General features: G+C 42.8%; 1 protein-coding gene across 4 annotated transcripts; it reads left to right on the forward strand.

Moving 5' to 3' along the window:
- Nucleotides 1-4,770: 4,770 nt before the first annotated feature.
- LOC147619041 (protein translocase subunit) lies at nt 4,771-57,183 on the forward strand. Of its 4 annotated transcripts, none has more exons than XM_086774257.1 (4): nt 4,771-5,051; nt 23,636-23,757; nt 23,906-24,109; nt 57,168-57,183. In XM_086774257.1, exons 1-3 carry the CDS (start codon nt 4,853-4,855, stop codon nt 24,086-24,088), a joined length of 504 nt encoding a protein of 167 aa, XP_086630383.1. In that variant the 5' UTR covers nt 4,771-4,852; the 3' UTR covers nt 24,089-24,109; nt 57,168-57,183. The 4 variants fall into 4 exon arrangements, with proteins under 4 accessions (XP_086630383.1, XP_086630382.1, XP_086630381.1 ...); XM_086774256.1 differs by lacking the exon at nt 57,168-57,183 and adding an exon at nt 24,446-24,712; XM_086774255.1 differs by lacking the exon at nt 57,168-57,183 and adding an exon at nt 24,381-24,434.
- Nucleotides 57,184-72,089: the final 14,906 nt, after the last annotated feature.

Consider the following 72,089-nt stretch of genomic DNA (forward strand, 5'->3'; position numbering starts at 1 on the left):
GTGCAGCCATAATCTGCATCACTCATAGCACAAGTCGTAGAGACTGAGCAAGCATCATGTTGCAACTTCTCAAATACATTCATCTTGTATAGGCCATGAAACAAGGTACCTGAGATAATGATAAAATAACCATCATTTCTATCCTGAGTTGTACATTTGTCATCCACTCGTCATCCACAAATTTCACCATCAAGCCTAACAAGGCTAAGGCTAAAACTGACATCAAGTTCTTCTTAATGCTTGGCATATATAAAACTTTAGAAAGAGTAAATACGCCCCCACCATTTGCAGCAGTGAGCACAACTCTACCAACTCCTTTGACACGATATGAGGAACCATTTTCACATGTGATGGTTCCTACACTTGGGACAGATTCTAGAGATGAGAACAATTTTTTTTGTGAAGTAATGTGCTTACTAGCACCACTATCAAAGTACCAAGCATCTGATTCTGCCACCGACATGTATACATCATGAACAGAAGAGTCATAACTGCAATGTATAGTCCATGCCCAATCATCTTAAGCAGATTACTTCTTCTTTGCACTTGGTGCAGATGCATCAGCCACACCCATGCCCGATTCTTTCTTTGTCTCCTTCTCTAGCCTTTTCTTGCACTCATTTATGTAGTGTCCTGGTTTCCTGCAGAAGTGACACTTGCCCTTCTTTTTAGGCTTATCACCTTCTTTCTCTGCATCCTTACCTAAGGATTTTGATTTGTGCTTATAGACACCATGTGAAGAAGGTTTACCTTTGCCTTTCTAACTAGTAACAAAAGCTTGGTCTCACCAACTCACACAACATATCTGTTTTACCTAGACTGCTCTTCTTGCAAGAGTACTGAAACCAGCTCATCAAATGTAAGGGAATTTGGATTTCCCTTCATCATGAGTCTAAGGGTAGAGGCAAAACTCAGATAAGAATCTGGCAATGCATTGAGAACTGTGTGCACCAATGTACTATCTGGATATATCTCATCCACACTACCAAGCTGCTCCTTAAAGTCTTTTATTTTGGTCAAGAAGTTGTCCATGGAGTCTCCCTTATTCATGTGCTTAGACTCAAACTATTTGCGTAGACATGGAACACGTGCTTCATTGCACACCTGATATAATGCAGCAGTGCATCCCATGCCTGTTTTGAAGTCTTACATGATCGAATATGAGGAATAATGCTTCGCTTCACAGAAAGTGCAAGCAATGCATGTGCTTGTGCATCTCTTCCATCCCATCTCATTTAAGCATCAGTGGGAGGTACTGGTGGTGCATGTGGAGGAGCCACATCTGTATCAGATTCTACTTTAGATGTACCTGCAGCACCTGGTTACACTAGAAGTTATGAAACAAGACGAGTTTCACTACCACTGACCACATTCCGAAGGCCAGCAACTAGTAGATGCCTCATCATATAGGACCATAATAGGTAGTTAGTCCCATCAAGCTTGTCCTCAGCTAGTGTTAGCCATGACTGTCTACCAAATGCAAAATATTTCAACACATTGCAAGTACTCATCAATATTCACTGAATGCAACCCCGGATGGCTGCCAACTGACTAAATCACCTGCAAAGTGTATGAAAAATAACACAGAGTAGAGAAAAGTGTATGAAAAATAACACAGAGTAGAGAATAGAGTGTTAATGGCGAAAGTATGATGGCCGATGTTGTTGAAGATATTGTAGATGTTGCTGTACACCAAATCTTTGCCGCTACATAGCCCAAACACCCAAATCGAGCAGAACCAATCCAAAATGACAGAGCTCTAGAACGTCTGCAGAAACCTTGCAGTGCCCAAAACGCGCCTAAATCGCACCGCGGACCCCAAATTTTTTTGTATACTTTGTATACATCACATTAAAATATATACCTTCTTCTCCTAAGAGGGTATCTCCATCGGAGACATAAAAACAAGGTCATGAGGAGGGAGGCAGACTATTAGATTCAGTGTTAAGGAAGCTAGCTCTAATTCCAATTGTTGGAATTAGGGTTACGGTTGCAACAATACACACACACAAGATAGAGAAGCTTGAGAGCACACAAAATCACTAGATTAGAATCAACAAATGTGTGCTAGATACAAAAGATAAGTACACACCCCAAAATGAGTAAATAAGAGGGTGTACATACGCACAGGAGAAAAAACCTCCTAGTGAGGGATTCTCAACGGTATGCTACCTATGCAGGAGTCAATCATCCCCCATGAATATCTATGTGCCCTTAAGAGTAGCCCGTCTATCTAGGAAGGGTGGTGTCAGGGAAGTGGATGAGAGGCCTCTCACACATCATGTCTTTCCTAGTCTTACACGCATCTACAAAGGGGGTCCCATCTACCCTTAGTTTTTTTGGCATAGGGTAAGTGTATCCGCCTTTGGAGAGGCCCCTTTCGGCAACCCCTGGATGTGCACATGTAAGGCCCTCGCCTTCTTGTGTCTCTCCTCCTCCTCCAAGGTTTCATTCATGATAGCTTGTGGGGCTTGGTAGGAAAGGTGTCTGGCCATGATGCTTAACATAAGGGGAGTGGCTCAGTGGGAAATAGCATATTGTAATATCACAGTATAGTGGTAGGAAAGGTGACTCGCCTTGCTGCTCAACATAAGAGGAGTGGCTCGGTGGGAAATAGCATACTGCAATATGGATAACTCTCTCTCCAATCAACAGATTGTCTTACATCACCACAATGAGATCTCTAAACTCCATATTCTCCTCCTTGATTATAGAAAAATGGTGGAGAGAATTTAGAAGTGGAAGATGCGCCTCCTTGTCAGCACAGGTGAGTGAGCCTCTTGATCTATATCCAACTATATTAGCCCTTTGGCGATGTTTAACAAGCCACTAGATATGGGGGACCTTGAAACTATCTCCTCCACTCGCTCATCAATCATCTGAGCTTCTTCCATGGATTCCTCACTACTAGTTTTGCTTTAATTTAGACCTCTCCATACAAACCCACTTTGATGTGTGCTAGCTGAAGGACTAATCCAATACTCTTATGGTAGGAAGATCCTTGGTAATTAGATGCACTATCCTCTAGAGCAACTTCATCAGAATCTTTTCGAATCTAAAGTCATGGCATGAATAACTCTGGTTTTTCATGCCAAAATTTTTTACTTATATCCTTCAAATTCAAGGTGACCCTATTAACCAGCACTATTCCTTCATTTAGTTGGGCTAATTATACGCCATTCACAATTGAGCTATCACGGTGTGAATATCTAAGAGATAGTCATGCGTTAAATAACTTGAGAGAGTCACGCCTACGAAAAACTCTAGCCAATTTTTTAAAAAGATTTGAGTGCAAATTCTTTACCAATGAAGTCTAACAATCTGTTTATTATAACATGTACTCACCTTAGAAATCCAAAACGATGAATAATTTTTGCATGATTTCTTTAAGAAATTCACGATCATGCAAAATCTAGCTTCACGCCAAAATTTTTTAATCTTTTGATACTAAATTCACTTATAATGAACTTAAGTGATCAATTTAGATTATGTGGATATCTTTAAAACTTGGTTTTCATGCCAATTTTTTAAATCTTTTGATACTAAATTCACTTATAATGAACTTAAGTGATTAGTTTAGATTATGTGGATACCTTAAAAACCTCAGCTAATCAAATTATTTTGATGTGACTTTCTCGAGAAATTATTATTTATGAACCTTTGGTTACCCAAAGGCTGAATTATTCACGATATGAATAACTTTGGTTATTTTTTAACTTATCCTTCAAATTCAAGGTGACCCTATTGACCAACATTGTTCCCTCGATTGGTTGGCTAAGAACCATTCACAATTGATTTATCTCAAAAGATAATAATCACGACTATCTACGAGATAGTCATGTGTGAATACTGGAAATAGTTACGCTCATGAAAAACTCTAGTTTTTCATGCCATTTTTTTAAAGATTTGAGTGCAGAGTCCTTACTAGTGAAGTCTAACAAATTGTTTATAACATGTAGCTTAGAAATCCAAAATGATGAAATATTTTTGGCATGATTTTTTCAAGAAACTCACGGTCGTGAAAAACCTTGGTTTTTCATGCCATTTTTTTAATCTTTTGATACAGAATTCACTTGTATAATGAGCTGAAGTGATCAGTTTAGATCATGTGGACATCTTGAAAACCTTAGTTAAAAATAAATTTGACGTGATTTTCTCAAGAAATGCACGGTGTGAGGATTTAAGAGATGGTCATATGTGCAAAAGTCGTCGTTTTAAAAGTTTTTTCACGTTAATTTTTTTTTCAAGATAAGAGAATATGATTTTCGGGATAAGATTTTTTATTTTAAGCAATGCAATCCCTTAAATCACAATGTGATTTTAGGGACTTTTTATCGACATGAATTCCTCTAGTTTTTCATGGCCATGAAAAACCAGTAATTGGCTTTGATTTGATTTTTGAAGGTCCAAATCTTGTTTTTACTTGCTCTCATAAGGTGCAGTTTGAGTCTATTGACCATAGCTAAGGCAATAAAATCTTTAGCAAAGCTCAAACAATAATATTTTTTTATGTTTTTATGATTTAAAAAAAACAAAAAACACAATACTTTGTTTTTTCACAAACCAGTAAGTTTTGAACCCAGCACCTCCTGCATGGGACTTCAACCAGTAGGTTTTGAACCCAACACCTCATGCATGGGGCTGTGTCTCCATTGGTAGAGTTTCCACTATTTTTGTTGAAGTCCGTGTCAATATATAGATATTGACAAGGACTTAAAAAAAAAATAGTGGAGGACTTATGTTATATCTTATGTTGTCACTACCTCACTACCTACGCATATGTATTCACAAGGACGTTAAGGAATACACACACCCTTTAGAAGCTATTTATTTCAAAGTTCTGTGCGATAGAATGGCCAGAAGCTTGCTGCAGAGCCTTCTCCGGCCGTCCTCTGCAAAGTTTTCTTCAGCCTCTCGCAGCGTGTTGTCCCCAACTACACCCAGTTTCCACCTCGCCAAGGACCCGGATGCGCCTCTCTGCCTTCACAAGCAGCCATGGATGCTCAGTACTGTTCAGCATTACGCCAAAAGGCGCAGCAAGTTTGCCAAGGGTCAGTGCATTTTACCAATCAAGTCCATAATTTTATGTCTTCAATGGATATAGTAATGTAGGGAGAAAGTTGGGGTTGTGCGACTCATCGTATCACCAAATCCTCTGAACTTTTGGGAAAATGACACAGACTTCTTTGTCACTTCGCAAGCTTAATTCAAGTAGGCAGCCTACAGATCCTTTTCCTGTTTTGTGCTCTTTTTGTGTGTGTGTGTGTGTGTGTGTGTGTGTGTGTATGTGTGTTTTTTCTTTTTTTGGCAAGGAGTACAACACACACTTTATTTTCACCCCTTTGTGGAGTGAGGCCAGAATCGAACCTGCGTTCGGGAGGCAAATTAGTTGAAAGAACCATGGGTTCTGCAGAAAGTCTTTCAAATGTTTTGTGGGTCCAAATAAAGAGGAACTTCCTTTCATCCCTCATTGCACCCTGACATTGGTATCACCTGGAATGACGCCGAGGGCAAGCTGGGGCTAGATGTCACATCTGTCTACAAATGAAGCATTGGCCTGGAAGGCCCGAATACTCCACTCGTTGAAGGATCGGTTCGCCTCACAGGCATGGAATAGATATAACATGAGGCACAAACGGCGAGGCTACACAGATGCGAAGGGATGGAATCCCGGCTGCCCGTGCGAGAGCTGGGGCATTAGTGGGGGGGGGGGGGGGGTTCCATCACTCTCCTAATGGCACCATTGATCACTGGGAGAAGAGGAAGTTATTCCTTCCTAAGGCTTGGGAAGTAGACTGTCATTGGGAAGCCCGTCATGCCAGCAAGTGGTCAGACGCAGGGCCGAAGCCATGTTGCCACCATGCAAAGAAGGCCTAGGCCGTGCGCAGTGCAATGGGCCTCAACTGCATGACTCGGTCTGACGCCGATGGAGAGTCGAACTCAACCTGATAGTAGCCACGTCCTAGCGGATGAATGTGTGTAATCTTTGCTAGCCCACCAATGAGGCTGGCCTACAAAAGATCCCTGAGCTGTTTGCGTGCTAGGCAGCTACTGACAATCTTGCATACCAGTGCGGATGCCTCCAGTGATGCAACCGTCGTAGTGAGAACTTAGAAATTGAAGATCCGCTTTCGAAAAGGATAAGCAAGTAATGGTTGCCTTGACGAGGGAACGAGGGAGAGGCTACAAGGAGGGAAGGAAGGCAGGGGGGAGGGGGGGTGGCAAGATTGCAAAGGAGGGGAAGGTGGGATGAGGAGAACAAAGGGAAGGGGAAATAAGGCGGGGAGGGCGTAGGCAGAGGAGGGGGGGGGGGACGGTTGGCTTAGACGGAGGGAAGGGGAGGAAAGCGAAGAGGAGAAGGGGGGGGGGCGAGAATGGGCGGGCGGGGGAGGAGGGGCTTGCAAGATAGGGGTGTAGGCATAGAAGGCGGCGGGGGAGCGCTAGGTGCAGAGGGCAAGGGCGCAAGTGGGCAACAAACGCAGAGTGGGAGGGAGCTTGAGGCTTTTGCTACACAAACAGTTACAAATTTTTTACTTGCTTTCATAATTAAGCATTAAAGCTTACCAATTGCAAGTAGAGTCCATGACAGCATAAGTCGTCGTGATGGAAGCGATTGGAGTGTTCAAATCTTTAATCTATCGGGATTCTTCGTGACAAAATTCTTAAAGAGGATGAAGGGAACCTTGGGAAAGCTTCTCCTGTGGTTCAACTTGAGAAAGGAATGTTGAAATCAGGGTTTTTAGCCAAAAGACCAGAAATTACAGCAAATATAAGAGTTGTTTTGCTAAATTTCAGTCATTGGGAGTGTGTAGGAGAGTGAATACCACCTGGAAACACTCTTGGAAGCTAGGAAAACACACTAGCAACCTTGCATATGGAATTGGGAAGCAGAAAGTGTAGAAAATACAGCCAAAGAGGTTCATGAAGGGGGGTGTCTACTTCTAGAAAGAGAGGGAAGAGAGATGAGATGTCCATCTTGGGTGTTAGGTAGAGAGGACAAGTGACTTGTGGTGCAAGCTGGGATGGACACATGGCTGGTTGCTCTCCTTGTACAAAGGGGATAAGGTCTGGGTAGTGGGCATTGAGTTTTGTCCACCTCGGGACATCAGTGTGTGAACACAGGGTTGGTCATAATTTATATGTGAGTTTTGGTCACCAAAACTTAATAAAGTGAGTACACACTCACTTATAAATTAGTGCTAGTTTCTAAGGCTAGGTTCTGACAATTACTTACTACCTGTCACATGCCACATAACCATGTCAATAGATAGTTTCACATGCATGGTTAACGGGCCTTACCCGGAACTACACATTGGTCAAGCAAGCATGAAAACAGCATGGAAATTCAATTGCATACAAGCACATAAAGATGCTATGTAATGCAACATTGGTATGGGCAATCCCCATTCATGAGACTATACTAAAATAGGCATGTTCTAGGCAAGTACGCGCGGTAACAGACCCAATGGAACACAAATCCTTCGAGCATTTCCGGGCATGTATTCACAGGCACTAGTCTCAACGGAAAGCCAAGTCCATAGTATCACATGACTGGCATCAATCCGTGGCATATGCAATTGGCGGGGGAGGCGCGAATGAGCACAGGCGGAGGGGCTGGCGTGAATGAGCAGGGGGGCCGCTAATGAGCAGAGGCGGGTGTGCGAGCAGGCTGCAGCGCGAGCAGGGGGGGAGCGGAAGCTTCAGCGAGCGAGTATCTCAGCGAAATCCTCGATCCGCCACCAAATTCTTCTTGCCTGGGATATGCAAAATCTGAAAATTGTCTCTCTTGGTTTAGGATAGCTCCTTTGCAATTTCTAGATGCATCACATTCCATACTGAATGGCTTTTACAAATCCGGAATGATCAACACTGGACCATGTGTAGTTGTATCTTTCAATTTGAGGAATGCATCTCTCTCTAATTTAGTCCATTTGAATGTAGCCTCCTTTGTCAAGTCATGCAAAGGAGAAGCAATCCATACAATAGTAAGAGCATAATCCAAGAAAACTACTGATCTCATGTATCGATCTCAATTCAGGCTAATTCTGAATTGCATCAATCTTTGTAGGATCCATCCGCACTCCGTCTTTGGACACAATCTGCCCAAAATAGTGTATCTGTGACATTAAGAACTCACTCTTCTTTGCATTTATGAAGAGTTTATGCTTACGGAGTTCTTAAAAAACAAGAGCTAAATGAGCTCTATGCTCTTCTTCGGTCTTTGAGAAGACTAGGATGTCATCAAAGAAGACACCTGTAAATTTCCTGTACCCACTGAACATGCGATCCAACATTCTATTGAATATAGCCAGGACATTCGGAAGAACAAAAGGCATAACAAGCTACTCATAAAGCCCAAATGGTGTCCTGAAAGTAGTTTTATGTACATCCTCAAGCACCACACACCCACTCTTGAGCAATTTGGCCAAAGCATACTCACACGATAGGCTGGCCTATTAGGTGGTGAGCTACCCGGCACAAGATCAATGCGATGATCTTTCGGTCATATGGGTGGCAACTCATTTGGTAACTCATCAGCAAAACAATCATCGTATTCTTGCAAGAGTTTTAGCCTATCATTACTAAGAGTGTTTACATGCACATAAGTTTCTTTAACATGATCCCGTACAAAAATCAAGTACACAAAAACACCCTTTTTCATTACTTTCTTAATTTGTACATGAGATACAAAGGGAATAGTATCACCCTCTTCACCAGCATCGATCACATGCTCTCAGTCTTTATGCATGAAGGTAATCTTGTTGGTCTTGTAAGCCTTGTGCGGATCAATGTGCGTGTGCCAAGGCTTTCTAAGCAACTCACTCTTCTTTGCATTTATGAAGAGTTTATGCTTACGGAGTTCTTAAAAAACAAGAGCTAAATGAGCTCTATGCTCTTCTTCGGTCTTTGAGAAGACTAGGATGTCATGAAAGAAGACACCTGTAAATTTCCTGTACCCACTGAACATGCGATCCAACATTCTATTGAATATAGCCAGGACATTCGGAAGAACAAAAGGCATAACAAGCTACTCATAAAGCCCAAATGGTATCCTGAAAGTAGTTTTATGTACATCCTCAAGCACCACACACCCACTCTTGAGCAATTTGGCCAAAGCATACTCACACGATAGGCTGGCCTATTAGGTGGTGAGCTACCCGGCACAAGATCAATGCGATGATCTTTCGGTCATATGGGTGGCAACTCATTTGGTAACTCATCAGCAAAACAATCATCGTATTCTTGCAAGAGTTTTAGCCTATCATTATTAAGAGTGTTTACATGCACATAAGTTTCTTTAACATGACCCCGTACAAAAATCAAGTACACAAAAACACCCTTTTTCATTACTTTCTTAATTTGTACATGAGATACAAAGGGAATAGTATCACCCTCTTCACCAGCATCGATCACATGCTCTCAGTCTTTATGCATGAAGGTAATCTTGTTGGTCTTGTAAGCCTTGTGCGGATCAATGTGCGTGTGCCAAGGCTTTCTAAGCAATACATCACAACCATTCAAAGGCACTACAAGAAAGTTTTCATGATCTACATATCCTTGAATGTGTATGCGACTTGCCAATAATTGGCATAACTTGCACTTCTCTACCAACAAAGGCAGTCCCTGCTTCAATTTGAGGACTCATGTTTCCCACTTCAATACCCAAAGCAGCTGCCAACTATGTAGAAATGAATTTCTCAGTTGCGCAATCATTAAACATAAACAAAGCAGGTCTATTCTTAAGTTGTCCCCAAGCTTTATATACAACCCCGTCTTTGCTTTCATGTGAAGTGTTGCCCTGCACATCCGGAACCATGCACATTGGGCTTTGATGCATTCGCATTATCATGCTTTTCTTGTTTGGGCATGCATTTGCAATATGCTCAGTGCTACCACAAGTAAAGCATTTCCCCTCTCATATACTACTTTTTCTGCTCCCCATTGAGACCATAGTCTTTCACTTGGAAGGGACGCTTCTGTCAGAATACGCAGCGGAGATGATGACTGGATCTGGGAACACGAGCAAAACGCAGTGCAGAAAATCACAGCACAAGAGAGAGAGAGATAGAGGCGTGTAACTCTGCTCTATATACACAAGAAGATCCCAAGAATGATACAAAATGGAATGGGGGCCATGGGGCCATTTTATATGGCCCCAAATACCCAGTCGACCTGTGCTAAGGGCAGCTGACTGGCCCTGAACCTCCATGACCAGCAAACACACTCAGTCGGCCAGCTGTCCTGAGTTGGCCTGAACAGATATGAGGGATTCCTGGCCACTGCAATGGCACTCTGACTGTCACTGTAAATGGTAGTAGACTCCTCTACTAATACATCCATATCAGTCAATAACCTGCGTAGCCAAATGCACTCCACTGTAGTAGTGTATGCGGCTCTGTATTCTGCCTCACAAGATGAACTGGCAACTGTGGTTTGTTTCTTGCTTAACCATGAAATGCATGAAGAGCCAAGAAAGAAACAAAACCCACTCGTGGAACGGCGAGAGTCAAAATCACCTGCCCAATCTGAATCACTGTAAGCATGTAGAGGCATAGACCCCCCTGTGGCATACCATAGGCCAAAGGTCTTGGTGCCCTGCAAGTAACGGAATACACGCTTGACAGCCTGCCAATGTGACATATGTGGGCTGTGCATGAATCTGCTGAGCTGAGAGACTGCAAACTGAATATCTGGCCTCGTATTACACAAGTATATGAGGCAGCCCACAGCCTGTGCATAGGTGGTAACATCAAAAGAATCACTGTCATCATGGATGGACAGTTTCAGCCCCGTTTCCATAGGAGTGCTCATGGGCTTGCAATCCTGAAATTTAAACTTTCTCAGAAGTGTATCCACATACTGAGATTGCATCATACCAATACCCCTATCATTCTGCACAAACTGGATGCCCAAATAGTAATGTAAAGGCCCCAAATCAGACATGTCAAATGTCTGTTGCAATACCCTCTTGAAAGCTGCAATTTCATCGTCATGTGATCCCATAAGCAAGAGATCATCCACATATAGACTGATGATCAGCAGATATGTCAATGTTTTTTTAACATACAAAGTGGCTTCGGATGGACTATTCACAAAGCCCTGGTCAAGTAGGAAGGCATCTATCTTTGCATACCAAGCTCGAGGAGCTTGTTTCAAACCATACAAGGCCTTTTTCAACCTGCATACTTTGCCTTCATGACCATGTGCTGCAAAACCATGGGGTTGCTGTACATAAACTTCCTCCTCGAGGTCCCCATGCAAGAATGCAGTCTTGATGTCGAGTTGGTGAACAACCCAACCATGATGTGCACCCAATGCGGTTACACAACGAAGTGTTGTCATACGGGATGTAGGAGCAAAAGTCTCCTCATAATCAATGCCCTTTTTCTGAGCATAGCCCTTAGCTACGAGACGGGCTTTGTACCTGTCAATAGAGCCATCTGCGTGTCTCTTGATCTTGAAGACCCATTTGGTACCAATTGCTCTTTTGCCTTTGGGCAAATCAACTAAATCCCATGTGTGATTCTTTTCAATAGAATCAAACTCAGCCTGCATGGCTGTTTTCCAATGCACATTTTCACATGCATCCTCATAACTATCAGGCTCATCATCATCCTGTAAACTGGCTGCCATAACCATGTCAATGTCAATAACATCTGCATGCTCAAATGACCTTGTCTCTCTACGAGTGCGGCCAACAAGAGGTGCCTCAAGATGGCTGTCCTGCAAGGTACGAAGATACCATCTCGGTATCGGCCTTGCCCCCTGTGTTGCAACGGGTTCTTGAGGTACCATGTGCTGAATATTCGGTTCAGCTCTTGGCTGATTTTCAGCATGCATAGGTGGACCAACCGGCTGAATTTCAGCATCATGTACTTGTTGCCCATCTGTGGAATAGAAATCCATAGGCAGTAGGTTTTCAAAGACATCATTTGTAGCCTGAAAAGCATCAAAATCAGCAATGGATAATTCTGATTTTTCATCAAAAATCACATCCCTGCTGACAAACAACTTCTTGGAGGAGGGGTCGTACAACCGGTAACCTTTGCTTTCACGGCTGTACCCCACAAACAAGCATTTAGTGGCCTTGTCATCTAGTTTCCTTCGCAACTCTTGCGGTACGTGGGCATATGCAACACACCCAAAAGTACGGAAATGTGACACTGTAGGCTTGCGATCATACCAAGCCTCAAAAGGTGTCAATGTCTTCAGTGCCTTGGTAGGGCATCTGTTCAAGACATGACAAGCACACATGATGGCCTCCATCCAAAACACATGTGGTAGCTTCTTGCCCTTAAGCATGCAACGGGCCATCTCCATAAGTGACCTGTTCTTTCTTTCCGCTACCCCATTCTGCTGAGGGGTGTACCTTGTAGTGTACTGATGCTGAATACCTTTTCCAACGAGGTAAGAATTCAGCCGGGAAGACATGTACTCCCCCCCTCTGTCTGACCGTAGGGTCTTGACTCTACAACTAGAGTCAGTCTCTGTAAGTGCAACAAAAGCCAGAAATGCATCATAGACCTCTGACTTTCTAGTCAAAGGGTACACCCAACACATCCGAGTGAAATCATCAATGAATGTGGCAAAGTAGAAGTAGCCACCCAATGATTTGGTCTGCATCGGACCACACAAGTCACTGTGTATGAGCTGCAATTTCTGTGTTGCCCTCAAAGCTTGATCACGGGGAAAAGAGAAGCGATGCATTTTGCCCAAAATACATCCCTCGCATATGTGATCCAATGGTTTCTCCAATAGAGGTAAATCTCTGACCATAGAATGTCTCTGAAGCAACAATAAGCTGCCATAATTGACATGCCCCATGCGTGCATGCCACAACTCCGCATCTACCATAGATGGAGTACGATCAGTGAGTACATAAGCGGACTGATCTATAGGCTGAAATGTATCAAGCTGATACAACCCATGGCTCAATGTGCCAGTAAGCAGTAGACCTTCCGTCCCCTTGCTTCTGACAATACATCTATCGTCATCAAAACTGACATGCAAGCCACACTGTGCCATAGAAGAAATGGAGAGCAAGTTCTTCTTGATGCCTGGCACAAATAAGGCATCCTGTAGGCGAAGAATGGAGCCATCAATGGCTGTCAACTGGATCTCTCCTATGCCACGAACTGGGTAGGATGCATTGTTGGCACACTGAACTGACTTGCCAACAGGGGCAGGGCTTACATTACAAAACAACTCTCTGCGAGATGTGATATGCTTTGAAGCACCACTGTCAAAGTACCATGTACGAGCATGATCTGTCATACTGAGAGCATGTAAAGAGGGTGCATAACTGCAAGTATAGAAGCAATAATCCCTGTCTACTGCATAGGAAGCAGTCTCAGTGGATGCTACGGAATGAGAGGCATCTGTGGCAGACATCCCTGACTCCTTGTCCTTCTTCTCCTTCTCTTTGGCAATCCTCTTCCTGCAATCTATGATATAATGGCCTGGCTTCTTGCAATAGTGACACTTGCCCTTCTTCTTGGGCTGTCCATCAGACCCTTTAGTGTCCTGTGAGGAGCCACCACCACCTGTACCTTTTGACTTGGGCTGAAACTTGCCCTTGCCTTTATGATCAGCAGCATAAGCTTTATCGGCAGCTGCCTGATCCACCCCCAAGTTCTTCCTCGTTTGCTCTTCCTGCAACAACAACCCAACCAAGTCTTGGAACGTCAACGGTTCCCGGGCATGTCGCATGGAAAGAGAAAGAGAAGTATGAAAAGAGAGGTAGGATGGTGGCAAAGAATCCATAGTCCTTGAGACTATCTGTGCATCTGACATAATCTCATCTACATTGATGAGTTGCTCACGCAAATCCTGTATTTTGTTCACATGTGAACTCATTTCCTCTCCTTCATGCATCTTGACATTCTCCAATTCCTTCTTTAAGAAGGATATACGAGCCTCATTCCTGGCTGCATACATATGTTCCAATGTCGTCCACGCTATCCTCGATGTACCCGCAGACCGGATATGAGGAATAATGGAACGTTGGACCGACAAAGCAATCAATGAGAGTGCCTGTGCATCCCTCGAATCCCAAGCCTTTTGGGCGTTTGTCCTTTGAACTGGGGCTACCTGCACCTGTACTCCTCTCCCACGAGCACCCCCCTGCGGAGGAGTCTCTGGGGCAATAGGAACTGGACGTGCCTCGTCCCCACTGACATAATCCCAAAGATTCTTGGCGACCAACACATTCTTCAGCATGAAACTCCACAAGGAATAGTTTGTCCCATCAAGCTTGTCCTCTTTGGACACAAAAGTGAACACATCATTCCCTGGAGCAGCCATTGTATGCAGAACAAATGCCTGCAAATGCCCAAATGTGTACAAACTCTGCTGGCAGACTTCCAAGCAGAAAAAAATACTCTACAAGAGTATCAACCTGTGTGCAAAGAACAAAAACCCCAAAAATTGCCTGCAAGCTGTGTCCTTTGAATGTGCTTTCAATGCACCAACTGACCAACCTTGCAGCAAGTAAACCCTGGAAATGCCCAAAAAAATGCTGCACCCAACTGCTTTGCAAATACCTGCACCCAAATGTTCTGCCAATGCCTGCAGAGACAATCTACAGAAGGAAAACCCAAACTGAAGATTCACTTACAGGTACATATGCAGGTGCTGATGACAGACAGCTGGCTTGGCTGAACGTCGAGCTGAGCTGTAGCAGCTGGAGCTGGAGCAGTTGTACGGCGCAAAGCTGCAGGAGGGCAGCGTAGAGTATGCAGGAGGGCGGCGACTGTACGGCGCCTGGAGACAGCAACAGGCGGTGGCCTGGTCTGCTGAGTTGCTGGCGGCGGCTACTTCTGGTCAAGGACAGAGCTGTAGCAACAGTACGGGCTGCTGTCAGGCAGTACGGGCAGACACAGCAGCAGTACGGGCAGCTCTCTCTGATGGCGGGCTGCAGCAGCAACTGACGACGGGTACTCTCCAGGCTCTGATACCAAATGAAGGTCCGGGAAAGGATTAGGGTTAGCACACAGTAGAGCAAACACACACACACAGTGAGAGAGAGAGTGAGTCGTGCAGCTCCTATGATTCTATACTAAAAATGAGGTACAATCCCACCACATAAAGGTGACCCTAAAAGATAAGGGTTCACATGGGCCGGCCATAAGTGTGCCGGGTGGACCAAATAACTAATAAACTGAACTAGAGTGAACTGGGGGAAAAAACCTCCACTAACTGAAGTAAAAAGTGCCCCAGTGGTCCTAGACTGATCACTAGCACTCCCGTGGGTGCATACAGACGTGTAAAACCCAACAGTTGGGTTCTTGAAGGTATAGTCGGCCAGCACGAAGGCCCTCCTGCTAACACTTGGAAGCCACCCAAGCCATAGAAAAAATAAGGGAAAAATGGGGGGAAAATACGGAGAGTGGGGAAAAATGAGAAAACACCTCATAAGGGCGGGCACACCCACAACAAAGGCCCTGGTGTATAACAATAGACAGGAGATGCTTCTAACACCCCCTCTCAGCTCCTGGCCCTGAAAACCAACCACAGGGAGCTGGGGTGCCGCGTGAGCAAATCCTGCAATAGCGACTTCGTGAGAGGGCCATCGTACTGTCTGTCGAACAGAACTCTAGCAAGATGTCTATGTCTGTCGAAGTGTCTCTGGATGACCATGGGTTCCTCCAGTGAAAGCCCAATCTTGCAATGCAACCTCTGTAACCTCACCACCTCACGAGCAGCATCACAAGCAGCCTGGTACTTTGCCTCTGTCATCGACAAGGCAAAAGATGACTGCCTCTTACTGCTCCAAAAAACTGCTCCTGGGCCGGAAGTAGATCTCCTCGTGTCCGGATCTCCTCCCCAAACTGAGTCACTCCAACCGTGGAGTCGGACTCCATCCAACAATCCCCCTCCTGTGTACAAGAGTCCATGATCCTTCGCATGCCGTAGAAACCACAGGAAACGCAATCCTGCCTCCTAAAGAGTCATCCGCAACCATGAGCTCAACTGCCTCATCAGGAAGCTCCCGTCCAATCTGGTGTCCATCAACCAGATCAATGAACCATTCTGCTTCTGAGTCAAAGAGGCATCACACTGCTCACAAGGATCAACACCTGTTACGGTGCAAAACCAAGTCCTAGAAACCTGCTGAAGACCACGCAAGGCCTTCTGAAACCTGTCAACCACCCCCTCTCTGAATCCGGAACCACAAAGCCTGGAGAAACCACCTTTGCTACCTGCCTGGCTTTCCAAAAGGTCCCCATGGAAAGAATATCCTCATCTACAGGAGTTTCTTTGTCCCGAATACTACAAGACATCAGAGCATAAGTTACCTGTTCAGTTTCCTCTGACTGACGAACACAAGAACCACCAACATCAGTACTGGAAAGTTCCTGCCAACTGCTGCCATCTACTGGGCAAGCTATCCACCGTCTGGTCTCGTAAAGCTTGCACCTGCAGCGTATCCACACTTAAGTGGCCATTACCAGACTGCCACTCATCACAAACCTGAGGACCTGGGAGAGAGAGTGCTGAAAGCTTCTAAACTCCATTCTCCACTCCGCCTTCCCAAACTACGTGGCCTGTTGCTTTGTCTCGGAGAGCAACAAAGTGCTCATCAAACTCCACCCGTACGCCAGTCTTGCAAACTTGATGCACTGACAACAGATGAAAACCAAGTGACGGAACATACAACATCTGGGAGGAATGCTTCCCCCCTCTGCCATTAGGAACTATCTCCATCCTGCCCTCACTGTGAACTGGGATAGTGGATGTATCCCCAGTAAGAATGTGACCAGAAAACCTGCAAAGATCCTGTAAACCGGAACGGGAAGGAGTCATGTGCCTAGAAGCACCACTATCTAGAATCCACTCCCGAGTATCCGTCGGAGAGTCCTCCAATCTCCTCCCTACCTGAAGAAAATGAAACATTGGTGTCTATCACCTCCAGGTGCACAAAAGCCGGAGTCTTCATGATTGCTGCTGAGGAATCTTCACCCTTCTCGGTCTTCCGCTTGGGACACTGCCTCCAATAGTAGCCTCTCTCGCCACAATCATTACAGGTCCTCTCTGCCTTTAGTTTGCAGTCAGTAACGGACTTCTTCTCAGAAGACTTCTCCGACGAATCCTTCCCTTTGCCTGTGTTACGGCCCTTCGACCGCTGGCCTTTAGTTTCTCGCGGTCAGTAACGGACTTCTTCTCAGAAGACTTCTCCGACGAATCCTTCCCTTTGCCTGTGTTACGGCCTTTCGACCGCTAGCCAGTTAAGGCCTCCGAACCTCCACCCTGAGGAGGGTTCGTGAATCGTTCCTCCTGGTCCAAGACCATGGGCACAAGCTCCTCCCACGTGATGGTGCTGAGCCTTCCACTGGTAATCAAAGACGAGTAAAATGCAGAGTACTGAGAGGGCAAGTGTGACAGCAGCGTTATGGCCATGTCCTCTGACGATATCTCCTTCCTAGCTTGAAGAACTTCCTGCTGAAGAGCCTGCAGCTTGTTAATATGCTCCCGCATCGTCAACGACTTTGCAGGGCTCATAACCCGCATCTGTACTTCCAAGGAAATCCTCTTCATGGGCGATACCCTGTTGTAAGGAGAGGCCAAATGCTGCCATATACCTCTGGCCAGCGTCATATGCTTTACATGATTGATTACCAGCGGTGTGCAGTTGAGAAAGATAAACGAACGGACCCTGGCGTTGACACGATCCCACATCTGTGTCTGAGCCTCCCGGTCCTTTCGGATCGATGGTAACTCCCCTTCCTCTACTTCCGGCCGTGGAACACCAACAACGACGAAATCAGCGAGGTCGTAAGACTCTAGAACAGTTTCCATCATAACCTTCCATATGCCGTAGTTGTTCCCGTCCAACTGACGGTCCACCGGGAACGTGGGGAGTGTCGGGATCTTCACATGCCTCTCGGCCATCTGAAACAGATCTGACATTGCGGGGATGTACTCTGAAAAGGGTGGGTCGGTGGGAACAAAGAAGAACTAACACTTGCAAGTGGCTGTCCAGCAAATCAGCCCGCCGTCCTCTTGCTTCTCCTCTTCCCGAACAGTCCCAAACAGTCCACCAATCAGCAACACAACAGTCCCCCTCTTGCTCACACAAATCCCAAGAACTATCTAGAGCCTAGGCTCTGATACCATGTCAGAATACGCAGCGGAGAGTATTTATTTATTATCAATTTAGAGCATTTATCACATCATTTCTAGTCGTGTAGCAATTATGATGCAGTCGGCCAGCTCTGTAGCCAGCCGACCAACATCAAAGCCCATATAAATAGCTTAGCCTTGCATCACTCATTCCATCTCATAATTCATTGGAGTCAAGATGGCAAGATGTCCCAGTAGTTGGCCGACTGCATGTGTTCACATTCTGGAGCAGGCCGACTGCTGTGATTTGGCCGTGGACTTCTCAGATGCAGGCCGACACGTTTTCTGCTGGCCGACTGTTCACATATGCTGTTATGGGTTTTCTTGCCCTGTCGGCTGTCCTTGATGCAGGCCGACTGCATGTTTGGGGCCATATAAAATGGCCCCATTGCCCCCGTGCCATTGTATCAGTTTTCGGGATTTTCTTTGTATATATAGAGCAGATTTACACGCCTCTCTCTCTCTCTCTCTCTCTCTCTCTCTCTCTCTCCATTGCTGTATTTTTTCTGCACTTGCCCTTGTGTTCTCAGATTTTGTCTTCATCTCCGCTGCATATTCTGACAGGGCGATCCCGTCGTCTCTGTCAACATCTGAATCACCTCCTCCTGGTGGTTCACTTGTGCTGCCAATTCTTCAATCTTGTTGTTATTGCCCTGTATCTACTTGGGGAGGCCTTCCAACTGTTTTTCATGTTGGTTCAGGACCCTGTCCAGCACCTTCTTCTGTTCGCCCAACAACTTCTTGGTGTTGTCCTCCACTGTCTTGATGTATCCCTCTAGCTCCTGTAGATTTATTGTGGCTATTTTCCCCCTAGTTGCTGCCTTGGGGGCCTGAGCAAGGGTGGGTCGGTGTGTGGTTGGTTTGGTGGGTGGGAACGGAGAAGCGGACAGCCTACGCACAGAGCAGAACAGAACAGTGCACAGCAGAAAAGGGGAGGTGTGGATGCTGTGCAGAGCAGCCTGTGCTGAACAGAGCAGTGCACAGCAGCAAAAGGGGAGGTGTGGCGGTCGCGCAGAGCAGCCTGTGCCGAACAGGGCAGCATGGCGGATGGGGTGTGCACAGCAGCGCAGCACAGGAAAAAGGGGGGGCGGATGGTGCGTGCACAGCAGCGCAGCAAGGGCCACCAGCGCGCAGCTCGAAGAGAGGGGGACGCGAAGGTGCTCACGCCATGGAGAGAAAGAAAGAAGAAAGAAAGCTGTATTAACGTCTACTAGAGGCCGAACTCAACCTATGAGACAAATCAATGTACAACTGTCAATGTCTTCTGGATGTCCAGAAAAGAAAGAAAGAAAGATTGTATTAACGTCTCTCTCAGGCCAAAGAGAACTGGCCTATGAGACAAAACCATGTACAATGTATGTGGTCTCTGTGAGTATCAGATGGTGCTCAATACACAATACAACTGGAAGAAAACTGAAAGAAAACTGCTACTGTGAGGTCAGGATGTATGTACATATATAAGGATGGAGCACTACTGGGGTAAATGCACAACTATATGCCAGGGTGATACAACGATGCTCAATGCAGGCATGCTCCTAGTTAGCTCCATCTTGTGGTGAGGGGGGGGGGTGTAATATGCCATACATGTCAGCGCCAGTTGTAATGATATGCAAGCTGGCCGCCAGATCAATGGGTCCCGGCTGTCCTCTCTCCTGTAGTCGCCTCTGGTGTCGTGCCCGAATGTCCCTGGTCATATGTCGATGTTTGTGGGAAGGTGGTATCCGGGCACTTGTGGACGTTGCAATGCTCGAACCTCCTCTGCTCTCCTCAAAGTGACCCCTCGGCCCATAGCTGTGGGATTTGGCATGGCTGTCCTTTGGAAGAAATCGGTTAGCTGAGTCTGTCGGATCTGGGCTCTCCTCTCTCTTGACTGGAGTAACTGCTCTCTGTGTCGGTATATCTCTAGTAAGAAGGGCCCAAGTACTCGTTGGTCTGATATCTGCAGGATGGATTGAAAAGATGTGTGTGCTCCTCTGAAGAGAGTAGGGTATGTGGCTCTGATCCCATCATAATATGGACATCTGCATACAAAGTGTGACTCGCTCTCCACATCCTCTCTGCATAATCTCTCCTCCCGCGGATGTGGGCTGCTCGTCCAGCCTCAATCTCCAGGGGGTGTGATGAAACGTAGAGCTGTCCAATCACTACTCTCAGAGCATGTGGAAGATATAGATCCATGTAGTGCAGTCTCTAAATGAAACCATCATAAGTCAGCATCAAGAAATGATCTCTGTAGTATGCCATCTTCGTACGGAGAGGCTGTGATGGTGTCACCCATGTGCGCATGATATGTCTCTGAATCAGCTCTTGCCTGAGGACTCTATTCCTCTTAGTGTGTGAGAGGGAGAGGTGTGGGGCATGTAGATCATACTGGGTAGGTGGTAATCGGTCCATATCATACCCAAAACTTTGGAGCCATTGGACTACCTGTGTATACCATGAGCGATTGTTCCCTGACTCTGCAAGCTCTACCTGGATGCCTCAAAAGCAATGTGCGGGAGTCGGTCCACTGGCATGTCACTGAGTTTGTGCAAGAAACATACTGTCTTAAAGAGTGCCTCCACTAGCATCGGTGGTGCAGCAAACTCTGCTCTCACAATGTCATGGGGAACGGATGGCTTGCTATGAACCATCTGAGATAGCAGTATGACCTGTGGGCGCTCTATCTGGCTCCATATGGAGGCTGCCAAGCCTGGTGTCCAAACTGGGGCTGCGTACATCAGGGCTGGGGTGACTAAAGTGTCAAAAAGCCACCCTTTTGTATGGGGCTCCTGGAAATGTGCCTGATGGCTCTGTCTCTCTAGCATATCCAAGGCTGCATAGGCTCGGGTGAGTCAATCATGGGCTGTCTGCGTCATAGAGAATCGCTCGGCTCTGCTGCTGAATGTAATCCCCAAATATACATAAGATGTAAAGACCTCTACTTGGCTGCCCTCAAACATAAAAACAGATCCCTCCTCATTGTTGGTGATGTATGGAAGATCATAACCTTGGTTTTCCCAAGGTTCATTGTGAGGCCTCTGTCTCTGCAGAAAAGCTCTAGAGCCCCTAGATGCTGCTGTAGTCCCTCCTGTGTCTCTGAAATCAGGATAATGTCATCAGCATATAGCATAATATGTACCTGTGTATCCGAGATCTGCCCGCCAACTCCACCTCCTCGCTGAATATAGTTTGCCACCTCATCGATGTACAGCCCGAAGAGGGTGGGAGATAGGGGGAATCCTTGCTTCACCCCAATGGTGCTAGCAAAGTCTGTAGACATACCTCCTGGGCATCTGACCCTGGCTGCCACACGCTCATAAAGAGCATAAATTCCCCACATCATCTCTGTAGGTACTCCCAGTGTCATGAGTCTCTGAAAGAGCCGCTCTCGAGGAACGGTATCGAATGCTATGCGGAAATCCACAAAGCAGTTATGTAAGCGCCTGCCCCAGCTGCTGGCCTGCTGAATCAGTATCCTGAGAGTGAAGACATGGTCAATGGTGGAGAAGCCTCGCCGAAAACCTGCTTGTCCAGGGGCTCGGAGACTGTGGGCCTCTATATAGTGACTAAGCTCTGCCTCCAATTCTGCCCCATATAATTTGGCCAATGCATGACCAACCATGATAGTCCTGTAGTTGGCTGGGTCCATACGGTCCCTAGCCTTATGTAAAGGCACTACAATATGCATAGTCCATGTCTCAGGCAAACCCTCTGCTAGAGCTCTATTAAAGAGCCAGGCAATGAAAGGTGACAGAGTCTCTGAATAAGGTGCTCTCCTTGGAGGCCTGTGTGATCCGCGGCTCTCCCATGTGCTATAATCTCCATATAGCTTTAGTGACCATCTCGCTGGTGAAGAAAGTAGGGGCTGTGCTCTGATGGCTGAGGGATAGGTGGCTGGGCTGGGATCTGGATAGTCTCTCCGCATAAGCATGCCATGTAGTAGGGTCCTCTATCGGTGTGGGTGGGGAAGGCTCCCTGAGCTGGCGCCAGGCCACGTCTGCATCCCGGCTCATCAGCAAGTGGTGGATGTCCCAATACTGTGCCGAGCGCCCCCCGGAGCCGTGCCCGGCCGGCCCCCGCGGAGCCGTGCCCGAACGCCCCCCGGCCGAAATCTCACACTGCCAGCTCTGGGTTCGGGCATTGAAGTCCCCCACGAGGAAGACTTCACCCTGCTGTGAGAAATGAATGATGTCCTCAGATAAGATCGAATAGGGTGACTGCTCCGTCAAGGAACTCTCCTCCACCGCCTCCTCATATCTGCTGTCCAACTCCTCCCCCATCTCACCAGCATCATCTGTGTCCTCCTCAGCCTCTCTGAGTCCTCTGTCTGGCAGGTGCGTATGTGGACCCCTTGGGTGGAAAATAGCATAATGCGAAGAAAGCCGCCCTCGTATCTGAGAGCTGTATCCGTATCCACATGTATCTAGCCTCCTCATCCACCTGCTCCACCCTCACCAAGTGCTGAAGCCACTCCTCACAAGTACTGCTACTCCTCCAGACCCCCTGGAAGTACCCTGTCGTCTAGCCGGCCGTCAATGAAGACCCGGCCATCTCTGTAGAAGGCCTTCTTCCCCTCCTTTCTTGCTTGAATCGCATGCAAGCTTTGCGGTGCTCCACTTGCATCTTCGTGAGATGCTCATCAATATATATGGGGCTGCCCGGTAGACTCCTCAAGTTGATCCTCTTCTTCATGAATGTTATCTTGTCCTCTTCATTGTGAAATTGGAGGACAAGAACCCTCCTGTTCTCCTCTTTCCCCACTCTCCAAGCCTTTGTGAAGTGCAATGGAGTGTCTTGGGAATACCCGAGTGTGGTACATAGAGCTTTACCTTCTTGCTCGGGTGTATCTTTGGATGCGGGTAGGCCGGATACTCGTACATTAAGCCGGCGGGCGTGTCTCATCTTCTCTTCTTCAAGTGTGGCATGTACTCGGTTGGGCTCCTCTCTATGATGCTCGTCCTTGACCTCCTTCTTGATGCTTTTCTTTGCCACCTCAACCCATCCATCTTTGGCCGCCTCTATGTGTGCCTCAAGGGATTGTGTAACCTCTTTGGTTATCTCCTCTTTGATGTTTGTCTTCTCTTCTTCGCGGATTTCGCCTTCTTCCTTTGCAAATTGCTCTTGGAGTGAGCTCACCTCTCCTTTGAGAAGCTGAATTTCAGCTTGTAAAGCCTCCTTTTCCTGTCTCCATATCTCTCTTGTTGGTTTTCACAGCTGTTTCCAGTGTATCCAGCCTGGAATTTTCCATTTTCTTAGTATCTCCCATAGTGGGGGGTGTTCCTGAGTGCTCAGGAGGGAAGATGGGGGTGGGAAAGGAGCTCTCTCAGGTGAAAAGAGCCATCAGTCTGCAGCGCTTCCCACAGTTAAGGGCGAGGCGGGTTAGCACAGAGGGCGGGGAGGTTGGTGCAGAGCCGGGGCGAGGGGGCAGCAAGCGGGGGGGAGAGAGAGAGAGAGAGAGAGAGAGAGAGATTATGGTAACAATACTTTTTCTTGTTTTCTCATTGTGTTGTTCTCCTTGTTGGAGATACAGACCCTTATGCATGGGTGAAGGTTGGAGAAAACGAGCCATGTCCATCATCCCAACCTAACAAAGGAAGTGTTAAAAATAGGAATCAGAAGAAGCGCATGGCTCAGAGGGATGCTTTTCGAAAGGTTAGCATATATGACATACAGTAATATTTGGTGTAAACAACAACGTTTATAGAAATTTGGCTATATTAATCTTGGAGTCTACATGATAGCAATTCTTTTGACAATCCCTGTTACTTACTGATGTGCAAGTTGTGTGACTAATCAACAGGAGCAGGTTCAGAAATGCATTCAGGCTTGCAGAGCAGCCAAAGCAAGGAAATTGGAAGCACAGAAGAAGCGCTGGAAAGAAGGGGCAGCACGAGCCCGAGCATGGGCAGAAAAGAAGCAAGCTGAAGCCAAGGAAGCTGAGGCCAACCTAGCTGAAGCTCAACTTGATATGTCAGCAGCCTGAAGTTAGCAGAGAGTTGTTTAGGTTGGCACCTACCCTTTGAACGATTGATTGCAGGGTTGCCATGCATCTCATCCCCCTTTACGCAGCTATTGGTGCTTGTTTTTCTGTGTTCTCTGGTGTATCGGGGGTGTCGGGGGTGGTGGGGGGCTCACATCACAAGCATAAAAGAATATAAGCTTTCTTTAATGAATAGCCTGAACTCAAGTAGTTTGGTTAGCATGCGTAAGTTTGATAACAATACAAAACGTGAGGGCTCACCAATGTTTTGTTTTTATTTCTTCTTGTGTTCCAGTTTTCCTCTTGCACAAGTGCACAGTTTCTTACTCGGATATAGAAATGGTTGATGTTTACATGTAGGTATTAGGGCAAGCCGCAACACCCTCAAGTACATTGGTTTCCAGCATGTAGACACACATATATAAAATTGTACCATGGACTTTTTGAGGGACCAGTAGTCTTTATGCGGCGGTGTTTAATGCCCTCTTATGGTTATGTTTGTGCTTGGCCTGCCTTGAGCAGCAAGCTATTGAGCTGGCATTGAGATACCATTGTGTCCATATAAGGAAAGCATCTCCAAGGTGTGTGTGCAGGTGCATTTGTGGGTGGCCCACCCGCAATGCCACTTTATTAAACTGGTCTTCAGCTCCTCCTCGTGTGTGCATGGCCGGGCTTGGCAAATTTCATAATAATGGCTTATTGCATCTTTTCTATTATACTTAAGGGAGGTTTACCAAACCTAGTTATGAAGTAGGCTGTGTAGTTGAGGCCTACAATATTGACCATTAATGATAAGATCAAATATCAAGTCAAATCCTCTCAATAAGTTAATGTTGGAGTGGAGACCAAGGTAGCAACGCACACATAGATGCAGCAAGCGAGGAGAGAGAGACAGAAGCACAACACTCAAAAGTCGATTGATGAGAATGAGTGAAGTACAAGCGACATGACGTGATAAGGTCACTTACACACTCATAAGAGTGTGTACACACGCTTGGGGGAAAAAACCTTCTAAGGAGGGCCTTGGCTCATATTAGCCTATGTCTACACATCACTACTATACGCATGGCTACAAGTCCCCCCTATAGTGATGATGTGAACATGCACAGGGATCATGTGTCTAATCAATCCCCAAATGGCAATAAGCCCAAAGCTTTGTGAAAAGCTTCAAACTCCTCTCGTGAGAGTCTTCATGAACATATCTATCACATTGTCGTGTGTAGAGACGTAAGCCATGCTAATGTCTCTTGCAATTAGCCTCTTCTTGATATAATGATAATGCACCTCAATGTGCTTTGTGCGAGTATGAAACACTGGGTTTCCCACTACGACTTATGCACTTTGGCAGTTAGTGAAGATGGAGGTGGGGGAGTGCTGTCTATAACTAAGATCTATCAAAAGGCGTCTGAGCCATACACACTCTATAGTCACTTTAAAAGTTACCTTGTATTTAGCTTCACAACTCGAAGTGGCCATTGTCGATTGCTTCTTGCCGAGCCGTGATATATATGAATCATCAAGATGAAAGCGAAAGCTACTAGTGGACACTCGTGTGTCATAATATCCAGTCCAATTAGAATCATTGAAAGCATGCAGTTTAATATCACTCCCCTTAGCATAGAAAAGGCCAAGGAACTAAGAGTCCTGTACGTATCGAAATATTCACTTGGCAGCCTAGCAATGCTTACTTTTTCGAGACTGACATAAACATGCTCAATTAGGCGACCCCAAACTAAATGTCTCAACCTTTCTAACCATGGACTTATATTATCACTTCCACTAGATGTTTCACTTGGCCCAGACAATGAAGTAGAACTCTCTTTTGGCAAGTTCACATGCACACTTGCATCTATGTCATCACCCATAACATCCTCTTTGTTTTTGTACCAACTTGCCAACTCATCAAATACCACATCTCTAGAAACGAGCACCTGCTTAGTTTCTGGATTGTAACATTTGTAAGTCTTTCTGTCTTGTGCATAACCAATGAATATGCACTTCTCAGTCTTTGGGTCCAACTTCCTTCTCTTCTCATCTAGCACATGTACATAAGTAATCCAAAAACCTCGAGATGCTCAATGTCTGGCCTAAAACTTGTCATCCTCATCTCAGGAGTACTCTCATGTATGACAGCTATAGGTGTCTTATTCAAGATGTACACTGCTGTAGTATGTGCTTCTATTTAATAATACAAAGGCATACTCTTCTCATTCATCAATGCTCTTGACACTATCCCACGACTACGAGAAAACATGGTTGACTTCAATTTTGGTATGCTTGCAGCTAGCTTGAACAATCTTCCTTCCTTTTGACCTTTGACAATTAATTTGCAGCCATGTTTAAAGTCCTCAACAAAACATCCATGTTTATTAAATTTCACTTGTAATCCTTGTTTCACCATTTGTCCAATAGATGCCAAACGCTTTGTAATAAATGGCACATACAACACCTCAGACATAGTTTTCACTCTACTGTCATGTATCCTCAACGGCACACTACCAATATGTGTAATAGGATGCTGAATATCATCATTTGTAGCAACATAACCCTGATTTTGTGTAGGCATCATGTTATCAAACCACTCATCATGACATGTTACGTGGTTTGATGCATCTGGATCCATATACCATGTTTCATTACTTTTATGGTAGACAAATGATCTGTATGTCCTTCTTTGCTAGATGATGCATAATTTCTATGTTGCACTCTACCACCACAAACATCATTTTGCTTTTTGTAGCAATCTCTAGCTATATGTCCAAGTTTACACTCAATGCCATGCATATTTTGCTATTGTGGTTGCCAACGACCTCTACTAGGAGATCCAGACCTCGCTTTAGCATGAGGGTAAAAACCTCTACCACCATGTGTATCAAATGATGACTGTGACTCCTGGTGTTGTTGTGGTGGCCTATCATGCCAATCAGGTCCACTTGTACATCCTCTCGAACTAGATCTCCCCCTGTCTCTAGCATCTCTATGAGTGTAGAATGCTTGGTCCCTTGCATGTTCACTGGTACTTCACTAGATGAAGTACCTAAACTAAGTTCATCTCTTCCACAATAAGCAAAGAGACCAACTTATCAAAATCTCGGGAGTCTCCACCTCTAATCTTGATAGAGGTTTCAAATGCTTTGTAATCTTTGCCTAAACCATTCAATATAATGGCAACTAAATCATCATCTTCCATGGGGGCACCAATAGATGCGAGTGCATCTGCACATCCTTTAATCTCTTGTACATAGTCACTAATGCTCCTATTGTTTCGAGTCACACTATGTATCTTTTGCTTTCACTGCATCTTCTTTGGTTGAGTAGTTGCATCATGTAACTTCACCAATGTATCCCATGCATCCTTGGGGTTATCTGTGTCTTGAATATAGCATGATATTCCATGAGTCACATAAATCAAGAAATAATGCAGCACTTTGAATGCCCTCTTTGTCCGATTTCTATGTGTTGTAAGTTGGGCGGGTGTTGCATTCACTGGTGGAACCCTTTGCTCCGTCTCTTCACTTGTCAGTGAATTCCGAAGTCCTTTTTCTTTCATAAAGTTTGTCATGTGGTACTTCCAAATCTGGAAGTTGTTTCTATCAAGCTTTTTTCCAACAATCTTGTCTGGACTGTCACTCATCTTGCTATGCACAATGTTCATTGAGTATTGTAAACAATCAACTCAAACACTCATACACACATGTGCTTGATCACCAATGTTGTCTACACATAACACAATTTTTATGGCGGCAGAATCTAGGACTCAAAACCATTGTTTGCATAAGCTGAAAATCACTTGGCGTCGCTCATAAATTCTGAGAAACACATCCAAAACAGTTCTCCACTTTCCGAAACACTCCAATGTACTTACACGAGCTCAATCTTGATGTTTTACATCCATTCATTCACATACATCCACTATTGGGTGCAAACAGTCCAGTATAACTTGCAATGCCGCACAATACCGAGCTCATTAATGTACCCAATCCCTGGGAAATGATTCAATCAAGTGTATATCATATGTCTTTACATCCATACATGCTCCATGTTGCATATAAACATCATTTGAGGTTACTAAGTGTCAATTATATAGCTCTCTAACTTTAAACAGTCAAATTCCGGCACTAATCCGCTTCCAATTCATTCAAATCGCATCCAAATTTGAGGTCTAGGCATTCATTGGCTTCGTATCAAGTTGCTCTAGGCATGTATAGGCTCAATTGCACTAATTTTGACCAAATGGGTGATTAATTAGATGATTAATTGTCTCTGTCTTGCTAATTTCAATTAACAACCTTGTTAATCTTTCTTGATCCAGCTTGTTTTGCATCAATACATCCAAATGAGTGCTTGTGGGTCTCATCCAAAGGTGTATACATGCTTGGGGGTCAATCGCTAAGTCATTTGAGCATTGTATGCATCCATTTTAGCTATTTTTTGAATTTCTACCTCTAGGGATTTTTGCGCTGATTTTCAGCTTGCCACTAAATGATATAATTCCTCCAATATGGTTTGGTTGACCTTGGGTAATGTGTAGGGTGTGATACATATGCCTTAGCCACACTCCAATCGCCTCAATGATGCATAGAATCAACATTTGCAAGTTTCACACATTATGAGCTTCCATAGCCTCAATGTGGCATGCCTGTAAATCTTTGCCACTTACTCAAAAATTGTCTCAATAGCTTGCTAATGCATCTCTACTCTTGTCCAATCAAACATACATTAAATACATCAATGCCACAATGCCATACATTCACATAGGCCTCTTCACAACTTTCATGGAGAGTTTGCCAAAACTATTTTTTACTTGCTTTGGGCAGCCCACTCTTTGTGCTCAAACTTTGTCAAATCACCTGCAATCCTCTCAAGGGTGTTAAGCTATTCTTACTTGAGAGGCCAAGCTCTCAGATTTGTTGATTTGGTGTGCTCCATTTTTCTCTTTGTTCCATGACTTCAATGGAAAGCTCCAAGAACCAGAATTTGTCCTCTTGCTTACTTACTCAAGAAACCCTAATGAGAGCTACCCAAGCTATGATACCATGAAAAGAGAATAGAGAGAGACACTAGAGACACACCTAAACCATAGTTGCTCTCATTTCATCAACACACACAAGGTAGAGAAGCTCCCTAGCTTTCTTTCATTGCACTCTACAAAACACCACATTTCCTAATGATAAGTTCACATTGAAATAACCTAAAGCTAATGTCCACACACTTGGTCAGTTGGACACGGCCATTATTGCGCGCGCACACACGCACAAACACAGACACAGCTAGACTAGTGTCATGATTGTGCTTAATCTCTCCTTAATTACTTCTTAATCGTTTATTAACTGAAAGGACATGTGTGAAGGGTCACACCCTTACACACGGGTCACTATCAAAGGACATGTGTATTCATTAAAAGACACACCCCTAAGTCCAAAGGACATAACCATTGATTCAAGAGCCACACCCCCTCCCAGGGATGTGCCTCTTCATTTGTACCCTTTCGGCCTCTTAAATCACTTAGTCTTTTCCTGCAATCACTTAGTCTTTTCTTGCAATATTTGTCTTATGTTCATTAATTAAGTCTTAATCGTGTTAATAAAGCTATAAAAGCTTTACAGTGGTATCAGAGCAAACTTTTTCCGCCCTGTGGTATGTCCAAACCCTAACCCTAACCCTAAAATCAGTCCTAACTCTAACCCTGAAATCAGCCCGCCCAAACCCTAAAATTAGTGTTGAATGGAAGTGCAGGAGAGAATGCGCCATCAAATTCAGCCCCCAACTCCCAGTTTTTCTTAATTAAGTTTGGGCCAGCCATATGCAGGACACTCTTGAATAAAGGCAAGACAAAAAAAAAAACAGCCTTCAATCAGGAGGCTTACCTTACCTCTTAAGGCGGCAACCCTTCATCAACAGGCACCCCTCCCAAGACCAGTCGCACCCCTTCGTGGACGTTTTCCTAGTCGGCTGTCGGCGAAGAGCACATGATGACTTGTTGATTTTTTTAAATTTAAAAAAAATAACAAACACATCTCATAATCCCTTTCAAAGGTTATGACCCTATGGATCTAATTGCCATGTCTATACACAAAAAATAAAAAAAACCAAAACTCATCTTACGGGCCCTGCGAAACGGCGCCACCTATTGGATGTTTTCAGTCTGCGATTGCCGCCACCTTGTATACATCTCCAGCGCGCCGGCTTGCTGTCGCCTCTCTTCATCGAACTCGGCCTTCTTTATTGTTTGTTGCCTGCTGTCTACTCCAGTGCCTGGACCAGCCACTTGCAGTTGTGGATTTCTGTCGGCTTGCGGGCCATCCTATCCTTGGTGCTTCTTCTACAGCAACAACATTTATTATGGCAACCTCCTTCAGGTGTGTTTTTTCCATTTTCTTGGGCATAAAAATCTCACATAATGTGGAGTATTAACATATCAAAAACCCGCCATTTCATTCTTTTGCGAGCTCTCCACTCATACGGGGTCAGTATCACTTTTTACGGGTTCAAGAGCACTTCTCAGATCACGTGGACACACATCACTTTTTACAACTCTTTATCGTCTTTTACAAGCCAGTGAAACAAAGAAATTGGAAATTAAATCTCCTGAATCTTATGGTGGTCAGCGCAATAAGCTTATCTTAGACCAATGGCTCTACAAACTGCGGTTATACTTTGAAACCATGACCCTTTCTGATTTCAAAAAGGTGATTTTTGCGGTATCCCTCCTCAAAGACACTGCTTTATTGTGGTGGCAACGACGACAACACGCTGGAAAATCGGTTACAACATGGGGAAAATTCGAGCGGGTCCTCCGTAAGCAGTTCATACCTGCCAATGTGGATTTCCAAGCTCGTACTCGCTTACGCCATTTGGACCAAACTCGTTCCTTGGCCTCTTATATCTCCCAGTTCACCAACTTGATACTGGAGATTGACTCTTTGTCGCCAGCAAACGAACTTCATAATCCAGGCAAAAGTGAATTCTTCAAGATATCCTTGGAGTGCCTTGGACATGTTGTTTCAACTGACGGTATTTCTGTGGATCCGAAGAAAATACAGGTTATTGTCAATTGGCCAACTCCAACAAACATCCATGATGTTCGTTCTTTCTTGGGACTTGCCAACTTCTATCACACAAAGGTTCATCGATTTTCTGAAATAACAGCTCCTCTCTCACAGAACTTCTAAAGTCCGCTCCTGCATTCAAGTGGACTGAAGCCGCAACACAAGCTTTTGAAAATTTAAAGACAGCTTTGACAACAACTCTTGTCATGGCTATTCCTGACCCTACTCTAAACTTTGATGTTTATACGGATGCTTCTGATATTGCCAATGGTGTCGTCTTGATGCAACAAGGACGTGCTTTTGGGTTTGACAGTCATAAGCACTTTGCAATTCAAGTAAGATACCCGGTATATGACAAGGAATTTTTGGCTATTGTTCATGCCTATCTTGCATGGAAACATTATCTCCTTGGTGCGGATTGAGTGGTGAAAATAGATCATCATTCTTTGAAATATATCTTCACGCAGCCAGTTATGAATGCTAGGTAAGCGCGTTGGGTCGAATTCTTAGCCAATTTTCATATGACAATTGAGTATGTTTCTGGTCTTACCAGTGTGGTTGCGGATGTCCTCAGTCATATGCCGCCAGCTTTGGTCTTGGCTATTTCTATAGTTGAAATGGATATCCCTCAATGTTTCAAGGACCGTTATTCAAAGGATCGTGATTTTGGAAATGCATTTCGAATTCTCAATTCTTAGAATGAAACTCCTTCCGAATTGAAGATTTATGGAGCATATACAATAGTGGATGGTTTATTATATTAGCAGGATCGTATTTGTGTACCTCGTGATACACATGTTCGAAGAGTATTGGTGAAAGAACATCACGAGGTCACTTATGCTGCACACCCAGGCATCAACAAGACATATCGTCTTTTGATAGCTACATACTATTGGCCTCAAATGAAGCAAGATGTTATTAAGTTTGTTACAGCATTTCTTTCGTGCCAACGTATGTAAGCTAGCAGACAAGTTCCAGTTGGTCTTCTTCAACCACTTCGAGTTTCCAATGAACGCTGGGAAAGTATTGGTTTGGATTTTATCACTTCATTGCCACATTCTTCTAAAGGCAATACACAGATTCTTGTGGTGGTTGTCAGATTTTCTAAAATGGCACATTTTATTCCGTGCAAGAAAGTAGCCCAGACTTCGGATATTGCAGTATTGTTCATACAGTATATCTTCAAACTTCATGGATTGCCAAAATCTATAGTTTCTGATCGGATCCAAAGTTTACAGGACATTTTTGGACTTCGATATTCAAGTCTCTTGGTACAAATTTACTTTTTAGCTCTACTTATCATCCACAAACAGATGGACAAACGGAACGAGTTAATCAGATTCTGGAAGAAATGCTTCGTCATTATGTTCAGTCTTGATTAGCTTCATGGGAAGAATATTTACCTTTGGTGGAATTTGCTTATAATAATTCTTATCATTCAACTATTGGAATGACACCTTTTCAAGTAGCTTATGGCCATACTTCCCTTGTTCCTGCCAACTTTGTTCTTCAACGTAAAGTGGCTTTAGCAGACCAACTCATTCAGGAAATGCAAGATATTTTATTACAGATTAAGGATAAGATGGTCAGCGTCCAAGAGCAATATCAACGCACAGCTAATAAGCATCGTCGTCACGTTGAATTTCAAGAAGGAGACTTGGTATTATTATATATTGCCTCTCATCGATACAATACAGTGAAATTAGTCTTCCCAAATCTTCGCCCAACATATTATTGATCCTTTTGTATTATTAAGAAGAACTCATCTCTTAGTTATAAGTTGGAGTTACCGCCTTCTTGGGGTAGAATTCATCCAACTTTCAATATTTCTTGGCTCAAGAGTTTGTGGACGATGATTTTTCAGTTTTAGATGTTTTGGATTATGTTCCAGAAATCGAAGATGAACACATACTCTTAATTCAAGAGACAATTCTTGATGTCAGACAGAATGAAACACGAGATAAGCTCACTACAGAATTTTTGGTTGAATGGAGAGATCTTGATGATTCCGACTCTACTTGGCAAAGTGATGAAGACTTACAGGAATATCCAGAAGTTCTTTAGGAATTCTTTAAAAGACAACCATCTCTTCTTAGCCGGAGTCTTATTTTAAGTGGGAGGGAATGTCACGATTGTGACTAACTCTCTTAATTACTCCTTAATCTCTTATTAACTGAAAGGACACCTGTGAAGGGTCACACCCTTACACATGGGTCACTATCAAAGGACATGTCTTTGTTAAAAGACACACCCCTAAGTCTAAAGGTCATAACCATTGATTCAAGAGCCACACCCCTTCCGAGGGATGTGCCTCTTCATTTGTACCCTTTCGGCCTCTGTTTAAGAAAGGCCCCTGTCTCAATGGAATCACTCGGTCTTTTCCTGCAATATTTGTCTTATGTTCATTAATTAAGTCTTAATCATGTTAATAAAGCTATAAAAGGTTTACAACTGGTGTCCACATGCTACTGCTATCCGCCAGATCCTGACGAGCTTGCATTCTCAACAAGTTAAGCTCAAGAATAAAAGCATTGAAGCATGAGCACATGACATGAGCTTTTATGGCTTTGGATATCATAAAAAGCTTTGTGGGCACCGTGCATGGACGTGTGGGCGAGCCTATGGGCCCACAAGGTCACTAAAAGCTAGGGATGGCTAAACAAAGCACAAGCTTGGATATTTTAAGCAAGCAAGGCCACTTTTGGCAAAAAGGGGATATTTTAAGCAACCAAGGCCACTTTTGGCAGAAAGGAAAAGCATGGATCATATATTTAGAGCTGGCCAACTCAAAAAGGCATGGGATGAATCGTTAAAAGCAAGGAGGGGCTGTTCTTTTTGGGATGCGCTCAAGTACATTGGTCGGCAGCACCTGGTTCTCTTCCTCTCTTTTCTTCCACCTTTGATCTGGCCTACAGTAGTGTGCTACTGCTTGTGCTGGTCACCTACAGGGAGGTCGACAGTAGGAATGTGTATTCTCTCTCTCTCTCTCTCTCTCTCTCTCTCTCTCTCTTGTTTGGCTGCTGTAGAGGTGCTGACTGTACAACAACACCCCTTGCAAGGAGCAAGCCATACGGCTGTTGTGCAGCTCTCTCTCTTGGTTGCTTCCAAACTGATAGTATAGTTGCGTTTTCTCTCCCTCTCTACTGGTCGACAAGAGCTGGTCGTACAACAACAAGTCGTACAGAGGTGATTCGGAGCCTGTTCGGATTGATTTGTCATGTGCATCCGGCACTTGGATGCCACGTGGACATACCTGAACAGAAGGTGCAGGACCTGGAATGGAAAACTGGTCCCATGTGAGCCCAGATTGGGATGAGTCAACCAGGGTTCTACTTTAAGCATCCAAGGTCAGGTGTGCATTGTCTTGCATATGAAGCCGTGCGAATCCGTATTGTTAGTCTCCCTATGGAATGATGTCAGGTGTCCCGAGTAGTTGGTTTGCAACTGGTTGCCAAACATCTGTAGAAGCATGTAGAAAAGGGGCAGCAGACAGGACAGCACATAGGGTGGCCATAACACATCAGAAGGCGGCCAATGCATTAAGGTGATGAAGGCGCCTATTAAAGAGAAATAGACCAGGTTGTGGGGAAAAAACAACTCGCCGACACCTGTAAGAGCGAGCCGACCAGCATCAGAAGTGGGTATAAAAACCCCAAGCATAAATCAATATGGGCATCTCATAATTCACAAAGAGGTTACTGAATTCCAAGGGCGAGGACAACGAAGGGGAACTCTCAGCCAAGGTGAAGAGTGTAGGTGAAGAACCATATTTTATTTGCAGATTTGCATCATTGTAATAAAGCAAATACATCATTCATGGTGGGGGCCCTACAAAGGGTATTTGGGACCCAATACTGTGTCCATCTATTGGTGGCTGATGCTCCTCTCATGTTTCTATGTTCCTAGTATTCCATGATGAGTTTCCATGGACAGTTTTGTATAACCTCAATGAGATAGCTATGTTTATGTTTTGTTTCTGTTTTATTTTCCATTCCATGATGAGATATGCCATGGACATTATTGTATCACTTTGGTCTCATAGGCCCATTGGGTCTTTAGTAGACGCTTAATATATCTTTCTCTCTTTCTCTCTCTCTCTCTATTTTTGCACATCTCTCCCTATGTTGTGCGTTATCTTCGTCACAAACGATTATTGAATTCTGAGCATTGAAGTTACTGATTCTTCCACCGAGCTTCCACATGTTACATTGGTATCAGAGCTTAGGTCATCTTAGGACAGCGCTTAGCTTACCTTTTGTGCACGTTGAATTAGGGTTTTTGAAAGTATGGTTTTCATTCAATGGTTTGCAAGCTAAAATTAGGGTTTTCATATTTTGCATGAGTTGAGCCCTAGCAATAGTGTTTTCAGTCCTAGATTCAATGTGGAAAGTGGGAAAACCAAATTAGGGTTTTCGTTTTTAGGGTTTCATCTCATTTTTGCATTTAGCATAGGCTGCATGTTGGGTAGAATTTGCACATGACTTAGCCAGGTAGGAAAAGACTTCTTTTTGCTGTTCTCTCCACCAAAACCTCACCTCGATGGAGAGCAATGATGCTTGGAAAGAAGAGTTACGGCGTGAGTATGAGACTATGTAGAGTTGTTGGAGATGTGAAGATGAAGAACGATACAAAAGAGAACAAGAACGCCAAGCCCAGTTGGAACAAACCATGGCCGAGTATAGGCAACAACTCATAGAAGAGGACCATCAACAAAGCGAGAAAGAAGCACATCAAGTAAAGCTTCAAGATGAGGCATGTCAAGCCCAACTTTTGTACGAGCAAGGTGGGGCACACCTATGGGCACACTACATGGCAACATCAACAAAGGCCAAGGAGGAATCACCTCAGGTTGTAAAGCAGTTCAAGACTGTTAGTGTTGACGCAATGAAAAGAGAACCTAAGACGAGTTCTTGGGAGACGTGATCACACGAAGAGGTGTTTCCGAGGAGGTGCCATTACCCATGATGCACATGCCAGAGTTTGAACGAGAATCAGAGTCAAAGCTAGAGCCAGAAACCAAACCCGAACCAGAATCGGAGATCAAGCACGCGGATCTTTCCAAATCCTATTTGGAGGAGGATGAGGTCAACTCGATAGTTCCCAAGGAGGTGGATCTCTCCAAATCCTATTTGGAGGAGGATAAGGCCATCTATCTGAGGAGCTTCCAAAAAATCTCTCCTAATTCTATGAGGAGGAAGAGACTGCTTGTAATTCAGAAGATCCAGAGACCGAATGAGAGAACTTCAAGACCAAGTCAGAGAGCTTGGAGATTGAGCTGATGGATATGAAGTGCAGTCTTAAATTGGACCGGAACGGAATTGGAGCAAAGGTCTATGGATTACCCAGATGCTCCAAGCTTAGCAAGGGGGGATGTCATGTGCATCCGTTAATCCCAATGCTCATAGACATGTATATTCTCATTAGCAAATATATGGATAGATTTTGGGCAGATTTCGTAGCTCTACAAGCTCCCGGAAGTGCTCAAGTCATAGCCCAAGGATTGGGACTCCTTTTGGGCATAGTATAGATACAAAATATGACTTTTTGGACAATGTTTTGTGGGAAAAATCGACTTGATTACGAATTCATACCTTTTCCCTATCAATAGGATCATTAGGCATTCATTAGAATCATTAGTCAAAGATGAAGAGGATCCATTTGTTAGAGTTTGCAAGGCAACAAGGACACAATAGATTAGGTATGGCAACTTATGTCTGGGACGAGTTTGTCCTTGATCTTAAGCGATGGTTTCTCTAGTCCCGTTACCTTAAGCGACTTGAAGACGAGTCGAGGGGGGGGCGTCAAAATGCGCAACCAATTGTGCAGTTTGCCAATAAGATTTCATATTTATGTTTGCAATTGGGCATATCTAACAAGGATAAAGGGTAGTTCCTTTATGGCCTTGACACACAAATCCAATGGGAAGTGCGTATGTTTCGGCCAGCCACCTTCGAGGATGTACTCTCGCTTCTACAGAGTGCTGAAATGAAGTACAATGGTGGATAGCCCCCGACTTTCAAGCCTTCCACTCCCAAGGCACCGGTCTCAGGGAGAAAAGGCCAGAACCAAATGGAGTCTTCCCTAGGAGAGAGCACGGGAGCCTGTGGCTCCAAGAACTCAACCAATGCGCCCAAGCTCACTCGAGACCAGAAAGCTCAGGCAGGCAAGACCGGTGGGAAACTGAGTGTTGAAGAGACAGCTTACTACAAGGAGGATACGTGTTTCTTTTATCACATAGAAGGACACATTTCTAAGGATTGTCCAAAGAAGACTACCACTCCGCAAACGACCACCCCAGCCTCCACGGCTTCCGTGGTGAGCCTAGCTCCCACCGAGGCCTTAGTGGACGTCCCTAGTTCTTCGGATCCTAGTTCTTCGGTTTGTGCAATCGTTAGTCGGGAGCTCAAAGATAAGTAGAAGGGCTCCCAAGACCAAGAGTATGAGCACAACGAATTGCTCAAGACCTTTGGCTACATAGGTGGCTAGAGAGTCCTTGTCTTGTTTGACAACGACAGCACGGAGGAGGATGTGGTCATGGAACAAGCCGCTCGACAAGCCCATTTCTTGTTGACTTTGGTAGACAAAAAGGTTGAGGGATTTAGCACAGGAATGACGACGAGCATCAAGTTTGAAGCTCAAGGTGCTAAATTAGTGATTTAGGGCATAGAGTTTGTGCAAGACTTTATGTTTGTCCCTCTTGTAGGAGGAGACATAATTGTGGAAATTCAATGATTTCACAAGTTCCAGATAGACATTGATTGGGATAGGCACACTTTTTTGGATTATCTGTTATGTGTCCAAAGTCCCAGTGACCATTAAATGTAAGCCAGGAATCCCAAACTATCCTCTCATAAGCCATTTGCAGGCTAAACGAGAAATTAGGAAACGTGCACAATGTGCGATGATTTATATGTAAATTGCCTAGACGGTGGCCCATGCTTCCGAGAAGTACCTGGCTCTCTATGAAAAGTTCCAAAAGATTTTTCTTCAAGACAATCCCTCTCCCCCAGCTCCCCTTGTCTAGACTAGAGGACCACAAGATAGATCTCCTCCCAGGCTTGGATCCCCCAAGCAAGTTTCCGTACTGCTTGTCCAAGGCAATGGAATCGGAGTTGGACCGGCAACTCCAAGAACTGTTACAATCTAGCTTTATACGCCCTAGTGTGTTACAATTTGGCTTCATACGCCCTAGTGTGTTATAGGAGCTGGAGGCATACATCAAGACAGTGGAGGACAACACCAAGAAGATGTTGGGCGAACAGAAGAAGGTGTTGGATAGGGTCTTGAACCAACAGGAAAAATAGCTGGAAGGCCTCCGCAAGGAGATACAAGGCAAGAACAACAAGATTGAAGAATTGGTAGCACAGGTGAACCACCAGGAGGAGGTGATTCAGATGCTGAAAGAGACCCAACTGCAATAGCAAGGAATGCCAGAGGCTGCCCTAGTGATAGGGGAACTCCGGGTAGAAATGAAAGCCCTAAAGGCTACGGTCAAGGACCATACAATGGAGGAAGGGGAACTGAATATTCAGGAGGGTCTAAGGATTGACTTGGAGCAGTTGAAAGCTGCGAGTGATAAGTTGCGGGAAGAACTGTAGACCACTAAGAAAGATTGGGTGGAGGTGGTGAAGAAGTACAAACCCCCACGGAGCATCATACATGAGACTCTCGAGGAGGAGACACAGGAAGGATAGGGCCCTCCATGTGCGAGTGTGGGGGCTACAGGCGGGGGCTTCCCCCAAGGAGATAATTACAGGACGATTGGCCACACATTGGCCAGACTCTATGGATCAGTGCTAGAGGCGGAGCTCGGATCATTTGCAGAGAGCCAAGGATGCAGAGCGTCAGGATAGGTTGGCTTTCGGAGGAGCTACTCTACCCTTGACCACATCTTCACCCTCCTTGCCATCATTGAGGAGGGTAGAGCACTGTTGGTTTGTAGATTTCTGCAAAGCTTTTGATACTATACCCTGAGCCCGCCTCCACCATCTACAGGAGATAGGAATCCCACCTTACATGGTTTAGAGCATCATCGCCCTCTATGAATCTGTCACTGGACGAGTGAGAGGCTTAGGAGGTACATCACGAGATTTCCAGCACTATTTGGGTGAAACAGGGATGCCCTCTATCACCCACTCTTTTCGGCCTCTACATTGATGAGATCTCGAGCTTCATTGACGGATTAGGTGGGGCTGGTCCCACACTGGGAGGCATATTGATCCCCATACTACTTTATGCAAATGAAATCGTCCTCTCAGACGCAGCCGCGTGCACTCCACGGGACCTCTCTGTGGATATGCAGCCTTGAGCTTACAGTTTACTTGAGCGGTAATTCTTCCAGGCACATTTCCAAGAGCCTAGGACGAAGGGCTGGCTTTTTGACACCCTCGTCACACCTATGGAGCAGCCTTCTAGGGGCCAGATTTATCCGATGAGGATTGGCAGCGAGTTGGGAGGCCCTAGGGCATGATGTTCTCTTGTATGATCCGCAACAAACCATTAGTCCTACTCCAGATTATCCAGGCAGAGTTTGGTGCAGCCCCGATGGTAGTGGATGCACTCTTCCGGACAGTCACATACCTCCACCGCATTAGTCACATGGACCCCCCCACGTACGCGAGGCTTACCCTGGAGTCCTCAAGACAGCTAGCACTTGAGGGCCACTCTGGAGTATGGTATGATGATCACCTCATCAGCAGATCTAGGACATGCTCCACCACCATCGAGCTACCTTTCCATGTGACATAGCTGAGGGAGACCTATCGGCCATACTCATTAGCCCCATGCTTGATATTTTGGAGAGTGGTATACCATCTACTCGGAGCTAATGCTAGTAGTAGCTACTCTCATGTTTGTATGCTCTTAGACATGGGAAGAAAAAGGCAAGTGGGTACCTTTACTCACTTCTATCTCAGAGGCAACACATCAGAAGGAGGACATTGCAACCGAATCAAGTTCAGAGTCTATTACTCAAAACACAAGCAATGTCAAAGTTTGTCTTACAAAGCTGACAACTTTCAATCAGGCTCCTACACAAGTAGACTCCCTGACTATCAAGGAATGATGAGTTTCCATGGATAGTTTTGCATCGCCCCAGTGTGATAGCCATGTTTATGTTTTCTTTATGTTTTATTTTCCATTCCATGATGAGATATGCCATGGACATTATTGTATCACTTTGGTTTCATAGGTCCATTGGGTCTTTAGTAGATGCTTAATATATCTTTTTTTCTTTTTTCTCTTTGTCTCGCGCGCGCACACAAAGCCTTGTACGAATATACATAAATACATACATACGTATATACATATATTTATATATATGGATGGATGTATGCATTTATATGTGTGTGTATATATTTATATGTGTATGTTTGTATGTTTGGTGTGCGTGAGTCTAGGCGTTTCGGTCGAGCGGTTCAGAACGCACTTATCGGGGGATGAAACGTTTGTGTTTCTTGCCCCGTTTTGAGGTGAAATGTTCCGGGGTTGAAATTTCGCGGTGACACAGTGTGTCAAACCGAGATGCCAAGTTTACCAGTCATTTCTGGAGGGCATTGTTTGATAATTTTGGTACTGAACTAAACTTTTCCAGTGCATTTCACCCACAGAGTGATGGAGAGATAGAAATCTACAACCAGTTGGCCTTTGATATGTTGAAGTGTTATGTCCATGATCAACAAGGTACGTGGGAATCATATTTGCCTTAGTTCAAGCAGTTTTGAATGATTCATTTTCTTCAGCTATTGGCAGGACTCCTTATTGAAGCAGTGTTTGGAAGACCATTCTAGTTGCTATTGACCAGAATCTTGTCTTACAAGAGGCCTACACTTGACATGCCAATAAAGACTAAAGGGATGGGAAGTTCTCAGAAGGAGATTGGGTTTATCTTCGGATTATGAAGCAAAGGCTGAAAAAGGTGGGCAAGCGATGCCCAAAGTTCTCGTTTAGGAGCTTCGGTCCTTTTCCTATCCAGAGAAAGATCAATGAGGTGTCAATGAAGTTGAAGCTACCTCCGAGTTGGGCTATGCACGATGTGTTCCATGTCAGTTGGCTAAAACCATATGCAGGTCCAATCCCTTCAGAAGTGAAAGACGAAGTGAGCCAGACATACTTGATGAAGCTAAAGTGATGGTTCCAGAACACATCCTTTTGCACTACTTCAAGCATGGCTCAAGCCAAAGACAAAGACAGTTCCTCATGAAGTTTCAAGACTGAGGGAGTCATGAAGTGGTTTGGCTTGACAAAGACTTCTTTAAAGTCTATCCGGCTTTATTGACGGACTATTTGGAGGCTATGCAGCTTCCGGGGGCATCCCGTACTTGGATGCCACGTGGACTTATCTGAACAGAAGGTGTAGGACCTAGAGTGGAAAACTGGTCCCATGTGGGCCTAGTTTGGGACGAGTCAGCCAGGGTTCCACTCTTAAGGATCCAAGGTCAGGTGTGCATTGTCTTGCACATGAAGTAGTGCCAGTCCGTACTGTGAGTCTCCCTTTGAAATGATGTTAGGTGTCTTGAGTAGTTGGTTTGCAACTAGTTGCCAGGCATCTGTAGAAGCATGTAGGTTGCATGTAGAAAAGTGGGCAACCCTTTGGGCTACCTCAGGAAGGGAGTGAATACCGCTTTCACTTGACATGGGGCAGGCTTTTAGGCCACCCTAAAGAGGGCCAAGAGGCCCAAGATAGGGCCAGCATGGTGTTGGCCAGCCTTAGGGTGTCCTGGACAGCATGGCGGCCAGGCCTAGGGGCCTGGGCTGCTCGTCGGCCAGCCCTGTTGGCCTTGGCCAGCCAGTTGGTTAGGCCATAGTGGCGCAGACAAGACAGCACATACGGCGGCTAGAACACATCAAAAGGCGGCCAATTCATTAAAGTGATCAAAGCGCCTATTGAAGAGCAGTAGACCAGGTTGTGGGGGAAAAAACAACTGGCCGACCCCTTTAAGAGCCAGCCAACCAGCATCAGAAGTGGGTATAAGAACCCCAAGCATAAAACGGTCTAGGCATCTCATAATTCATAGAGGTTGTTGAATTCCAAGGGCCAGGATAGCCAAGGGGAGCTCTTAGCCAAGGTGAAGAGTGTAGGTCAAGAACCAGATTTTATTTGTAGATTTGCATTATCCTCATAAAGCAATTATGGAGCATCCCTGGAGTTGCAGCGGCAGTTGGCCATTCGCATTCTTAGCCAAGGGGCTAGTTCCTCTCCTTGTGATCGCTTGTGGAGCTCATTTGGTCACATAGCGTCAAAGAAGAAGAACCGCCTTGGCATAGAAAAGCGAATGATCTAGTCTTTGTTAATGCAAACTTGCGTTTGCTTAACAAGTTTGTTGGGGAGTTCGTGGAGAAGCGCTTCATTGTCTTCGGGTCTCATAGTGACGATGACTCAGTTGGTAGTCATAGAGCAAAGGGTGATGCAAGTGTTGCGGATTCTCCTGATGCCACATATGCAGACTTGTCATTCCCATGATTGATCATTGTACTATGTAACTTCATTGTTGACTTCTCTCATTATATTATGTTTTGTACATCTATAATTTCAATGTATTTTGATTTTTTTTTTAAAAATATTCAAAAGTGAAGATATGACGTAGTGCTCCCCCGTTTTTCCCATCCCCCGAAATGTTCCCGTTTCTAAGGATCAAAACGTTCCTCTATTCCCGTTCCTTGGTAACTTTGGTCCATGCCTTGCCGTCAGGTTCACATGGTAGACATGATCACTTGGTCGGGTCTCCACGTCCAATTTCTACAGCAGTTTGACATTAATAAGATTGTGGATGCTACGAGGATCAAATAGGATGTGTACAGTTTCCCCTGAATACATAGGTATGAGATCATTGGGTCCAAAAACTTCCATACTAAAGTTACAATCGATGCAAGAACTATGATCAAGAATTGTGGTATAAACGGAAGTAATCTTAGGGTTACTTGTAATCTCGGTGAAGTGAGCTATCTTAGGCTTCTAGTTTTTCTATGCTTGAGGGTAACTCTCTTTCCAATGGCATGTCTAGCTACAAGTTTAGCCCTGGCTCTCCCGAATGTTCTAGAGGTTCTATTCGGTCCTCTAAGTCTTCTTGGAATTTGGGTTGATCTGAATTCTGGGGATCAGATTCTAAGTTTTGAAAGCCTTCACAAACCTAAACTTTGGTTTATGTTTGGAATTATTTGGCTTAGAGTTGCCTGAGCTTTTCTGCTTCTCAGGAACATTCTTCTTACTCTTGCCGGTTTACGGTCGAGGGACAGTCCTCGGATAAATCCGAGCAAGGTGACCGCATCCATGTGCGTCCCCTTTGCCTGCAACTCTCTAAACTTGTGCAAATAGGTCTCAAAAGACATGGTCTTCATATCCATTTGTGCAAATAGGTGTCAAAAGACATGGTCTTCATATCCATCTCTGCAAATTTGGATACCATGTCATACTCATCCTCCACGTGGAGGAACTCATCCTGGAACATCTGCTCGAAACTAGCCCAAAGAGTAGGCTTGTTCAAAAGCTCTCTCCACCATGACAAGGCTTTCTGTTTGAGGAGGCCGAAACTTCCGAGCGTCTTGAAGACGATGGAATTCAAAATGAACATTCCATCTATTCAGCCATGCATCAACCACTTCCTGGGTTCTCTCCTTCCTCTCCCACGAAAAGACTTTTGGAGTGAAGAACGGAGTTGTTGAAATATGCTCTGTAGGTGCGGGAGTACTTGCCACCACCTTGATCTGCTGATGCAATAAAGTGATCTCCTTTGGGAGATTAGCCATCTCATTTCCTTGATTCCTTAGGGTAGAGATCTCTGCTCGGAGTTTCTGCATCTTGCTGTCGAAGTAAGCCTTCTCTACCACAACTATCTCCTCCTCTTCCACCACTATGGTATGGTGGCCAAGCTTAGTATCATGGCCAGGCTCACCAACGCCCGCCCTTATATCTTTCGGTTCTTGCTCATGATCCAATAAATCATTGGTAAAGTAGAGGGGTTGGGGTGTGGCCATGGATATGAGACATGGAAGAGAGAAAAAAAACAAGGGTGTATCTCTGTTATTGCAAAAAGAAAGGAAAGTTGATATGTGCTGATTTTGAATTTCCAGAAAAGCGAGGGAAAAAACTAAAGGAAAATCTGAGACCACTTTTACATATGCAACTTCATATTTGACTTCTCTCATTATATTATGTGTTGTACATCTATAATGTCAATGTATTTTGATTTTTTTTCATAAAAATATTCAAAAGTGAAGATATGATGCAGCGCTCCCCCATTCCTTCCATCCCCCGAAATGTTCCTGTTTCCAAGGATCAAAACGTTCCTCTATTCCCATTCCTTGGTAACTTTGGTCCATGCCCTGCCGCCAGGTTCACATGGTAGACATGATCTCTTGGTTGGGTCTCCACGTCCAATTTCTACAGCAGTTTGACATTAATAAGATTGTGAGTGCTACGAGGATCAAATAGGATGTGTACAGTTTCCCCTGAATACATATGTATGAGATCATTGGGTTCCATGCTAAAGTTACAATCGATGCAAGAACTATGATCAAGAATTGTGGTATAAACGGAAGTAATCTTAGGGTTACTTGTAATCTCGGTGAAGTGAGCTATCTTAGGCTTCTAGTTTTTCTATGCTTGAGGGTGACTCTCTTGCCAATGGCCTGTCTAGCTCCAAGTTTAGCCCTGTTGGGTAGGAGGGCAGCTAGCCTGCGCGCGCACACACACAACCTCAAGCACAGAGAAACGTGAGAGTGCTTGAGGTTGTGTGTGTGTGTGCGGGCTAGCTGCCCTCCTACCCAACATTGGTATCAAAGCCTGGTTAGGGTTAGGGTTAGGGTTACACCCTGCTACCCCCCCAACAATAGGGTTAGGGTTTGCCCCTTGCTGCCCTTCAGCTTTTTGCTTTAGCCTATTGCACACATCATACACGCCACACTCACCCTTGCTGTTGGCGACCTGCACTGCACGACTGTACCAATGCCGTACAGTGAACCAGTTGCGCCGTACAAGCGCCACGGTCGACCGTACATTGATGTGCGCTACCTACTGGAGCTTACCTACGCTGCTGTGCGCCGACTGTAGCTGTGCGCAGCGCCGCCTGTACTAGAGCCGCTGCCTTCGTTGCCCTGTGCCGTCCTGTACCAGAGCCACCGCCGTTGATTGTACTAGCGCCGACCACTGACCTGCCCCTCCTACCCAACAAGCCATGGCTCTCTAGAATGTTCTAGAGGTTCTATTCGGTCCTCTAAGTCTTCTTGGAATTTGGGTTGATCCGAATTCTGGGGATCAGATTCTGAATTTTGGAAGCCTTCACAAAGCTAAACTTTCGTTTATGTTTGGAATTATTTGGTTTAGAGTTGCCTGAGCTTTTTTGCTTCTCAGGAACATTCTTCTTACTCTTGCCGGTAACTATCTCTTCATAAATCTTTGCAAAACAAATAGCATCCTCCATTGTTTTGCAATTGTTGTTCCTCACTTGAGGCTTATGATCGAAGGATAGTCCTCGAATAAATCCGAGCAAGGTGATTGCATCTATGTGCGTCCCCTTTGCCTGCAACTCTCTAAACTTGTGCAAATGGGTCTCAAAAGACATGGTCTTCATATCCATATGTGCAAATAGGTGTCACAAGACCTGGTCTTCATATCCATCTCCGCAAATTTGGATACCATGTCATACTCATCCTCCACGTGGAGGAACTCATCCTGGAACATCTGCTCGAAACTAGCCCAAAGAGTAGGCTTGTTCAAAAGCTCTCTCCACCATGACAAGGCTTTCTCTTTGAGGAGGCCGAATCTTCCGAGCGTCTTGAAGACAATGGAATTCAAAATGAACATTCCATCTATTCAGCCATGCATCAACCACTTCCCGGGTTCTCTCCTTCCTCTCCCATGAAAAGACTTTTGGGGTGAAGAACGGAGTTGTAGGTGCGGGAGTACTTGCCACCACCTTCTGCAGAATAGTGATCTGCTTATGCAATAAAGTGATCTCCTTTCGGAGATTAGCCATCTCATTTCCTTGATTCCTTAGGGTAGAGATCTCTGCTCGGAGTTTCTGCATCTTGCTGTCGAAGTAAGCCTTCTCCACCACAACTATCTCCTCCTCTTCCACCACTACGGTATGGTGGCCAAGCTCAGTATCATGGCCAGGCTCACCAATGTCTGCCCTTATATCTTCCCGTTCATGCTCATGATCCAATAAATCATTGGTAAAGTAGAGGGGTTGGGGTGTCGCCATGGATATGAGACATGGAAGAGATAAAAAAAACTAGGGTGTATCTCTGTTATTGCAAAAAGAAAATCTGAGATCATCGGGTGAAACCCCTTACCCAAGCCTTCTTGAGCTCCGTGTACAAGAAGATGGATGTGAATTCTGCTCCTCACTTTGTCCCACGTTGAATGTATGGAAGTCTCTCCGTTTCATGGTTGAATAGGTAAGATGTGCTCTATTATATAGGCTGCCCCTAACCTTTGTAAAAAAAAAAACACTTAGTGCTTTTTCTTTAAAAAACTAGCTGCCCTGCTTGTAGAAACTCTAAAAGTGGCCTGAGGTGTCCTATTTTGATGGTTGCTTTTTAAAAAACAACTCGCATGCTTTTGATGTGTTTTAAGAAAAAATGCTCCAAAATTACAGCTGTCGCTTTCTCCTCCTCCTGGTGGGGCCGGCCTTGCTAGCGCACATCATATGTTTGTACTTGCATGTAAGCATACACATGCTATGGTGCCCTGCTCTAACTTTTTCTCTGTTGTGGCCACCCTGGTCCCTCTCTCCCTTCTCTTCTGCACCAAACAACAACTGCTGTTCTGTATGAAGCCAGTTGTCTCATACTTTTCTGTGCATGGTAACCAATTTGTTGCCCACATGAAGTTCTGCGCACAGGCTGCAACCAGCCTTTTTCTGCAAATTCAGGACTCTACGATTCAAGCCCTTGCCCACATGCTTTCCCAACATGTCAAGGGTATCATATGTAATGAATCGCAGCCCTTTAGAGAGTTAAACCACAGAGAAAGCAAGGGTCTGCACATCCCTATGCGCATGAGTCTCCATGTTCCCCTTCTCTGAGAATTCACATACAACTTGGTAGTAACCCTAGAAATACACGGGAATCCCGACGTGAAATAACCAGGAAAGACACGCAAACCTTTGTAGACTCCATGTTTAGGTCGCTCTAATACCAAGTGTAAGAGGCCTCCCAAGCATGTCTAACCAAGATTTCTTAAACACAGTCCAACACAAGATTAGAGAAACCAACTAAAAGGGGTGAAGGCAAGCTCACCACCCAACCATAGGATCAGTACTTCAATCCACCCTCGAGCTAGGGGCTAAGGTTCCACTCCACATATACATTCCAGTCAGCAGTTGTGTCCCATATCACTAGTGCTTACCCACAGGGGTCCTTGGCAAGAGTATCTGCGATCTGCCATGTCCACGACAAGAGTAGAAACTCTGGTCCAGACACAGACCCAAGAAGTGCACTGCACGACTGACCACACAATAATAACGCAAGGCATCACTTAGTGATAACTACCGCTATAAATAGCTAATCTTCTATAGATAGCCAGTAGCGTAGTTTTATTAATTTTGAACCTTAGCCCTTTGTATCTATGTGCTATCTCCTATTCCAAGGGCCCCCTAACCTTGCTGGATTAGGCCTGCTACTTGGAGGATTAGCTCTAGCTACATAACATACTTCCCCTCCTCAAACGTTTCCACTCTTGTATACAAAATCTGCTTCTCTGAGCAGCTATGTTGTTTATGGTAGCTCTGCTGCTACACAAGCATATTGCACCTACGATATAGCTCTTTTCTATTGCCTCAGAGTCGGCCTTGCTTCCTTGTGGCATCAACTACCAAGAGATGCTAGCCCTGGCCGTCTGTAGGCCGCCTCTTAACTTGCTTCCCCTTGCTTTGGTTGTGGCCGCTTGTGATGGTAGAATCTGGGTCCTGTTTGGGTTCAGTTACAGCCACTCTGGCCGCCCGTGTGTAATGGTTGAGTCTTTGGATTCTCTGTGAGCTACAGCCACTCTGGGAAGCCAGCCATTGGAAGGACCTCAGCAGGACAGATTCATGTTCAATCAAAGTTTTTTAAGCCCAGTGGGCAAGTTCTCTTTGATCGCTTGTTCCCTTGGTGAAATAATAATGTAGACTTGAATCTCAGTTTGCAGAAAAAAGCATTTTTGTTACTAGTACTGCATTAGTGAGTAAGATTATGAACTCCTTTTTGCTGAACTTTATCTAGCGTTGCATCCACACAATGAAATCTGAAATTTTAATTGTGTTTGCTTACTAAATCACCAAATGAACAATGGCCTTTTGTGAACCCATGGCTCAAATGGTTAAAGTGTTCGGTTTCAACCAGGAGGTTAGAGGTGCAAGTCCTCTTTTGCCTTTGATTATTGCATTACATTCACCGTCAAGTTGACACCATTAATCGGGAAAAACACCGTAAACATTGCATGTGAACTCACCTATTTGTCACCATTGTCATTGATTGAGCAAAGCTGAAAATGATCACCAATCATGCTCATGACTTAGATTTGTTGATTTGTTTGATTGTTGCCCTTGTTGCATTTTGCCAAGTGTTGAAGTAGAGTTCTGCTTGTCGATGTTGCCTTCTTGTGAACTAGTCCCATCTTTATGTTGCCTCCTTGCGAACTGGTCTAAGAAACCCTTCTCAATCTGATTCCAAATGTTGACCTTTAGGGTTACACATGCCTAAGCTAAAGGATAGACATGGTGCATTTAGGAGAGAGGGATGTGACTAACTGAAAGTGAGAGAGTAGATGATTGCATGATACAATGATTTACTTATGATTGACGATCAATCTAAACTTCACAAAGTACAATGTTTTTATAGCAACGGAACCATTGTTAAGCCATGGCGAGGTGCTCTCTAGTCCGGGCATTCGTAGGTTGATGGAATACCCATGAGATGCCGCCCAAGAGCTCGTCTCTTACCCAAACCCTTGGACAATGAATAAGGAATAAGGAAAGAAAGAATCTCCGCTTGTCGTATCTTTTCTCTCAAAGATTTGTTTCAGAAACGGTCTGATACAGTGATAGTCCATCCATTCGAGTTTGTTCTTGTTAACTCACCATATCAAGAAGAGCCTTAGAAAGCTTGTATGGATCTGTCAAAAATAGCCGTCTTGAGAGGTAAGTTTACTAAAACTGGTTGTTGGGCACTCCTCAAGGATCTGTTTTGAGAACCAATCATATGTCTCAAGTCCTGACCTTAAGGAGCATCCACACACCAGGTCTGAGTCTATGTTGGCTACTTTGAAAAACCCGCTATTTTAGTCAATACAGTTTACTATAAGCAAAAATTGAAAAATTGGGAAACGAATTGGCTGAGAAAAGAACTTACGTGATAGTTTCATTGAAAACTTTAAGCCTTAGGCTTTTACTCATGAACAATGCGATAGCAGATTCATTTCTTGCTCACGTTGGTGAATTGCACGAGAGTATTCAATTTAGAATACTGCAATCTATTTTAGGATCATACGCAGTAGAGCTAAGAGGGACTACTTTGATCATAGATTACTATCAACAAAACACTTGGGATCAAGGTTGGGAAGAAAACCTCGTGTACATTCAATTGTGGTGCATACTGGGGTTTGTTGAACACATTGAATTTGTTACATTCACTTTTAGATATTCTCGGGATTGGTACACTGGAGATTATTTTGGGGAATTGAGAACAACACCTTTTTAGGACTTTAGACCTTTCCTAAATTTAATCAACAGGTTACCATGCTCATTTGACAAAATCGATAGAAATCGAATAGAGAGAGGAATTGAAGAAGAAATAAGAGAAGGGTAATATTCAAATTTCCTCTTTCCAAAAGCTAGAGTGTTTGGTTATTAGCCCTTTAGAGTTCTAGACTCAATTGGGCATCTATCGTATGAACTTGAGAAGTGGTAGAGTCTTAAATAGCTCTCGGTTTGGAGGATCTAACAGGGCTCATGCACCCACTGTAGGCAGTGGAATTGAGACCGTTAGATCTAAGGGAGTTGGATTGAGAACAAGATTGCATGAGGAATCAAGTAGTGAGTTAGACCACATATCAATTGAGAGTGGAGACTCTTGGTTGTAATGAGGCAAATGCAAAGATATGGGAAGAGGAAGTACTCTTGAAAGGAGCTTGGGAAATTGGAGCTTCAATTGGATTCCTAGAATTCACTTTCCATAACACCCATGATAAAAGAATCCAACCCACTACTCCTTAGTCACCCTATGACTTTGTAGTACCCAATTCCTTAGCAGAAACTTATAGGGTAGAAGCTACAGGCCTTGTGCTATATGATTGTATCAATACTGTGGTTCCACCTGTTTCTTTGGGTGAATACTTGTTTGCTCATTCATCAACAAGAATTTTGCCTATGCTTACAACTACGGCTATAGCCTTGATCAGACTAATAAATGCAACAGTAGGTCCAGATCCAAACGCAGGATTGTGTCATCCTGTTCCCACCTACACTCACCCAAGAGTGCACACAGTACCAGCCGGGAGAGGTGTAGCAGTGAGGACTCATGTCCCTCCACCACTGGATAGACCAATTCTAGTAGAACCTCCGGTTAATCCTGCACCACCTCCAAGAATGGTATCAACTGATGATGCCATAAGGATGGTAGAAGATATTGCAAGAGCAGTTGCGGCCAGGGAACCTCTATCTCCTATGGCAGATTTGCCACATGGACCTTGAGAAATGGAATGTGATAGATGAAACTCTAGAGTCCGGAGTGTATCCAAGGCTATGCACAAATTCACTTGGTTTGCAGATGGCCATGTCCATTTAGAAACCTTTGAGCAAGTATGTGAAGCTTTGTATGTTAATGATGATCCCACAAGGATCAGAGCATTTGGATTCACCCTAGAGCATGAGGCTGCCAAATGGTTTAGAACTTTAAAACCAGAGGGGACATCAACTTATGAAGATTTGAAGCAATCCTTTTTGATTGCTTATACCAAGACTGGTGCCAAGTGGAGCTCAGTGAACTAGCTCAATACTCATAAACAAAAACAAGAATAGACGATTTGAGAATATATCAACAGAGCTAAGTATCTTTATAACAGGTGTGAACCTGAAGAGAAACCTAGCCAAACACGATTGATATCACTCTTCTTAGAAGGTTTACAAAATGAAAGATTGCATAATATGCTGTTTGCAGGAAGGCATACAGCATATCATTGATTACAATGAGTGTGCATTGGATGCCATTGATTATAATGATAACTTTATGGGACCACCCAAAGAAGTTCATGGCTTTGAAGCATCATTAAAAACGAGATCGGGAAGTGATAAATCAGGCGGACGTAGGAATGATGCAAGAAAAGAGGACCCTGATCTGATTAGAAAATTGCTAAAGTAGTTAAAAGATAAATTTAAGATCATTCCAAAAGAGGGACATGGTTTGGTGTGCATATTTTAAATCCAATCATACGACAACATAATGTCCTCACTTAAAACCAAGGCATAATATATGGAGTGGCTATAGAGTGTGTCAATTAAAATGGCGGATGGTTCTCTCGAACGACCATTTGGCAAGGTAAGTCGGATGCGCATGGAAACATGTGGCATAAATTTTGAGCTTACATTTGTTATTATGGATTTGCCAAGAACAACTAACTATGATGTTACCTTAGGAAGGCCATTCATGAGACAATTGTTGATGATTCATGACCAGGAAACTAATAACATTTATCTTTGAAAAGAAGAGAAATTTATCAAAGTCAATTTGGCTAATCACAATGCTCACCCAGTCATTAGGTCTCCAATAGATCTGGATTCTGATACTACTTCTCATTCAAGGGAATCCACTGTAACTAGTGTATGTCTTATGTGCACGGGAAAGATTAATCATCTAGAGAAGAATTTTTTTGCTGAAAAAACACATTATATAAATTGAGACCTAGACATTAGTCTGAACCAGATTGCAACGGAGATCAATTGTCATAACCATTCCAGATCCAACATACTGTGAAAATTGGATGCAATTATTGGCAACTATGGATGCAATACCGGAAAAAATTAGAACCAAGTTCTGGAAAGATGAAAAGATGGAAGCTAATTTGTTTATGATGAATCCCGTATCGAAAAAGAAAATTATAGTGATGAAGCTTCAAGAAGAAGTGATTGTGAAGAATTCCTTTATAAGAAGGTAAGAATAGCAAAAAAGAAACTGGGAAGAATTAGGAACCAACCTTTGAGGATTAGGCCAAAACCTCATCCTAATCTTGAAAGTGAGAATCATTCCTTACAATATGTGGGTGTGGTGCAATAATCCTATGATAAGTTAGTTCAAACTATAGGAGAGGATTTGAATTTATTCAAACCCTTGAGTCAGTTAGAGAAGCCATTGATCATTCTGAAACATCTTCTGAAGAGACATCCTCCGAAAAGATGACCCAAAGTGCCAAAAAGAAGAAGAAAAAGCTTTTGAAAGAAGCCGAAAAAGAAGCAAAATGGAAAACTGGGAAAGAGGAACAGCTTGAAGAAGATGTGTCCAGAATCCCAGAGTATTGCAGAAACTATAACATAGGAAAAAACTTGGTTTACGATGAAAAGGCTACGAGAACCAAGGAAGAAAGTGCGGGACCCTCATATGAAGGACCTGATGAGGTCAAAAAGGTTAATCTTGCTGAACTTGGTGAAGAGCCTAAACCGGTTTACATTGCTACAGACTTAATAGGAGCAGAGGAGAAGGTTCTTATTGATCATTTGAAGGAATTCAAAGATGTATTTTCTTGGTTATGCACAGATATGAAAGGGGTGCTACCTGAAGTTCGCAAGCACACTATTCGTATTATGGATGATGTCCAACCGGTAAGGCAACGGTCTCGTCCTATGAATCCAAATTATGCAAAATTATTTCAAGGAACTTGACAAGCTCATCAAGGTTGAGTTCATTTATGAAATTGAACACATTGGATGGGTTTCACTAAATGTGGTATGCCAAAGAAGGTGTGTTGACCTGAAAAAAGTCAATGCCACCACAGTTAAGGACCATCATACTTTGCCATTCACTAAACATGTATTAGAAAGGGTAGTTGGAAATGAGTCTTATAGCTTTTTGGATGATTTCTCAAGCTACAATCAAGTTCAAATTAGTCGTGCTAATCAACATAAGTCAACTTTCATTACTGAATGGGCACTTTTTCTTACAAGTATATGCCTTTTGGTTGACCAATGCTCCAACAACCTTCCAAAGGCTAATGTGTAGAGCTTTCTGGGACTGTCTAAGAGAATTTCTTGAAATCTTTATGGATGATTTGGCTGTAGCATCACTTTGGAATGAACACTTAAACTGCGTGTTTCTTAGATGTAGACTCTATAGAATCTCTTTGAATCTAGAGAAATGCCAATTCATGGTAAAGCATGAAGTAATCTTGGGACACATAGTCTCTAAAAATTTGAAAGAGAGTCATCAGCATCACTCTGCGTGCAAACTCAAATAGAACTTCACACACCTGCTAAGGTCAAATCAATAGTCTCGTGATTCTTTACTTGGGTGTATCTTGCACTTAGTGTAGACTAAGAGAGAACATTTAGAACACAAGTCTCCCAAAGCACTTGTATATCTACAAAAGCACCTACTTTGGCATGCATCTTCATCAAAAAAAGCATTTTCAAGCACAATATTAAGCCCATAATTGGAAATCTCATCATAAAGCACTTGTGAATGAGAAAGAGCACCACATTTGGCATACATATCCATCCAAACATTTTCAAGCACAATAGTATTCCAAGCAACCTCTTGTCTAACAATCTCATCATAAATTTCCCATTGTCATCACAACTGTTGCTATATTGCCATATGCCTTGAAGCTACAAGAGAGAAGGTCACAAAGTAACTTCCACAAGCCTTCAAGGTGCAAGCAAAGGTACTGCACTGCATTTGAGGTTGTGGAGGCCCTAAGGCTACATTGATTCATACTTTGTCTCTCTTGAGCATATTGTGCAAGCAGTAAAGACCAAGAAACATTTCAAAGAAAAAACTCCTTTCATTGGTGCTTTCAAAAGAGTTATCACATTATTTGATATTACCAAGGCATTTCTCTGCATTATATTTTTCTTAGCAACCCTTTGTCTTGCAATTTCACCATGAATTTGGTAATCCTCATTGGTTTCTTTAGTTTGCCACCACAGACTTTTAGAATCAATCACAACAAAATCTTAAGGGGTAAGTAAAGGCCATTGCTCTTTTAGAGCGATGATCCCTATGCATCCGTTCAAAATAGTCAATTGCTTGCTCACCTTCATTGCGCTAGACATAGTTGAGAATTGAAGTATTCTAAGAGATACCATCCGATGAAAAAGCTCATCGTGCACTTGTTATGCTTTTGCAAGAGCACCACACTTGGAATTTACATATCCACTATAGCTTTTTCCAAGAACAACATCGATTCCCAGTAATCCATGTCTAGCAATCACATCATGATTTTTTTTCCTCCTCGTCAATTTCTCATATGCTGCCACCAGAGGCTTAAGAATTAAAAGCTAATGCATTTTGAGAGAGGCCCTTGCATGGCATGCATTTGAAAGTTCACTGCTTTCATAGCGTTGTTAACAATATCCTAACCTTCCCCATGTTACCTTCCCTTATGTTGTCACACTCTTTCAAGATGCAAAGAAAAAGGCATTACACATGGTGAGAGGAGTCCAAAACAATGTGAAATATCCTAACCTAACCCTCGTAGGCATATCTTGCAATAAAAAAATTCATCCTTGTTCTTATACATATTAAGAACTACATATCTTGTGCTGAGTGCAGATTTAAAAAATAAGTTCATGCTCTTATGCCTTTCAAGAAATTATTTTCTTTTGTTTATGCACCAGAATGAAGCCCTCTCCTCCTCCATGTAGATGCACATAAACACACTCTCTCTCTAGGAACATCAGTTCAAGTGATGGCATCCTGCGAGGGGAGCTCATAAGGGCTTGTGGTGCACGAGCACGACACTTAGCATACATATTCACCAGAGCACTACCAAAAATAGGATAGACCTTTCTCACCTTGGCCATAGCTTGAAATTATTGCACTCTAAGAGAGACAACATCTCAATCCATTGTGCCTTTGTTAAAGTTCCACATTTTGCATACATATCAAAACATTTCCAAGATCCTAGTAACCTCTATCTAGCCATCTCATCATGAATTTTCTAAACCCTTGTAAGCTGGTCCTATCTTTGACCATGCATGTGAAGGTCATGAGGTCTTTGCCCTACTGAAGTCTTAAAAAAAATCAATTATTAGCCTGAACTTGTTCCCCCTTATCACCTTCTCCTATGATCCTAAGCTTGCTTGATATATGTTGATTGCATCTATTTTGCAAAGCTTTCAAGTTACAAGCTGCCTGCTTTTGGAGAAGTTGCACACAAAGATCTTTCCCAACGTAGCCATACTAGGCATATCCTGTAATTATTGCACTCCAAGAAACAACTCAAGCCATTGTGCTTTTGCAAAAGGATCATGTTTGACGTCATTTGACATACATATTCATTAAAGCGTTCCCAGGTAGCCAACAACCCTGTCTTGACATTTCCTCATGTTTTAACTACCATTTGTAAGCTGTTCCTATCTTTCTAGATGCACACAAAGGTCACCACTACTTCTTTGTAGTGCATCACTTCAAGAAGTTCCAATGCTTAATAACTCAAACCAACAATCTGTACCAAATGGTTTAGTGCTTGCTCACCTTGGCCTTGGCAACAACACTTTGCATACATATCACTAATCTTGGAGAGAAGCCAACATGCTGCATTCCCACGAGTTCAATGCTTTTTCACCTTTGTCTTCTTGTTATGCATCTCCAACTTTTGGAGTAAAGACCTTTGTGTTACATGCATTTGTAACAGTTCAATGCTTGTACCTCCCATATTTTGAGGGAGGTCCCTGCATTGTATGTGTGTAACAATTCAATGATGACAAACTGCTGTAAACAATTCAATGTTCAACCCCTCTCTCTCTCTCTCTCCCTCCTTTTGTCTCTCTCTCTCTCTCACACACAAACACATCGTAAAATCTCTCTCTCTCCCTCTCTCTCTCTCTCTCTTTCTCAAACACACACACACACACACACATACACACACACACACACACACTTAGTGAAATCTCTCTCTCTCTCTCTCTCTCTCTCTCTCTCTCTCTCTCGTATGTTTACCAAATTACCGCTACACAGAGAGATGTCAACATTTATGCTTTTTCTACTAGAGTACTTCACGTGGTATATGGTTTAACATCAGAGGCACTTTCCGAGTGGGTTTTTCCCTTCGGTCATCTAGGTGTGAAGGGAATCGTTAGCTAGGTTTTCATATATAAGTTTCATAACCTTACTCTTAAAAACAATAATAATCATTACAGATTGTTCTCAGCTTCAGCTCTCCTCTGCAGTAGCACTCCTATTTCTTGTGTACATGCATCCAAGATTTGATCTTTCCTTTGCAATCTTGAAACTTATATTCCGTGATTAATATAAGATTATATTGATTTCATGTGTATTTTATCTCACTCTACTTTGTAGGTATTGTGGGTGCTTTGAGTGTGTGAGAGGTTGAATTTCTCATTGATTTTCATCAGTGGTATGAGAGTAGATTCGACATCATCCATTGTTTTTCTTCTTTTGCCATTTTTCTCTTGTAGTTTGAATGTGTTTTAGAGATTTACATTACACTCCGTTTACTGCTGCAGTTTCTAATTCAGTGGTTTTTTGAGCTTTCTCTCTAAGCTCAATTAATGCTGCTAATTTTAACTACTCAATTAGGATTGCTTTTAGAAGTGCATTTAGCCATTTGATTAACTACGTAATTAGCAAGGTTTACTAGGCTACATAACGCTTCATTAGCACACTGACCATTCGGAGCAAATAAGGCCGTGCGTAATCACTCTTGCATTAATTATGCCATGTTTTTTGTAGGCCAATTTTTTTTTTTTAATTCGTGCCACATTGCATTTCACTCTTTGCATCATCTTGTTCTCTGCATCATAACACGAGTAGCACCTTCCACAAGGCTTTCCTTGTATCATTTATAAGCGAATAAATCAACCAATTTTGTACAACTTCCGCAGGATTGCCCTTTAATCGGTTGATCCAAGTGAGAAAGACTCTTATTTAGCCACATCTTTGAATGTTTGGTTTATGCATTCTGGTGCTTCAAAACGCATCACATCCTTAAGACCTTGGTTAAGGGCATGAACCTGCTTAAAAAAGGTCACACAATTGCATGTCACCTTTTCTCTTTTGCCTATAAAAGGTGCTGGATCAATCATTTTAACTAAAACCAATGGTGAGCTTTTACACCCACATAACTTCCTATATGTACCCGGAATCAAGAAGATTCTACTTTTGGTCCCTATCCTAGGAAAGGGGGGTAGCATTTGAGGATGACAAATGTGTAGTCCGTGGATAGAGAAAATGGAATGCCCATTTTCTTGACTGGTTCTCTTAGAGTTAAGAATTTGTATCAAATTAATGACCAGGATTAAATGGTGTATGAAAACAGGTTAACATATATCTCAGCCTTGGGGTTGGGCAATTGATTTTCTACATATTCAAGGCCATTCCTCACACCAAAATGTGGGGAACTAGGGTGGAACCCCACGAGCAAGTTGAAGCTAATGTACTCTATCACTAAGTTACAAGCTTGTTGTTAACTTTTGGGTATTGTAAATATAGAACTTTTGTGTTTATTTTAGATTGATACCTTCAGTAGGGTAAGTTTTTTTTGGCAAAGCAAGGGTTTAATAGCATGTACCACGTTTTAATAGCATGTACCATGTTTTAATAAAACTCTACAACTTCATACTATGTAGTATTCTTAACTTTTTCTTCTCTTTGGAATAGATAAATAAAAATTATCGTACCATCCATAAGTAGTATGGTTGATTGATTTCTAAGGCTATGCTGGTATCTTGGCATGGAGTAATTGATTTTTAATATACCCTAGTCAAGTTGCTAACTCTTCTTATAAAAGTGGGGAGGATAGGATTTGAACTCATATCAATCACATTAAGATTCATGCACTCCACCATTAAGCTACACAAACTATAGCTTTTGTTTATGTTTTGGATTGATACCTTTAATAGGGCAAGCTTGTTCTAGTCAAGAAGAACTTAAATAATGTAGATTACACAACACTATAATATCAAACTATACAAAAGTCTTTGGTTTTGTTTTGTGAGAGATGAATAAAATCGTAGTACTACACAAAATAATGGTTGTATCCTAGTTTACTATACCCTAATTAAACATGCAATGGCACAATGGCTTCTTTTCTTAAAAATATCTTGCAAGAGAAATGAAAATTTTATAGAATCCAAATAAATAAATTAGTACATGAAAACTTTGAGACCTTATTAGTGCTTCCAAGCTTCTAATGCTTGCAAAAATCGATAGCTTTATGAATCATTAGAATTATTATAGTTATGGAAGATAAGGAATTACAAGGAGGAGGAGTCGGAGGATGAGGAGACGTGAGGACAACAATATGCTTAAATCGCTACTATTGATATGTTGATATCAACTCGAGGATGAGTGAAAAAAGGGAATCTAAGGAGGCTCATAGCTAGATGTAAAAACTATGATTAATTAAACATGGTAACACCACACTTAATAAAATTAAGAAGACAAGATTATAGAGAAAACACACATAAAAGAGCATGGCATTACATCAATTTATAGTTCTCACTTGTTGATGGAGATCCGTAATCAACTCCACCAAATCTTCTACAATCACTCCACCAAATCTTCTACAATCACTCCACTTATTCATGACTCTCTAGTCACCCCCCCATGTGGCCTCAGACATCAAATACATTGTATCATTGCTTGCATCACTTGGGAATCTACCCATTCATCCTCCTTTATATTCACCTCTCACAAATAAAATTAAAGCGATAAACTATTACACAAATATAAGCACCTTGGGAGAATCCCTTTCTCCTCTCTCACAAATTCAAGAAAACACGCCTCTCCTCAAATGCCAAATACACATGATAATGATGAACTCTTGCACCATCCAAACCATGCATGCTCAATATTTCAACAAATTTCCTTTTGGGATGCAACCCTTGATATGGTGTCTCTTGATCCATGAATCACCACCTTCCTTTGGGTTATATTGACATGGAATAAGGATCGAAGACACCTGCTTGACCACATGCAACACCATAGAGCCATGCTACACCGAATGAAGGTTAAATTACACCAAAATTAGGTACACACAATCTCATGCTTGGAGAGCCCAATCTACATCAATGTGTATCTACTTCACATCTTGAGGAAGAATGACACATCCCCAACTCGCACACATACAAACATTGCTCTTTGGTTTTATAACCATTTTGAATAAACAATATATGCATGCCATTCATACTTCTCACTCACTCTTTTCTTCTTGATTTTTATAACTAGAATAATGCTCTCTTTCATGAAGCCTCTTTCTCTTGAGATCCATTATGGATTGATCAATGAGTGATAAGTCATCAAGACTGCATCTCTATTAGATTTATGGTAGTACTGTATATTGAGGTCATGTACTTATGCCGTGGGCACTTTTGTCCTAATGGGTTTTTTCTCTTGGCTATCCAGGTGTAAAAGGAAAATATGAGCAATCTCATCCACAGTTTAGGGTTGTTGCTCATTTGTACTTTCTCCTTCGTACTTGTAGAGAGCTTTATCTCTCTCCTTTAAGCTTATCACTTTCTCTCACACTCTACACCTCTGTGTTCTTACCTTTGATCATTGTGTGTGTGTGTGTGTGTGTGTCCAACTCCATTCTATGAGCTAATAGTGGTAAGATTTCTATAGCTTATTTTTATGGTTCAAACTTCACTGCGCTCAACCTTCTAAGGTTCTATAGCTTGGATTTTGGTTTCCATCAGTTTGCAGCTCCTCATAGTAGGCATCAAACTTTGGTGGTTTTCTTGTAGGTGATGGTGGTTTCGTGTAGCTGTGTTTTCTTCTTGTTGCTTGAAGCTTTCTTCTTAATGTTTCCATTGAAGCTTTCATAGCTTCCTAGGCAGCTTCCCTACCAACAACATAGGAGGGTGTTCTAACATTGGCTATAGTCAGAGCACAACAATGCTATTGCCGATAAAATGATCCAACTGTGCAGTCGGTTCATAGAGCTCTAACAGGAGACTCCTCAAATGATTCGATTCAACTTCTCCGTTTTTTTACGTAGTGCTAGCACGTGGCACACAAGATTTTGCAATCGTTTTTGTTCTTCAATCACCCTTCATAATCACTTGACATTATAATCGTTGATTTTGTAATCGTTTTCATTTGCAACTCTCTTAGTTTCTCAATCCCCCGATCCTACTTTGGTTACTCTACTTTGGCGATCCTCCAACTTCTGTGAGCGATTAATTCCACTTTGTCTAATTGATCGATTCTACTTTTTGTGATCGATTGATTCCACTTTTTGTGATCGGTTCATTCCATTTTTTCTAACTGATCGATTCAACAATACCTATTGACGTAAGTTCAAGATTTCTTTTTGCATATTACCTTTTCAATTTCACTCTTACAGTCAAGTATGGTCAACAATTTTGCAAATGATTTGTTTGGTATTCTTTACAAAGAGGACAAATTAGATGGGTCAAATTACTCCTTGTGGATTTTAAGCTAAGAAATGTCCTTGTCGTTCGGCAAAGAGCTTATGGGGTCTTGTTCTTAGGGATTAGGGGTCTTGTCAATAATTGGTGACAAGACTCGCCTTGGCATAGTTACTCGTGGTACTCCTCAAAGGGCTCAAAGAGCCAACATAACTAGCCTCGCCTTGGCATAGTTACTCGTGGTGCTCCTCAAAGGGCTCAGGGCCAACATAACTAGCCTCAAGTCCCTCAAACTACTGCTAACCAAAGAAGATGAGATTCACATGATGTTCAAGCTTTGGCATTGATTACCTTGACATTTAAAAGGTTATTATGGCTCACCCTAATCCTCCTTGAAACACATCCAAAAAGAGCTTACCTAGTGAACAGCAACTGTCGTTGTGAAGATCTTTCCAATGGCCAAGCTCGTAACCCTTGAGGTCTCCAAGCTCTAGAACTCCTTGAGAAGCAATTCCACCATGTCTCCCGTCCCTAGGAGCGTTGTCACACCGCTACATTGCACTACGGGTCCTCGTCCCTCCTCTCACCTCACTTCACTTACACGCACTCACTAGCATGCATTAGGGAGAGAGATTAGCAAGAGCAAGACTCAATTGCACAATGGGAGAGTATGTTGTATTATGAGAGGAATTCACTTATATACATGGCCACCATAAGTGTTCACACTCACTTAAATTGTGGCCGACCGGGCACTTTAGGCTCATAAGAGGCCTAATGCTATTACAATGTGATTACTCTCATAATATATCCATGAAGTATATCACTTAGGACTTCATCCTAACTTGCTACCACACGCTCTTGAAGTGGGAATCGCCATAAATACTCCGTCACACCATTACGGGCACCCGTCCAAGTTGTATCTTTGGACACTATTGCTTCATATCTTGAATGTATGACCCTTTAGTGTATCTACCATGACTCCTTGATATAAGATAATGGTGGTAGCTCTTGTTAATCCTAGAATTGGATTAACATTCCCCCCTTCCCGATCATTGAAGTGACATTCATCATTTGAAGTAATTGGCTTGTGATGATGTCCCTTTGTGTGACAGGATTCTTGTCAAATGTTGTTGAGTAGTAGGACGTGATCCTATCTTCTTCTGCCTATGTGCTTTTTATGTTTTTATGCATAATTTTGTCCATGTGATTTTTATGTTTTTATGTATATTTAAGTGCTCTTAGAAGAAGATTTTCATAAAGTACAAGAATTAAGTCATATAGACTCTTATTGAACTACTCCGTGTTGAAGTAGCCACTTGTTGGTGAGGATTGAAAGAATTACATCAACTTGCGAGGCTAATATAGAGATCTTCACTAAGGATTGAAAATCATTGAGTTGTGAAGATTGTGGCATCTTTTGGAGAGGTTTATAATTTGAAGGAAAATTCCAGGCGATGGGTTGTACCATTGACCAGGCTTTCGCCCACCATGGCCCCCCCATCCAGAGATGTACTTGAAAGTTGTTGATGGTGAGGCTTTGGTGCAAATGTTCTCCAGTGCATGAGTATGGATATGTACTCATGGAGTAGTTGCTACATTAATTTAGCCAAAAGAATAATAATAAGCAATAAACTTAACAAATGTATAGTGGCTATTGTATGATATGGCTTAATCCGTGATGAGGTTTAAATCATGAAAGTGCAAGTTCTTAAGCCGTGAGATGGAACTCTGTGAATTGTAAGTCCGTGAGATGGAATTCCATGAATTTGCAGATTTTGATCCCCCTTTTTTGGATTTTATCGGTCATCTATGTCATGATTTGCAAGCAACAGCTTCTTGTGCACTCATCTCTCACTTCTAGAGGGGTGACAAGAGCATTGTTATTTTGTTCTTAATGTGCTCCTAAGTCTCTGTATTTGATCTTGAATTTGTTACTGAAATGATGTTGAGACAGTAGGAAAGATTGCTGATTGTTTGCTTGAATAGACAAGCTTTTGTGTTGGTGCTGAATGCACGAGAGTGGTTGAGGGATTTGCTTGCTGTTTCTTGGGTCTCCATTCTTGTCGAGCTATAGGTGAAGTTATTGGGGTTGAAGTCGCTGGTGAGGTTTTTTTCACAATGTTTGATTTTGGCAACCATATGATGGAATTACCATCATAGTATCCTTGTCGAACTATAGGTGAAGTTATTGGGGTTGAAGTCGCTGGTGAGGTTTTCTTCACAATGTTTGATTTTGGCAACCATATGATGGAATTACCATCATAGTATCCTTGTTGATGTACATGTACATGCATAGGCACCCATCTTTGACGAACATTATAATTTGGTGGCCAATGTGCTTGGTGTTGAGGCTTTCTTCTTTGTGCAAGCTTAGGAGACATTGTCGTGCACTTCAGGAACCAAACTTTGGTATTTCTTTGGTAGTACCCTTGTGCTTGCAGCAGTGTTTTTGGTACCCACACTTGTTGCATTGGTGGAGTTCTTTGAGGAACTCGCATAGGCTTTTGTAGACGGTGTTGTGGAGTACTCCTTATTCTTCCTTGGCTTTCGAGAGTGCTTCATTGAGGAAGAGGTTTTGACTGTCGAGGTACCCAAATTTGATTGGCACCTTCATAGTAGCCTTGAGCTACAAGTAGCTGCTTTCCCTCCACATTTTGATACTATTAAGATATCGTGAGAGTCTTGGTGGAGTTTTCTTTAGAGTTGATGTGGAAGGTTTAGGGCCCTGCTGGTTTGAGACTTATTGGCATTGTTGATGATGGTGAGGTTACATTCTCTTGTGGAGTAGCTGTCGACGATGATGAGGCCTTTGATAATGTGGTTGTCTCCTTTGATGAGGTTTGTTGATGAAGATGCATAGGAGCCGGGGCCTTTCCTTTGAGTTCCCTATTAGAGCTAGATGGTTGGGCTCTGGGAATTTCTTCAGGAATAGCTACTAATTGTGAATTTTTGGCATCAAACTTCGTAGGTGAGGATGGGGTTGAAAGAGTAGATGCTTTATCAGAGTCGATCGTTGTGACGCAGATGGCAGGTCATGGTGTAGAGAGGCTTTTGTGGAAGAGGCTTGTATCCTTTTGCGTTCAGCATCATAGAAATCCATTAAAGTTGGATCCTCCTCCTCGTAATATGGTATTGTCAACTTTTTGTCGTTGACCATCATGATCACTCTATCACTATAGCAAAGCACAGTGGTGCTAGGGCAGCAGCAATAGTCCATTTATGTCCCAAGATTAAATCTGCTTCCAACAAATACTCAACCACAAAAAACTTGCAACAAGTGAGGGGGTTAGTTTCAATATATATTGTTTGTTCAAAGTACCCCAGACATGGCATGTTCAAGTCTTGTGTAAAAGTAATCCTTTCAGGATGGGCCGTGAGTGTTGGTTGACCTAACAAATCCCATAGCTCGAGGGTCATGAGATTGTGTTCTCATGTTGGATAAAGCTGTGCTTGAGCTGTAGTGATTTTATTTGACATTTCTAATCCAACCAAAATCCTAGGGATTTTTTTTCAGTAAGATATGTTGGAAGTTCCGGCTCTTTTGCAAGGTTTCTTCCTCCCGTTAATGGCAATTGTACATTGTATGCGCAGGAGTGTTCAAGGTGATTGTTTGCATGGATTCATCTAGTGAATACAACGATTCACTTATCCAAGGTCCGCCACAGTCCTGGTTTATGTAGTTTGTTATGTCCTTGTATAACTCAAGTTGAGCCATTAAAGGTGCAAGTGTTGATATGATGATGGCTTTATCATGAGAGAAGAGTATTCCTCTTCGAATGAGGTTTTGAGAGATTGTTTTAATCTTGTAAGAAAATTATTGAACTTCTCATGTGCTTTCTGAAGCCTATAGTTCGTACAATCTGTCTCAAATGACTCTTCTGTAGAGAGAATGTCTTCCTCTTGAAAGGGAAAGCGGTACTCTTCTAGGCTTTGAATCTTGGTTGCTATTTAAGGATTGGCATTATGAGGCTCAATAACAACTGATGACCCTGTAGGACATTCAACCAAGCTAAGCATAATCTCTTGAGCTTGCTTTTTGCGTTCCGCATATGTCATGTGATCATTATTATCCATTTGGGGTGGTTGGGTGGGTTCTAGTTTCTCGATTGGTCTATGTAGTGCACTGAGCGAAGAGTAAGAACTTGTTTCATCCTCACTTAGTGATGTACTAGAACTTTTTTCATTCTCTGACTTTCTTTGGTTTGTTAGGTTTTCATTATGCTTACCCATGCGACAAGATCGAATTTTCTTTTGGGTTTTTAAATCCTGTGTCACACATATGGGTGTTGTGGTTCGTGTTGTCTCTTTTGATGTGGATGCTTCTGCATCACGTATAGCTTTTGGCTCTTTTATTTTTATGACCCTATTTGGGTTTATGTCCATCTCACAGAATCCTTTTCCCTGTCGTTTGACTCGACCTTGGTTTCGATAGTTTTTTGTCCTTTGTTTTTCTTGGTTTTAGAAGGTTTTGCTCTTTCTTTTGGGTTCTATTTTAAAGCATGTTCTTCTACCCATGTTGAGGTGTTGTCTTTTACATTCTTTTTGAATGTTTGTCAGGCCTTGGCTTGTAAGCGTGTAAGCACATTCAAGGGTACCATGGATAATTGCCCGTTTTGTACACTTAAGATGTTAAGAGTTGTATTTTGTGAGACAAGTTGCATTGAAGCAACGCGTCTTAGGCAATCTTGGAACATGTGATCAAACCCACGTCATTCACACATTGGTCGTCGCAAGGTGTTAGTGACTATGGGCATGGAAGTATTCCAAACTGTGAAGTCTGCCACCTTGTAAGGTCCACGACAATAGAAACACTCAAGTGTCCGATTAACTACTTCCTGAGCAGTTTCTACCCTTTGGACAGTTTCTGTTTGGTGCACGGAAGATGGAGGTTTTGAGTCCATTGTGGATGAAGCGGGACACTTTTTAGTATCATGGTCAAAGGTTTTACAATATATGCAGTATAGAAAAATAGATGTCTTGTATGCACAATGAGGATTGGGATGGTCGTAGTGATTGTATTCAACACAAGGCATTTCACTCGTCACTTTTATAGGCATTAAGGATGTTCGGTTTTGAAGGTTTACATCCTCTCTTACAGATGTTGGCTGTAAGGTTTTAAACAAGGCTGCATAAAATTCGAGGAATGTCAATTTTGAGATTGATCTTTCTTTTACCATTACTTCACCTGGTTTAGATGAGGAACACCTCGTAGCATGATCATCTTCTAGCATGTTGTCATTTAAACGTATTGCTTCTTTGCAACATTGATCGAATGTTTTCGGATTGGAAACAATGATCAAGTTGTGTAAGTTGTTATTCTTCAAGCCCATCATGAAGCATCTCCTCAATTGAACATCGTTTAATTTTTCCCATTGACTCACAACATGAGTCCAAGAGTTTTATCCGAAGGATAAACTCTCTAATGGATTCATTTGGTTGACGCTCAATTGAATAGAGTTCTGTTACTGCACCCATTGATCACCTTCTCTGGAAAAGCCATGTATAAAGGCTGATTTCAAAGTTTTGAAGTTGGTCTTGATCGCCGGCACTCAATGCGATGAACCATTGACTAGCTTTTCCCTCTAACGCATGTACCTTAGTGGGAAAGTTGGGATTTCCAAAGGCTTCACATCTCTGTTCAAACATTTGAATGAATTGAACAGGGTCGGTTGTTCCGTCATATTTTTCCATAATTTTAAAAATTTATACAATCATATTTTTGTATGTCATTGAGGCCGTATGTGAGTGCTCTTGTTGTTGGAAGAGACTCACTGAGTCCTTGGGCCACCCCCTTCCTAGACTAGTCACAATATGTCCAAGGTGTGGGCATCCAAGAAAGAGTTGGTACTTATAGGATTTGCGGGAATGTTAGGCAAAGGACCAAAGCATGATGGGATCAAAGTCATAGGGGGTGTAAAACCTGATGACATGCTTGTTATAGGCATGGCCAATGGCACTAGGAGGTGAATTTGTGGCATGGATCTCAATGGCTCGAAGATGTCAGCCATTGGGTTTAATCCTTGTGTGATCCCTGGTACTCCTATTGTGGCCATGTTTGAGTGCCTAAATGCTCCTTAATCAGCAATTACAGTTTTTTTTCCACTTTTTATACTTTCCCACAACCTTACAGCCTTAAGAGACTTGGCGTACTCTTTGTTGGATCAAACGGGTGTCCGTTTGCCCTAATTAGCTTAGGCGTTACACGTCCGTGAACGACTTGAGATATTTTTCCGCAAAAAGTGTATGCTAGGAACTTCCCAGATGGAAGAGGAGGTCCTAAAACCTATTTTCCATCTCTGTCTCAAAATGAAACCTATTTTTGAGAATTTTTTCCTTGTTTCGCAGCACGTTTTTGAGGGTGATCCCCAAAAGGAATTTTGAAAAACTCTGTATAAGGGAGTTGTAGAATTTTCGGAGTACTACAAATTTGTTTCCTTAAGTCGTTTAGACCCTCAAAGGTAGCCCGAATATGGCTCGCCATCGTTTTGGCACTTTTTTTTTTGCATTTTTTCATGGTTTTTGGGTTGTTTTTTGCCTTGATTTCTGGGTGAAATTTTGAGGTTGCTAGTCGGAGGCCAAAATGATCGATTTTGTCTTCGGACAACTAAGTCCAAAGTTGAAGAGCTCAATGTCAGCTTTTCGATGAGCCCTAGAGCGCCTTCATCAATTATACAGTTTAGGAGATACGGGCTCCAAACAGGGGTGCTTTTTCACGCTCTGAAAACCACGCGTGAATCGGACTTCACGCGGATATTAAATTTTAATTTTTTTCGCGTAAATTATTGTTTCACGCCGTGAAACACTTTTCATGCGTGAACTGGACTTCACATGGATATTAAATTTTGATTTTTTTTTGCGTGAATTGCTATTTCACACTGTGAAACACTTTTCACGCGTGAACCGGACTTCACGTAGATATTAAATTTCGATTTTTTGTTTCGCTGTGAACTGCTATTTCACGTTGTGAAACACTTTTCACAACGTGAACTGTTGTTTCATGTTGTGAAACACTTTTCACGCATGAACCAAACTTCACGTGGATATTAAATTTTGATTTTTTTTTCCGCTGCGTGGACTGTTGTTTCACGCCGTGAAACACTTTTTAGGAGTGAACCGGACTTCACGTGGATATTAAATTTTAATTTTTTTTCCACGTGAATTGTTGTTTCACGCCGTTACGCGCGAATCGGACTTCTCGTGGATATTAAATTTTGATTTTTTTTCCCGCATGAACTGTTGTTTCATGCCATCACACGCGTGAACCGGACTTTACGTGGAAATTAAATTTTGATTTTTTTTGCCAAATTTTCGTTCACGTGATTTTTTCATTCGCGTTGTTTTTTTGTTCACGTTGATTTTTTCGTTCACGTCAGTCTCCTTTTTAAGGCAAAATTAAGCAAAGAGAGTCAAATTTCTGTAATTGATCTAACAATTGATGTGATTAGGTGTTTTGATGCATCTAGATGCTCTCAAAACACTAAAAAACCCCAATTTCGACTACTCATATGATCATTTTAGACCCCAATTAACACTGTCTCTAAATTTCTAGCCTCTTGAATAAGATTAATCAATCTTAATGACAAAAACCAGTCCATTAAGAGAAATGAGTCAAATTCAAGGGTTTTGATGGTTTTAAGATATTTTTTGAAAGATTAAGCTACTCCTAATGCTTGCTAACACTCTAAACCAAACAATTTCAACAAAAAACACATAATTAAACTAAAATTAATGATCTTAGGTCTATGTTTAAACTAAAGAGAGCTAACATTCACTAAGAAATGCATTCTCTTACATTGTTTGATGCAATGGATGCAAACTAAGCCTAGTACAAACTAAGCCTAAGAACATGAGAAACCATAAAAACAACAACAAAACAACAAATTAATCTAAAAATTAAGCAAAAAGTATTCTTTTCAAAACAAAAAAGAGAGCTATTCTACACCAAATCTCACACAAATTATTATCAAATCCACATCTTTTTTGTGAAACCATTAATCAAGATAATGGGCAATGGGTTATGCATAGATTAGAGACAAAACAATGGAAAAAGCCAAGGGATGGCTCCTCGGCAGCAGCGGTGCCAAAAATGTTATGGCGACTCATCCTAACCCTCCTTGAAACACATCCAAAAAGTGCTTACCTGGTGAACCGCAACTGTCGTCGTGGATGAGGATCTTTCCAATGGCCGAGCTTGTAACCCTTGAGGTTTCTAAGCTCTACAACTCCTTGAGAAGCAATTCCACCACGTCTCCCACGAGCGTTGTCACACCTCCGCGTTGCACTACGTGGGTCCTCATCCCTCCTCTCACCTCACTTCACTCACAAACACTCACTAGCATGCATTAGGGAGAAAGATTAGCAAGAGCAAGACTCAATTGCACAATGGGAGAGTATGTTATATTATGAGAGAAACTCACTTATATACATGGCCATAAGTGTTCACACTCAAACTGTGGTCGATCGGGCACTTTAGGCTCATAAGAGGCCTAATGCTATTACAATGACTAATCTCATAATATATCCATGAAGTACATCACTTATTAGGACTTCATCCTAACTTGCTACCACATGCTCTTGAAGTGGGAATCACCATAAATACTCTGTCACACCATTACGGGTGCCCTTCCAAGTTTTAACTTTGGACACTATTGCTTCATATCTTGAATGTATGACCCTTTGGTGTATCTACCATGACTCCTTAATGTAAGATAATGGCGGTAGCTCTTGTTAATCCTAGAATTGGATTAACAAAGGTTTAGCATTTCACATATTTATTCTTAAAAAACATTTGAACTTACATAAGACACTTTAGAAACTATGTATCAGGCTTAAAATGATTCACAATTTTCTTTTCTCAAATGGTAACTTGATAATGAAAAAAATATAGGAGAAGGGGTCCATAAATGAATACTTAACCAAGTTGCATGACTTAAGAGAATAGCTTCTCATCTAGAAAGAATGCCTTTTAAAGTTCTAATAGTGATCAGGCTCTAGCAACCAAGGATAAAGGCCAAAATTTTCATTGGAAAACCAATTCAAACAAAGAATGATTTTGAAAACCCAAAGAAGGTGGCTTGACGATATTGCAAGGAGCCCGGCCATGCAATTGAAATTTTCTTCAAACTTCAAAATGAGGAAAAGAAGAAAAAGGAATGCAACAAGGGTTGCAACAGTTCTACATTAGAGTTCAAACAAAGAGGACTCTGCTAAATAATGTCATTGTCCATTAAGACATTACTAATGGTTGTTTATAGATGCATGTCTCAATGCATCTGTCTTTGAAAGTTGGTTTTTTGAGGTTGGTTCTAATCACATAATAGTGGAGACTGTGCAAGGTGGTCACGCTGTTACATGTGTCAACAATGCCTCCTCTTACCCAGTTCAATGATGGAGATAGTGGAGACTATGCAAGGTGGTCACACTGTTACATGTGTTAATAATGCCTTACCTAGTCAAAGGTGGTCATAGTGGAGACTATGTAAGGTTCATACTATTACATGCATCAACAATGCCTCTTACCTAGTCAAAGGTATTGGTGAGATAGTTCTCACACTACTGTTAATGTCGTTATTATGAACTAAGGGTTGTTTACAGTTATAATCCTTAATAAGATGCATGTCTTAGTTTAACTATCTTTGACAGTTAGTTTCTTGACAATGGTGCTTTTAAGCACATAACAGTGGAGATTACGTAAGGTGGTCACATTGTTATGTGTGTCAACAATGCCTCTTACCCAATCAAAGGTATTGATGAGATAGTTCTTCTCACTAGTGTTAGTGGTGAGGATATTCATCTTCAAAATATAAATTTTCTTCCAAGAATTCAAAACAATATCCTTTCTGTGCCCACTCTAGCAAAGGAGAGTCTTAATGTTGAATTTGTAGATGATAAATGCATTGTCAGAGATAGAGCTGATCACAAAATATAGCTCATACATAGTAATGTGTGTGGTCCAATGAGGACTACTTCTTTGGGAGGAAATTGACGCTTTGTTACATTCATTGATGGCTACAGCAAGTACAAATGGTCCTACCCTACGAAAGAAAAATCATAGGTATTTTTTATTTTCAACACTTTGTTGCTATGGTTGAAAATGAAATTGGCTGAAAAATTCAAACTCTCCATTCAGACGCACGGGGGCAGGGGGGGATACATGTCTAACACATTCAAAGATTTTTTGGCACAAAAAGGCATTAAGCAGCAATGTACAACTCCTTATACACCACAACAGAATGGTGTTGTTGAGAGGAGAAACATGACTCTCATAGAGATGGTTAGATACATGATTAAATGTTAGCAGCTTCCATACAAGTTTTGAATAGAAGTAGTTCTTTTGTGCTACTTATGCGCTGAATAGGTGTCTCACGAAAGCTTTGAAGACTATCACTCCTTATGAATCTTGGTTTAATTGAAAACCTAAGGTTGAATACATGCGTGTTTTTGGTTGTTTGTCATGTGCACTTGTGTTAGCAGCACAAAGCCAAACTAAGCTTGATGACAAGGAAGTCAAATGTATTTTTATTGCTTATAGTACTGAAAGCAAAGATTATCGTCTCTACAATCCTCGTAGGGATGCAATGCATTTCTATTAGTTATAGTGATGAAAGAAAAGGTTATCGTCTCTACAATCCTCTCACAAGCCGAACTAAGGTTGGTGACAAGGAAGTGAAATGCATTTTTATTTATTATAGTGCTGAAAGAAAAGGTTATCATCTCTACAATCCTCTTACAAAGAATATTATTGTCAATATAGGGATGTCATTTTTACAGAGGATCCTATCTATCCACATTGATGGAATTCAATAAGCATGCCTATGCTAATTCTTTAGAGATGTTTGAGGGTAATCACTTGTGCTACCAGCAACTATTAATTCGCAATAAATTTTGCCCATTGATCCTTGTTTGTTGTAATGGAAAATGCTCAAGGACTTGATGCACCAACTCGAGATCAGCTAGATGATGTAGTAAATGTTGGAAGATTAGTAATCAATAAATCTAGGCTTATGCCTAAATGTGCTAGAAACACCTTACATAATAGCACATTATTTGCTCTTTTATAGAGTAGAACTAGGTTTCGTGCTCGAATCACTTCTTTAACAAATATTGCTGAGTTTGTATTTCGTAGTTCTCTACATGATATAGATAAACTAGAGTCTTTTGAAGAAGCTCAAGAAGATCCAAATTGGGTAAAGGACATGTAAGATGAAATTCATGCCATTCAAAAAAATGGTACTTGGGAAAAAGTGGATCAACTACTTGGCAAGAAAGCTATTGGTACTAAGTGGCTTTTCAAAGTCAAGATAAAGGCAGAGGGATCCATTTACAAGTTTAAGGATTCAAGGATTCAAGGCCAGACTTATTGTAAAAGGTTATGCCTAGCACGAAGGGATCCATTTACAAGTTCAAGGATTCAAGGCCAAACTTATTGTAAAA

This window comes from Cibotium barometz, chromosome 34 (genome assembly GCF_041138505.1).
Source record: "Cibotium barometz isolate CiBa-2024 chromosome 34, ASM4113850v1, whole genome shotgun sequence".
Lineage (NCBI taxonomy): Eukaryota > Viridiplantae > Streptophyta > Polypodiopsida > Cyatheales > Cibotiaceae > Cibotium > Cibotium barometz.

Coding starts and splice junctions, on each gene's coding strand:
- LOC147619041 (XM_086774257.1), top strand. CDS start 4,853: ATGGCCAGAAGCTTGCTGCAGAGCCTTCTCCGGCCGTCCTCTGCAAAG. Junction 5,052..23,635: donor GCGCAGCAAGTTTGCCAAGG/GTCAGTGCATTT, acceptor TTGGAGATACAG/ACCCTTATGCATGGGTGAAG. Junction 23,758..23,905: donor AGAGGGATGCTTTTCGAAAG/GTTAGCATATAT, acceptor ACTAATCAACAG/GAGCAGGTTCAGAAATGCAT.